General features: G+C 49.3%; 1 protein-coding gene across 2 annotated transcripts; it reads right to left on the bottom strand.

Moving 5' to 3' along the window:
• Positions 1-8,456: 8,456 nt before the first annotated feature.
• Positions 8,457-47,206, bottom strand: SMOX (spermine oxidase). Of its 2 annotated transcripts, XM_047771553.1 has the most exons (8): positions 46,989-47,170; positions 23,121-23,354; positions 19,306-19,532; positions 13,053-13,226; positions 12,131-12,890; positions 11,277-11,437; positions 9,385-9,474; positions 8,457-8,934 (listed from the first exon to the last, which is right to left on the bottom strand). In XM_047771553.1, exons 2-8 carry the CDS (start codon positions 23,326-23,328, stop codon positions 8,797-8,799), a joined length of 1,758 nt encoding a protein of 585 aa, XP_047627509.1. In that variant the 5' UTR covers positions 23,329-23,354; positions 46,989-47,170; the 3' UTR covers positions 8,457-8,796. The 2 variants fall into 2 exon arrangements, with proteins under 2 accessions (XP_047627509.1, XP_047627510.1); XM_047771554.1 differs by lacking the exon at positions 9,385-9,474 and having other exon boundaries at positions 46,989-47,206.
• Positions 47,207-60,948: the final 13,742 nt, after the last annotated feature.

Genomic DNA, 60,948 nt, shown 5'->3' with positions numbered 1-60,948 from the left:
CAGAATTAAAAGGCCAGCCAGGGTTCTACCCCTCTGCATCAAGGCACTGCTGGCTGGGGGTGGGTAAGGAAAAGGCTCTACCCTCTCTGCCACACAGTCCCCCGCTGCCCACTCCTGACCCCGAGAAGAGCCCAGTCATCGAACCCCCAGCCGCTGTGCTACTGCCCAAGAACTGCTTTCCAAGCAGCAGAGGACACAGTAGTGACCCCCTCCCCCATCTTCCTGATTCCCTGCAGGAACTTTCTACGTTCAGCAAGGACTTCAAGACTGGCTTATGGGTCTGGGTCAGAAGGGATCCGAGGGTAGAACAGAATGTTGTAGCTTCTCAGCGTTCCATCTGGTGGATGAGGACTAGTAGCAGCTCCATCTGGTGGAAGAGGACTAGCAGCAGCCCTCACTTTTTAGAACAAAGTTCTTCTTCAGCTGAGAACTGGTCAGTGGTGGATAGATTTTTTTGCTCAGTTTGGTAGAACGGAACTTAAAAAAAAAAAAAAAAAAAAACTGCCTCTGGCTTCTGTCCTTCCAGCTCCTTGAGCCAGAGTTGAGCCATGAAATGAATCCTCCGGGCATCTGAGTCCCTGGGCCTATCCTGCCAGGCCCACTCTTGCAGCCTGGGTGGCTTCCCAGTCTATGGGCCAGTGCTCCCTCTATCACCCACCAGTGCGTAGAAATATCCCTCTTGAGCTGGATGACTTTCCCCATAGAGAGGTGTATCAGTCAGCTATTGCCATAGTAATGCTGCACAACAAGCCACCCCTAGATTCATTTGCTTTTCTTGCTATGTGTCTGTCTGCAGGTCCCAGGTTTGGTTCCAGGTTTCTATAGGCTCAGATCTAGTCTCCTTTTCTCCACATTCTCCCTGAAACATCAGCAATCAGGGGCCTGTTGTCATGACAAATGGCAAGAACATGAGACACCAAACTCAACTGTGCACACACGTTGGAAGCGTCTGCTCCTATTATATCATGTCTGTTCACATTCTGTTGGCCAAAACAAGTCAGATGGCCAAACCTAAAGTCAACGGGGCAGGAAAAGATACTCTGCTCCCAGAGGAAGAGGGAAGTGATGGAATATTTGCTGAATAATCCTTAATCCTGAATATTTGCTGAAAAAACCCAGGGAGCTGGGTTAGGACTTTGACGCATGCATTTGAGAGGACACAGCGCAGTCCATGACAACCTCTTGAGAGGAGATGCAAGGTCACATGGCAAAGCAGAGAGGAGTGAAGAACTGAGGTCGCTTCTGCCATTACCAACCACAAATGGCAACACCAATCTAGCTTTTGCCTTAAGCTAGAACAAGCCCTATAAAAAGGATCCATAGAGTTCCCGTTGTGGCGCAGTGGTTAACGAATCCGACTAGGAACCATGAGGCTGCGGGTTCGGTCCCTGCCCTTGCTCAGAGGGTTAATGATCCGGCGTTGCCGTGAGCTGTGGTGTAGGTTGCAGACGCGGCTCGGATCCCGCGTTGCTGTGCCTCTGGCATAGGCCGGTGGCTACAGCTCCGATTCGACCCCTGGCCTGGGAACCTCCATATGCCGCGGGAACGGCCCAAGAAATAGCAAAAAAGACAAAAAAAAAAAAAAAAAGAACCAGGGCTCCCTGGAGAAATGGTTGTTTTGATGACAGAGGAGGAAGTATACAAGATGAGCCTTGAGCATCTTATAGTTCCAGAAAGTAAGGAAATCTTCAAAAAAGAAAAAAAGAAAAAAACCCATACACATTGATAGGGGTTATATCAAAAGGACATAGGAGCAAACTGAAAGAGCTCCCAGGGACCAAAGTTGGAATAACTGAACAACAAAATAAAATGGTATTAGATTATAATCCAAAGTGTAAAATAAATATCCACAAATCAAGGAGTCCCTGTTGTGACTCAGCAGAAACGAGCATCCATGAGGATACAGGTTCGATCTATGGCTTTGCTCAGTGGGTTAAGGATCTGGCATTGCCATGAGCTGTGGTATAGGCAGCAGATGTGGCTTGGATCTAATGTTGCTATAGCTGTGGTATAGGCTCGCAGCTGCAGCTCCAATTCAACCCCTAGCCTGGGAACTTCCATATGCCACAAATGTGGCCCTCCCCCTAAAAAAATTTGTAACTCCATTCTGATATAATTTATCCTGATTGAACAAATTAATAAATGTAGGAGGGGAAGGGAAGAGAAAGGACAATTTGCCTGTGCAGAAGAATTGCAAATAAGTTATGTAGAAACTCTAAAGGAGCAAAGCGTAATCCCCACTCCTTACGTGTGGGCTGAAAAGTGACTTCCTTCCAAAGAAGACAGCGGGGATGGGGGGGTGGGGGAAGGTGAATAACTTTACAGTGCAGAAACCTGACAAAGGCCATTTCAGCGAAGGTCATATGATGAGATGAAAATGGCACTTTAATTCTGTGGTTTTCTTCCTAAAAACCTCTAATCTCAGTTTAGTCATAAGAAAAACATCAGAAAAACTTCAATAGAGTGACACCTTACTATATACCTGACTACTCTCCTCAAAACTGTTAAGATCGGAGTTCCCGTCGTGGCGCAGTGGTTAACGAATCCGACTAGGAACCATGAGGTTGTGGGTTCGGTCCCTGCCCTTGCTCAGTGGGTTAAGGGTCCGGCATTGCCGTGAGCTGTGGTGTAGGTCGCAGACGCAGCTCGGATCCCTCGTTGCTGTGGGTCTGGCGTGGGCCGGTGGCTACAGCTCCGATTCGACCCCTAGCCTGGGAACCTCCATATGCCGCGGGAGTGGCCCGAGAAATAGCAAAAAGACAAAAAACAAACAAACAAACAAAAAAAACTGTTAAGATCATCAAAGACAAGGAGAGTCTGAGAAAACATCCCAACCAAGAGGAACCTAATGAAATATGATGGCTAAATGTAACATGGCATCGTGGAAGGAATTCTGAAACAGAAAAAGACATTAGGTGAAAACTAAGGAAAGATGAATAAACTATGGATTTTGATTAGTAATTACATACCAATATTGGTTAATTGGTTATAACAAGTGTACCATATTAATGTAAGATGCTAATAACAGGGAAAGGGGGCAGGGACTATATACTTGCTTTTTCTGTAAGTCTAAACTGTTCTTATAAAAGTCTATTGATATAAGAGTTCCCATTGTGGCTCAGTGGAAACGAATCTGACTAGGATCCAGGAGGACGCAGGTTTGATCCCTGGCCTCACTCAGTGGGTTAAGGATACGACATTGCCGTGAGTTGTGGTGTAGGTCAGCAGCTGCAGCTCCAATTTGACCCCTAGCCTAGGAACCTCCATATGCTGTGGGTGCCGCCCAAAAAAGACAAGAAAGAAAGAAAGGAAGGAAGGAAGGAAGGAAGGAAGGAAGGAAGGAAGGAAAGAAGGAAAGAAAGAAAGAAAAGAAGTCTATTGATACAACAAAAAAAAGCTGATAGAGTTATAGCTGGACACTTCAGCTTTTCTCTCAACAATTAATAGAACTAGACAGAAAATCAGCAACGATATAGAGGAAATCAACAACACCATCCAGCAACAGTATCTAATGAACATCTGTAGAACACTCCACCCAACAACAGCCAAATACACATCCTTTGCAAGCACCATAGATCATATACCAAGATAGACCATATCCTGGGCCATAAATAAACATCAAAAAATTTTTAAAAAATGAAATCATACAGTCAAGATTTACTTGGGGGATAAAATAAGTTTGTATTTCTTCTTTATTTATTTAGTAAAATTATTAAAGCATAATTAAAACTTTCTAGCATAGAAGCTGGCATATAAAGATGAACAAAAGAAGGAATGAGGAGTTCCCGTCGTGGCACAGTGGTTAACGAATCTGACTAGGAACCATGAGGTTGCGGGTTCGATCCCTGCCCTTGCTCAGTGGGTTAACGATCTGGCGTTGCCGTGAGCTGTGGTGTAGGTTGCAGACGTGGCTCGGATCCTGCGTTGCTGTGGCTCTTGCGTAGGCCAGCGGCTACAGCTCTGATTGGACCCCTAGCCTGGGAAACTCCATATGCCGTGGGAGCGGCCCAAGAAATAGCAAAAGACCAAAAAAAAAAAAAAAAGAAGGAATGAGTAAATGAATGAATGGAAGAGAAAATGTCTCCTCTTGAAGGCCAATAAGGCCTCTTTCTACAAAAGATTAAGAATGAAAAATAATACTCTAGAATAAGTTGTAATATTACTTTATTAAAATATTAAACATTAATTAAAGGTACTTTTTATGATATATTGAAATTTTTTAATTCAGAAAATTCAGAGAATCCAGAACACAGATGGTCTCTGCACAAGAAGGAAGCATGCCCACATGGCCAGCAGATGGCGCCAGAGGATGTGGTTTAGCCCATGAGGTTGTCTTTCCACAGACCTAGAATCCTCCCCTCTCCCAGCCATGGAAAGGGAACACAAACCTAGTCCTTCCAGTGTCTGCCTCTGCAGCTGGAGGAACCCCACCAACCACTGCCAGGGTGAGGACAGTGAGGATGCAGAGAGAGCAAGTGTAGACAATACTAGTGTGAGAGGCAAGGAAAAGATGGGAATTAGATGAGGGCTGGTGATGGCTAAGACGTAAGGACACTGAAAGGCAGGTGGGAAGAATGGAGTAGAGAGAATGGGGGTAGGAAAGGACGAGCAGGGTCCTGGAGTTTGGGGCATGGGATGCACAAGTGATGTTGAGTCTGGGGAAGGTCTAAAATGATGGGCATGCAGGCTGGTAGTTTGTAGATTTGCCAAGGAAGTTGCCTCCAGGTGGCTTCTATTTTGTCTGTGAAGCAGGAGACCATGTGGCCTGTTGACAGTTGGTGGAGAAGCGGAAGTGTCAGAGTTGAAGGAGAGCTGAGCAGGGAAGCCCAGCTGGATTGCTGGCCAGCATGGGGTGGGGCGGGGTCTGGGGGGTAACCACGCAGCTCAGCTTCTTCACTGACTTGCTCATTCATTCCGCAAAGATTCATTGATAACCTATGACACTAGGCACTATTTTGGACACCATAACCTACATTCTGTGTGCGTGTGTCTCTTATGAGGATTCAGGTTCAATTCCTGGCCTCACTCAGTGGGTCCCGTGTTGCCACAACTGTAGCATAGGTCGCAGATGAGTCTCAGATCCCATGTTGCTGTGGCTGTGGCACAGGCCAGCGGTTGCAGCTTGTTTGACCCCTAGCCTGGGAACTTCCATATGCTGCAAGTGCAGCCATAAAAAGGAAAAAAAACTAACCCAAACTAAGCAAGGGGGAAAGTAATGGCTCACGTAGCTGGACAGGGCCCTGAAATAGCATACAAGTGGGAAGCAGGAGCTATGAGGCATCAGGTCTTGATCATGGCCTTTAACTGAGCATGGACAGATGCTGTGTGAGTCCATGTGCTCCATACATGAGAAGGGGAGCTGACAAGTCCAAGACAAAAGGAGTAAGTAACAGATTCTGCAGTGAAATGAGGAGGAACACCCAATCCAACAGGTCAAAAATGCTTTCAAGAATGGAGCTCCCTGAGATAAGATATGCCTGACATTTGGGGTTTTTTTTATTTGTTTCAGCTGCACCCCTGGCAAATGGAAGTCCCCAGGCCAGGAAGCAAATCTGAGCCACTACAGAGACAACACTGGATCCCCTAACAGAGAGCCAGGGATTGAACACTCCTGCAAAATTGGTGTTCAACAACCACTGCTACAGTCACGGGAGGCAAGAGCTAGCTTTCATATCCATCATTTCCAGGTGAATGAAGCAGGCTGTGACCAACCCTCCGTTTCTTTTATGCAATACCTAACGTGAGCTTAGATGTCCTGGATGCCACCTTAGCAGGGCCACAACTCCTCCTGTTCGTTGAGATTTGATTATCCTACACAAATTAAGAGTAGCCTAGACAAACACCCCAGCCGGTCATTATGAGAACACATGGCTTCATGCAACTCTACCATTATGTTGGGCAGACCAGTAATTAGACAGGCAGTTCTCTAAATGTGAACCAGCAGCCCACCTCACTCTGCACTTTGGGATCACCCTTGGGTTCATCTGGACAGGCCCGGGCAAATCAGGGTGATGTAACCCAGGAGTGCTTCACTCCTCCCTTTGCTGTGGTGAGGCAGGCATCCCAAAGTGACCTTCATGAAGTGGGAGCTAAAACTGTTCACCTGTTCTAGAGCAGCAAACATGGAAAGCGACAGTACCTGCCAAGTACCAGGGCTCCTTGAAGGAACATGCCTGAAGCTTCCATAAAACCACAACCATGCCCGTGGATTCACTGATGCCCACAGCACAAGAAACCATGCAACCAATTCTACCTAGACTCCAGTGCCAGGAAAAGAAGCTTCCTCTGGAGTGACCTCCCATAGGTGGCAGGAATTGTATAGCAGGTGCTGGCATGGGTATTAGCCTTAGCATGCCATATCAGATACCTCTGATAGAGCCCTCTGAGTCTCAGTCGATGCCACAGCTATTTCAGAAACCTAGTTACAGCAAGTACCTCATCCTGTGTCCCTGGTACATCTAGTTTTTGGTACCTATTTCTATAGGCATATGCGTTTGGTTCTTCTGGATGTATACCCATGAGTGGGGGTGCTGGCAGGCACACGGCCAGCTTGGTAGGGTTCTGCCACACAGTCTCCCAGGGTAGCTATACCCAGCTCTACTTTCTCCAGTAATGGCCTCAGGTTGGGGGGGCGTGGTTTGATGTTTTGTTTTTTATGGCACCAGCCTCTTCCTCTGATCACACAATAACTAGAATAAGCCTGCTGTAGCACCCAACAGACCTTGGATCAAGTCTCTGCATCATCACCTACTTAGGCACATTTCTTAACTCTCAACTCTCAGAGGTTTGGTTTCCCCACTGGGATGCATCACCCTCCCCAGCCTGAGCTGCATCCATGTCAAATTAAGAGACTCTGCACCCAGCATTTATGACAACCCTCCTGACTGTCATAAATGCCCACACCTAAAGCTCCCCAACATGCAATTGTCAAATAAACATTTCTGGCCCTTCACCCTCATAGAGTTCTTTAAAATTCCTATACCTGTGATCCAGAGACTCTGCATATCACTTTCATTCTCCTTACTTATGTGACAGGCCACTTCTGTCTGTCCCACCACAGTTAGTGGGGAAAATCCAGCACATGCAGAGGGTCCAAGCTGGATCAGTGCCTCCAAAGGCAAAAGTTACTAAAAGGTGCTTCCTGCAAAGTAACTGGTCAGGAAGGAGACAGACACTCTGACTAAAAGTAAGATCCAAATTTACATTGTCTAAGTATTGTTATGGACAGATCTCCAAGATACACTGTTAACTAAAACAAGCAAAATGCATGACAGGATGAATACTTTGTCACTTTTGTATAAAAAGGAGAGAAGGGTATACATGTATAGTGATTTATCTATAAATGGACACGCAAGGTACTAATAATACAGGGAATGGCAATGGTACTGGGGCGGATGTTGGAGGAGATGGCTCAGTGTATCCTTTTAAGATTTTTGAGCTTGAACTACACTGATAATACTCAATTCAAAAAATTTTAAATGTAATATATATACTTACAATTCTTTCAAGTTACACATCAGGTGAATATGAATCCCGGACATAAACTCCATGAGGATGACGGGGCATGCAGATGGGTGTAGGGAGGGTGTAGGGCTATATGCCTACGTGTGGGCATCTCCAGCGCAGCCTGAGGTGAGCGGGGAAAGGATGGAAAGTCTTACCAAGGGCAGTGCCCTAAATTTCTGAGGAGGGGGCCCAACCTAAGTTAGACCAGGGGGCACACCTGGCTCTTCATCACTTTCTCCACCACCCAACACCTCGATGCTACAGAATTCAAGCCCTATCACTAGAAATCTGGAGTAAGAAAATGACTACATGTTCTTTAAGGTTTTACGTGCACGCATGTGTGTGTGTGTGTGTGTGTGTGTAGGTATAGTTGTGTACAGGTATAAGGGTGTGGAGTGGTATATCTGTGTGGGAGTGATGTGTGTTTGGGGGGGTGTATATAAGGGGTGTGTATCTGTGTGTGTTTTCACTCAGGAAAAAAAAAAAAAAAAAAAGCTGGAGTATCCACCTTCCCAGAAGTCAACAGCAGCCACCCCAAGAGCCAGACCAGGGCCCTGTGGCCAAGTGACACTGTTAATAATTAACACATCAGAGCCTGGCAGGGAGCAACAGCAGGTGTCCCCTCTCATAAAACTCACCTTCACTCCATGTGGCCATATCACCCACTGAGGCTCTGAGAAATCCGGTAAATGGCCAGCAGGCAGACTCAGGCCTGTCCTGAAGGAGCTGGGGCTGGGCAGGGAGGGGCCCTTACCCCTGAGGGGTCTCACCAGCAGGAAGGAAACAACTACAGACAGACTGGGATGAGAAAATGCCCATTCAGTAAAGGCAGGCACCTTCCCCTGTGGGGGTACAGCCAGACCACAGCTCCCCCTACCATCCCCTCCCTCAAAGAGGATGACACACACACACATACACATACCCCACTGAGAAAAATGGAAGAGAGAAGCTGAGGAGCATAGGAAGGGCAAGCCTCTTTTATTATCCCAAAATGCAAAGTATTGAAGGCACTTACAATAACAAGGCCAGAGATGAGGGGAGGCATGGGGGGAGGTCAGAGGTCAGAGCACAGAGGTAAATCAATGGACCCCACCTTGGTCACCACCCAGCACAGAGAAAAGGAAAAGCTACAGGGCCAGGTCTGAAGCCAGTCAGGTGTCTAGCTCTACAAAAGATACAAATCCATTCTACAGAGGATTAGGAAATGAGGCATACACAGCAGCAAGGGGCAGGGCTGGCAGTCACGAGTTAGTGGTTCTTTAAGGAACACGCTCGGCAGCAAGGAGGCCTTCAGGTCCCCTGCTGGAAGAGGTCTTGGTACATCTCAATGAGACGGGCAGCCTCACGCTGGCCAGAAAGCAGAGCACCATGGGTGGTGGAATAGTACTTGCGGTGGGTGGCCTCACCCGAGAACAGCACCTGCATGGGCTGGGCAGGGGGACAGGGAAGTGAAGGTGGAGGAGCAAGAAAGGCTACCTGTCTGCCCCAGAACCCCCCATCCATACTACAAGTCAGAGAGGAATGAGCAACCATCTTGAGATGCAGGTTTTGCTGTTTCCACAGGATGAGGAGTTGCCCATCCCACCTGCCCGTCTTCCCCTGTTTCTTCCCCAAACATCCAGGCCTCCATCCATTCTGCTCTGAGGCTTTTATGAGTCCTGGCTACACAGTTTCAGAGACTCACTGTGCCTCTTACTAGTGAACTCAGGGAATGACATAACCTCCCTAAGCCTTGATTTCTTCATCTGCAAAATGGCCTTATACCATCCATCTACTTCCTAGGGTGGTTGTAAGGATCAAGTGAAATAACATATCTAAAGCACTTAGAACCTGAAAGAATATAAGCACTCGATACAGTTAGGCAGTAATTTAACAAACCTTTATAGAGCCCCTATTAGGTTCCAGGGACTGTTCTGGGCACTTGGAAGATAAAAGGAGACCAGGCAGCTGCTTTGAGGAGCTTCCTTGCTGGTGGGGAAGCCAGACACGAAATCCAATTACTAAATGGCATCATATGTGACATGATGGGTGTTTGGGCGAGAGGCTGAGAGCCCAGAAAAGAAGCCCATTGCCAAGCAGAATCACACAAAGCTTCCCAGAGGATAGGACCTTTGGGTTTCTTCTTGGAATATGCTGGATAAACAGGTAAAGGACGTTTCAGGAAGAAAGGGAAATGGGAGCAAAAATGCACCAAAGCAGGCCTTGCCTAGGAGACAGTGAGAATTTTGGTACAGTCAGGGCCTCAAGAAAGCAGGCTGTCTAGGTGGGGTCCCAGCAAAATACGGATGCCTGCATTCTGAGCTTGAGTTTGGAATTTATTCCAGTACATCTCAAACTGAATGTGCAAAGGTACCCGCTAGGGACCCAGGCAGAATGCAGTTTTTAATTCAGCAAGTCTGGGTGGGCTGAGATCTCCATTTCTAACATGCTTCCACCTGATGCTGGTGCTACTGGTCCATGGACCACCCACCTTGAGTAGTGAGGCTTTAACCTACCAACAAGGAACCTGCAGAGATGGTTAAACTGAAAGTGGGGCACATGTTGTGGCAGAGGACAAGCTGCCTCCTCCCACATCCATTCTCTCTCTCCTCAGTAACAGAAGTCCTGACTTTTCACTGGGCCCACTCCCATCCAGCTGGTGGAGTCATGTGATTATGTTCTAGCCAATCAGCATTGTTGCTGAGAGACACTGACTCAGCCCAGGGGTTCACCTCTTTTACCCAGGAACCTGTCACAGACATGAGAGCAAGAGCAGCAGCCTCCACAGCCCTCTTGGACCACAGGGTGGCCTGGAAGATGGAGCCACGGCTAAGGACACGGGGCCCCGATACCTACCTCTGGATTTTCCTTTTCTGTGACAGAAGGAAACTTCCTTCTTGTTTAAACCACAGTTTGTTTTGTTTTGCTTTGTGTTACATGCACTAGTCCTAAGTGATGCAGGTGACAAGAGATGGTGTGCTTTTAAGGAAGATGGCTGTAGCGGCAGGGAAGGCTTTTTCCTCTCTGCCCCGGAGCACCGCCAGGGCAAGCACAACACACATTGGTTGACTGCAATCTTCACCAATTACATCAAAGAATTATTTTAAATATAATTCTGTTGGGGTTTTAACATTTACTGTATGTGTCTGTTTGGTGGGGGAAACTCAAAATCTACTTTATGGGAGAAGTACATTATAGATAATTTCTTTTTGATTCACTATTTTTTCTATATATTATTACATAGTTGATATAATTTGGGGGTGGGTCCGTATTCTCAGTCTGATTTTCTACAATATACAGGGGAAAATAAATAAAATATACTGGGTCAGTGCTGACCAAAAGAACTTTCCACGATGACAGAAATGCTCTATAGTGACACACTCTAAAGTGGTACCACAAGCAACAAGTGGCTCTCAAACTTGACACGTGACTAGTGCAACTAAAGAACAAAATGTCATATTTATGACTTTAAATTTTAGTTAAATTACATGTGACTAATGGCTACCATATTGGACTGCACAGCATTAAATGGCTCCTTTTTTATAACCTCAGGAAAGTATTTGATACACCTCAATTTGATTCCATTTGTTCTCCCCGATGTAAGGGCACATTTTCCTGTTTCCTCTTCTGTTATGGGAGCTGCTCCATCTATCTTGCCTTGGCCCTCCCAAGGGGACACTCCCCTCCCTCTCCGCCCCCTGGACAAAACACACATACAAAATACCCTTCCTCACCCCCCCACAGATCCCATCAGCCTGCACTCCTTATGCACCCAGCACACCCACACTCACCGCTGTCTTGGAGCTCTCAGTGTATGGCAGGGGCTTGGCCAGCTTCTCCACATCGGCCCCACTTGAGCCCACCTGTGTGTACGAATAGGAGCCCCGGAAGTAGGGGTTGCTGCCCCAGGCCGAGCGCAGGATTCGCCGAGGCTTTGGAATGTTGGGATTCCCTATTGGGGAGAGAGAAAAGCCAAGGGGACGAGGGTCAGAAATGGTTGCACCCAGAAGACACCCCTGAGCAGACAACTCTCACTCTACCTCCAGGGCTCCAAGAAGGCCAGGCTGCTACGAGGAGGCCTGGAGGAGGGAGTGCGGAGGCTGGGGTTTAAGCTGTGTACCCCTCAACACCTCCTGGTGACTCCCAGCAAGACATCTCCTCTCTGCAGGTCTTAACTTTGCTATCTGATAAACATCCCATATAATCACATTCCCCCTTCCAACACCAGGGGTTCCTGGGAGGCTCTTCTGGGATAGGGGAGGAAGGACGTTCAACTAAAAGAGTTGACAAAAAAAAAAAAAAAAAAAACACGCAAATCCATCTCCTAGCCAGACAACATGAGTAGGAAATGGGCAATCTGCGGTTTTGCGGTGATGTCTGAGTTTTTTTTACCATCAGCCCTTAGAAAGAAGAAATCCAGAGCCTGTGGTTTTGAGTGTCTCAAGTTCCAAACGGGGAGGGCCTGCAATTTAGAAGCCAAGGCTAAGACGTGGCGCCCTTCAGGCGTCTCTGCCCCTGGGCAACCCACCTCGGCCTTGCGACCTGGCCACAGGGATGCTAGCTAGCACATGGCGCAGGAGACACAGAGGGTCTCGCGGAGGAAGGCAGATGGTACAAGGCTGGTAGAGCAGGGCCGGGGACGCACCCGTGAACTGCCGCAGCATCTCCGTGCAGATCTCGGCCACCGCCTCGTCGTCGCACTTCTCCATGACCAGCGCCTCCTCCCCACAGATCCAGCCACTCAGCACGTGGCCGTAGCGCTCAGGCGGGTAGAGAACATCGAAGCCGCAGATCTTGCGGTACCAGAGCTCGGGCGGGTAGGTGAGCGTGCGGCTCTCAGCCTCGTCTTCCCACACAAACTGCAGGCTGTTGCACTCGGGGCCCCAGAAGGGCTCCTCAAATTCTAGAAAGATCTTGTCGGTGGTGCCGATGCCCAGGCGGTGGATGGCCACCACCTTCTCGGTGGGCAGGCCTGGCTGGAAGAAGCTAGCGTGCTGCCTCTTGAGCACACCCAGCGACACGGTCACGATCACGTGGTCGGCGGGGATCACCTCGCAGTCTTCGCACTCCACCAGCACCGGCCACTGCTCGTCCTCGTCCTGCCTCTCCCCGGGGGGCTCCTCTCCACCCTGGCTGCCCTCCCCAGCGTCATGGTTATGGTCGCCCTCACCCCGGGGCTCAATCTCAGGGCCCCGGAGGCGAGCTGAGGCCTGGTTCCAGTGAACACAACGGACAGGTTTCCCCAGCTGGATGACGTGGGCCGGGATGCCTTCTGCCAGCAGCTCCACGACCCGCATGAAGCCCGAGGGGATGATGTGGTGGGCACCGGGAATCTCAGTCCACTCCCCAAAGGCGCTCAGGGACACCTCATCCATGCTGTGTGAGCTACTCTCACAGCTCTCCACCTGTGGGAAGAGCCAGAGGGGAGCCAGGTGACCGCCAAGGCTGGACAGGGGCAGAAGCAGGACCTCAGGGCAAGGCCGCCCTCCTCGGACCCAGCTTCCCCAGGATCAGTCTTCCTCACTCTGGTATTTGTACTCAAGAGAGCTCCGAGATGGCAAAGATACCTTCAGGTACTGCTGGATCATGGCGAGCTTCAGGCGCTTGGTGGCCTCCGGCTCATCAGGGTCATCCCTGATGCGGTTGCGCACCTCCTCTCGGGTGAACACCCCCACACTGTTCTGACTCTCAGCATTGACTGGTTTACCATGCCGGAAGAACTCCTGGGTCAAGTTATAGACCTGCAGAGAAACCCCAGGACAGGGAACTGAAAACACACTCACTCATCCTGCCTGCATCTCAGACCTAAGGGCTCCAACTCAAAAGTCATGACCTGCCAGGTGCTCCCAGATGTGCCGAGCCCATGGCACCCCTCCCTTGATAAAGCAGCATGGCACTCAGTGCCGCACTGAGGCTGCACCATGAGAAATCGGGTTTGGGGATGGCAAGCTGAAGCTGGGCAGCCAGCTTCCTTGCGTCCAGACTCAGGAGGTGGGATGGGCCCCAGCGGCTCTCTTACTGGGCCCTTGCTTAGATCAAAGTGAAGCAGCTGGTGTGCCTCTAAAATCTGTGGGAAAGGAACTGCCTCCCCATGCGCTCTGCATGGCCAAGCAGACCGCCCACTGGAGAACCCAGGTCTACACACATTTCCCTTTTCCAAGAACCAAATGCACAAACTCTTTCCCTGACATTCCTCCCCAAGGGTGTCTGCTTCACCCTCTCCCAGGAGGGCAGTGTGGAGCAGTGGCCTGGCCAGTGTTTTGGGGGGAGAAGAAGCAGAAGGGGCCTTGAAATCTGATCTGAAAAGGAGACCCTCCCTGGCGGTGCTCAGACCCACACAAAGTGACCCCTTTATTGCAGGACCTAGATGCATTTAAGGAAGAGGCCATGCTGGGGCAAGGCGTGTAGAGAGGAGGGGGACCCAGTGCACCAAAGAATGGAAGTGTATTTCACGGGCGTATTTTGGCATGAACCCCAACCCACACTTCATCAACAGAAAACAATGAAGAGTCCCTTGGAGCAAGGTCCTATTGCCTGCCTTGCCCGCCTGGTATGTAACACCCACCAGACACTGGGCAGGTCTCCCTGAAGAAAGCAAGCCTGCCCTGGGTCAGGCGTGGGATCCCCCAAGGGCAAAGCCTGAGCCCCAACATTTACTCAATAAACACTGACTGGGCTCTATGCCCGACGCAGGTTGTAAGAGTGAGCAAGACGGACACAGAACTGAGCTGCCACCCTCACTCAAGCTGGGGAGATGTTATAACTGGCTATTATACCAGGGATTGTGAGATCAACTCAGACAGCCTCCCTCAGTCAGGAGACAGCCAGGGAGGCAGAGGAAGGAAGAGGAAAAGTATTTTAGGCAGAAGGAACAGCATATGGAGAGGGAGAGTGTGAGATGCATTCAAAGTGGCTCAGTCTTGCTGAAGTGGGCAGCGAGGAGAAAGACAGTTGCAAGACAGGACTTTGGAAAGGCAGGCAGGTGCCACGAAGGTCATGCCGAGGGCCGTGGACTTTATCCAAGACCCTGGCCTCCCTGAAGCGTGGTGAGCGTGATCACATGCCCACTCTCCCTCTGAGGACACTGGCAATTGTGGGCTCCTTGGCCAAATGTCTGTGGCTGGTGCCGATGCATGGCATGTTTCCCTTCCTAAAGTGAATCTGAATTTGGGCAACATACACTCACAGGAATGTGCCTGCCCTGCACCCCGACCCTGGGGCTGCTCGGTGGAGGAAGGAAGGCACGTGGCCCACCCCCCACTACTCTACCCAAGGGAAAGGCCTCCACAAGAGAGAAACATGAATTAAGTATGTCTCTGAAGTACAAAATATAAAGAACGTGAGTTAAATTATTCACTTTTCTCCCCACAGTCACAAGACACTGGGCATTTGGCCTTAACTGGAGTCCTCAGCAAATTCCTCACCCAGCACCACTGCCAAGGAATCAGGCTTTCAACTTGCCTCCTCTCCCCCCAGGGTTTTGCCTTAGATGATAAGCAACACAGTAGCCAGTCAGCTTATGTTAACTAAAGGCCAAACAATCCAACTGAGGACTAACAAATTTAGTCCATCTATGTGACCCTTAGGTCAACCACTGACTAGGACAGCCTTAACTGAACACACTCCTTGTCATATGGGTACAATCTCCTATCCTGGGTTACGTGACATCTTCCCAATGTGACCAAGGAAAATGAGACAGGTCTGTAACAGCTAATAATATTACTCACCCCAATCCTCATTCTCATTAAGCACTTTTCATTAGGATCTCTCTCTGTCTTTTTTTTTTTTTTTTTTTTTTTGCCTTTTAGGACTGCACCACAGCATATAGAAGTTCCCAGGTTACGGATCCAATCCAAGCTGCAGCTGCCTGCCTACACCACAACCACAGAAACATCAGATCCAAGCTGCGTCCACAACCTACATCACAGCTCATAGTAACGCCAGATCCTTAACCCACTGAGCGAGGCCAGGGATCAAACCCTCGTCTGCATGGATACTAGTCGGATTCATTTCTGCTGCACCACAACGGAAACTCCTCATTTAGTCTTCATGACTATGAAGTAGGTACAACTGTGTCCATTTTACAGATGCAGAAAGTAAGGCTCAGAGAGGCACAATAACTGGCTCACGATTATACAGCTAATAAATGGTAGAACTGATACTTGAATGAAGGCAATCTCCAGCATTGTTTAAGAGCTGCATAAGGCAATTGCTTTCTTGACCTCAGGGATAACACCGCTTCCTTCTGACCAAAGCAGCACCGCCAGAGTGATAACCAAACTTTATCCATCCTACTTTCCATGACTCACACTTTCGGCTTTCAAAAATCAAACCCACAAGCAGAAGTTGATGATGATGAACTGTGAAGGACATTTAGAAGAACAAGTCAATCATGGACCCTGAAAGTCATTCTCAAGAGGCATCCCAGCTCGAAGCACTCACAGCAACATGGGAATCAGGACGTGACTGACTCCCACCAGGAAGGTCTACATTGAAGAATACTAATTCTTATCTGTTTAATAATAGTATTTAGTGAGAATGTACAACACTATAGGACTGTACACCATGTAGTTTGTGGGTACACAAACATGAGACACTAAATGTGCCTGTCCTCCATTGAGCAGGGACTACCCCAAAACAAGGGTCATTTCTCTTTTCCCAGGCCCAAGAGACAAAGGAAATGTACAATAGATGGCTGTTGGCCAATTTACTGACCTGATGTGAAGGGTCATTACACGACAAATGACAAGCTATTGGAAGGCAAGATCTACATGTTCATGGCACCACTGAAAAGTTACTTAAAATATTAACAATTTTTAAAAACCTGAATAAGACAAAGATGTGTGCCACTGCCATTTCTATCCAACACTGTACTGGAGGTTGCCAGTGCAAAAAGGCAAGAAAAAGAAATGAATAGTTTTAGGTTGTGCTGTCCAATACAGTAGTCATTAGATCTCTATGGCAATTTAAAATTAAATTAAACATCTAGTTCCTTAGTATTACTAAGCCTCAAAAGCCACATGTGGCTAGTGACTGCCACACTGGGTAGGGCAGGCAGGTCTAAAACATCTCCATTATCATGGAAAATTCTATTGGACAACACTGGTCTGAGAATTAAAAAGTAAAAGCAAAATTCTCATTTTTTTAGTACAGGATTATATTCATAAAATTCCAAAATATCACTAGAATATAAATTAATATTATATATAATAATAATATTATATATAATATATAAAATATTAGAGTTAAAATAACAATTTAGCAAGGTGGCTAAAATCAATACATAAAAATCAATTTAAACACCCATGACATTTTGCACGTAACTGAAACAAATAATCTTAAAATTTATATGGAGTTCCCATTGTAGCTCAGCAAGTTAAGGACCCAACACAGTGACTGTGAGGATGTGGGTTCAATCCCTGGCCTCGCTCAGTGGGTTAAGTATCCAGCATCATTGCAAACTGTGGTGTAGGTCACAGATGTGGCTTGGATCCAGCATTGCTGTGGCCATGGCATAGACCGCCAGCTGCAACCCTGATTTGACCCCTACCCCAGGAACTTCCATACGCTGCAGGTGTGGCCTTAAAAAGAAAAAAATATTTATATAGAACCATGAAAGATCCCAAATTGCCAATGCAACCTTGAGAAAAAAGAACAAAGCTTGAGGTATCACATGTCTTGACTTCAGACTATACTACAAAGCTATAGTAACCAAAACAGCATGGTACTGGTACAGAAACACATGCAGATCAACCAAACAAAACAGCCCAGAAATAAACCCACACACAATCTATGATAAGGAGGCAGAATATATGTGGAGAAAATACAGTCTCTTCAATAAGTGCTGCTGGTGAAACAGGATAGCCACATGTAAAAAAGTGAAATTAGAACACTTTCTCACACATATACAAAAATAAACTCAAAATGGATTAAAGACCTAAATGTAACACCCAAGAAAATGAAATTCCTAGAAAAGAACATATGCAGAATACTTTGACATAAATTATAGTAGGGTTTGTTTTTTGGTTTTTTTTTGGAATCAGTTTCCTAAGGCAAAAGAAATAAAAGCAAAAAATGGACTGATGTAATTTAATTTAATTTAACCTAAAAGCTTTTGGAAAGCACTGAAAAACAAAAAGATGACTACTACAGTATGGGAGAAAATATTTGCAAATGATACGACCAATCGGAGGTTAATATCCAAAAATATATAAACATCTCATACAACTCAGTATCAAAAAACAAAAACAACAACTCAATTCAAAAAATGGGCAGAAGACCTGAATACACATTTTCCCAAAGAAGACATATAGATGGCACAGGTACATGAAAAGATGCTCAACACAGCTAATCATCAGGGAGATGCAAGTTAAAATAACAATGAGATATCACCTCACCCCTGTCATGCTGGCTATCATCAAAAAAAGACACAAATAACAAATGTTGGCAAGGGTGTGGAAGAAAGGGAACCCTTGTGCACTTGGCAGAATGTAAATTGGAGCAGCCACTATGGGAAACAGTATAGAGCTTCCTCAAAAAATTAAAAATGTAACTACCATATGATCCAGTAATTCCACTCTTGAGTATATATCCAAAGAAAAAGAAAACACTAATTCAAAAAGATACTTGCCAGAGTTCCCACTGTGGCGCAGCAGAAAGGAATCTGATTAGTATCCATGAGGATGCAGGTTCAATCCCTGGCCTCACTCAGTGGATCAAGGAACCGGTGTTGCTGTGAGTTGTGGTATAGGTTGCAGATGCAGCTCAGATCCCATGTTGCTGTGGCTATGGTGTAGGTCAGCAGCTGCAACTCCAATTTGACCCATAGTCTGGGAACCTCCATATGTCTCAGGCTTGGCCCTAAAAAGAAAAAAAAAAAAAAAAAAGATACTTGCACCCCAATGTTCACCACAGCATTATTTACAACAGCCAAGCTAAGGGAGCAACCTTGGTGCCCATCAACAGATGAATGAACAAAGAAGACACACACATACAAAACTGAATTTTATTCGGCCATAAAAAAGAATGAAAATCTGCCATATGCAGCAATGCGGATGGACCTAGAGGGTGTTATGTTTAATGAAATAAGTTAGAGAAAATACTCTGTTATCACTTATATGTAGAATCTAAAAAAATAAAATGAACGAATGAATATAACAAAACAAAAAAACTTGGATAGATATAGGGAACAAACTAGTGGTTACCAGTGAGGAGAAAGAAGGAGGGAAGGGCAAGATAAGGGTGTGAGATTAAGAGATACAAACTACTGTGTATAAAGTAAATAAGAAACAAGGCTATATTACATAGCACAGAGAAATGTTATCATTATTTTGCAATAACTTTAAATGAAGCATAATGTATAAAAATATTGAATCACTGTGTTCACACCTGAAACTAATACAATACTGTAAATCAGCTATACTCAATTAAAAAAAAAATCAGTTACAATTCTATACTCTATTAGAAAATAAGGTTTTTTAAAACTACCATTTACAAGAGTATCTAAGAGCAGTAACAACAATAATCACACCCATATACCTAGTAATAAATCTAATAAAAGATGTTTAAGGCCTTCTGGGAAAATATTTAATTATGAGTATCAATAATCTCTTACCTAGCGCTTCTCTCACTCATCATGTTCATTCTATCCTTAGATTGTCCTCACTTTCCAAATGCAGGGCCCAGAGAGTGTGCAACATGACCAGGATCATAGAAGACCCCGGCAGATCACCCAGCCTCCCACCCCCGACATACACACACACACTGCCAGGGCACTCCCTGCCCCCCACACCCTTATGCCCAGCTGTCCTAATACCTCACCTCGTTGTATAAATCACTGAATTCCTCAACCACGTCCTTGGGGATCCTGCGGCCATGGTTGGTGAGGTAGCAGGCCACGCCATTCTTGGAATAGAGGCTGATGCGGCCCACACTGCGCTCCCCATCAGTTGTCTCTTCCAGGAGGCCATTAGCTTCTGCTAGATGATAGATGGGATTCCCGTGGGAGCCATGGATCCACGTGGCTCCCAGCTCAAAGGTGGCGTGTCCTGATGGTGACAATAGGCTCTTAGAGGGGCAAGGACTTCTTCTGCCTCACCCTCCTTCCTCCAAAAGGATCCTTCCTCTCCACCCGCAACAACAGGGCAGGAACGGGATTAAGACCCTTCTAGCAATGAACCAAAGTCTTCAGCGAAAAATTCCTATAGAAACCACATGTGGCACGAAATAGATTCCATGTTATAGCTGAGATAACTTCGACCCTGAACGACTCTATGATCTGACAGCAGGTCACCTGACTGCAATAATTAGAAAACTCTCCTTCTAAGATAACACCAGACAAGACCCTCCTTCCTCATTGGTGCCCCCACCTCGGGAGACAGTCTATGGGTACCAGAGAGTACAATGGGCCCAGTGAGGGGAGCAAGGGACCTGAGGCACCCATTGAGGAGGCCCAGCCCTCTAGACCCAAAGTCCCCATTTGGTCTTAACTCTAATTCCTCAACATCCAGTGGCCCAGAGTCAAAGCCTCTCCCAGACAGAAAATGGCCACCTCCCAACTCAATCTGGGACAGAGGAAAGAGGGCAAACATCACAGTTTGGAAGACTCCTCTCCAAGGCAGTCTAAGACCGACTTCTGGAGAAAACCAAGCTTTTCATCCTATGGCACAGGTGAGAGCCCTGCAGATCTGATGGAACAGAGGTCAATGCCTTGGCCCAAGCTGGGACAGGGCTGATGGCTCATTCTACCTCCCCATCCATAGCCGAGGTACCAGATGCCCTGAGGCAAGTTGCCACTATGCCTAGGCCTCATGCTGCAGAGGCTATGATACATTTGTCTTCTCCCCTGCCTAGCTCCCGGGGAGCTGAAACAATGAAAGAACAATAGAAAAGAACATTTTTTGGTGTTTTGTTTTGTTTTTGGAGGCTTGATTCAAGACATCATGTGTGGTAACTTTTTTGTCAAGATGGTCACAATAATTCCTCCTATCCTTACACACATGGCCCTTTGCAATGTAGCTTTGCCAGTCCTCCTATCGAGAGATGGAATCTTTCCCCACCCCTCTGGTTGACCTTGCGCCTTTCTCTGATTAACAGAAGGCAGTGAAAGCAACGTTTGTGACATCAGAGCCTAGGCCTCAAGAAACCTTGTGGCTTCCACTTTCACCCTCTTAGACTGTGACTACTATGGACAGAAACCCAAATTTCTGGAGCCACAGAATATCAGCAATAAAATGGTGCTATTTTAAGCCACTACATTTTAGGGTGGTCTGTTAACACAGCAACAGCTCTCTCATACCCCATAACAGACAGCAATCATCCCTCACCCCAGGAACTGGGCATTCCTCTTCTTCGGGCTGATTCTAATTAAACCATCAGTTACTTGAAAAAACAAAATAAAATAAAATAAAACACCCTGTATGCATCTATGTGCCAAACACAGAGCAAGAGAAAACACAATCAACTTCAAGCCAAGGCAAGGCATAATTTCCTGGTGTCTCTGGAATCAGAAGCAAAATGCATAGGTCCCTTTGTCCAGAAAAAGTGGGCAGACTAGATGGCACCCAGTGCCCTTCTTCCGAGGGGTTCCTGGGGAGGGGGTGGGGGGGTCAGCACTGGGGACATTTATTACTAATTCTCCTTTAGAGCCCCAGACCTAGGGCTCCCCATGGTGTCTTGCTCAGTTTGAACTCCCAAAAGGAGCAAAAGGGGCCTGCATGCTGGACCCTTCCCAGGGTCATAGTCATAGTCACTGGGCAGTGACGACCAAGCATGGGTATCTAGGCATAAGCAGGAACAAGGTGAGGAAGTCAAGGTCAGCAGCAAGGTCAGTGCTCCACCCCTACCCCCCTGCCAAGCTTTACAAGGAGATGAAGTAGCCTAGCCCGAAGCAAGCCTCAGTCTGAGGATGTTCCCTGCCCTCTCCCATGTGCGTCTCATCTCTGTCATCCTTGCTACATCTCTGCATCCACAAGGTACCAGGTACCGGCTCCACATCTACCAAGCAGTGTCCTTGGGGGCCCTGCCCTTATCCCCAGGATTCACAGCTAGCATCTCATGCTATAGCAAGTCCAACTGCAGTCTGGGCTGTCAGCCCTGCGTGTCTGCATACACAGCACACACACATACACCTGTGCCTGGACTTGCTCTCCTGTATCCTGGTAGGGTCTGCCTTGATCTGATTCCTCACTTACATCATTCCATGTATGCGATTAATTACCCCCTTCCTTCTTCTAATTACTTACCCAACTCCCCCCATCGCCTGAAGCCCTGCCAAGCTCCCTGCCCCACAAGGAAGGCTCCCCGCCCCTCAAGGAAGGCTCCCCGCCCCTCAAGGAAGGCTCCCTGCCACACGCACCCCCTCGGCCTCCTGCAGCCCCAGCCCTTGCACCTTGTTGCCTTCTACCCAACTTCCCTGCATGGCAGCCGTCAACTACCACTGAGCCTGGGCCATTTGTCCTCTTGTCTTCTGCTTTCAGGTCAGACCTTGAATTCTCATCCAGACTCAAGAGCCACAAATGGAGTCATTCCATCTCTAAGGCTCCTGGCCAGCCAATCAGATGTCGAGCAAAAGTCTCAGGGCTTCCCAGCTGGCTGTTCCCAGGTTGCGAGTTCCTTAGACTGCACTTTCATCCTCACTGCCAACAAGCACTCCTGTGAGTGCCAGGGAAAGACAGATGTAACTGCCCGTACACCTTCCAGGAAATGCTCTAAGGGGAGACTTTTAATGTGACTGAAGTTTCTGAAAGAAGCCAGAAGATCCCCATGTCTCCTCCATCTCTGCTTATTCTAAGCCTGACAACCTATTTCCCAAGCCAGCTGCCCCATTCATCAAAAGTCGCTACACAGTCTGCTTGGCCTTGATGCCTGTGTGGGAAGAGACACAGCACGAAATCTTCTGGAGGGTCAGTCTAGCCCACACACTCCTGGCTACCATGAGTGACCACTGGGCTATTTTCATGGTCTGATTGATCAGCCCCCCTAGATGGGAAACTCTGGCTTCCAGCTGCATTTCAGGTAATTCACCATCCACTAGGACCCCTGGCAAAATCTGCCCTCCCCTGGGGTAGGTCTCTTACACTGGCTGCTTTCTCCAGAGTCCTCATTACTCTGCAACCTGGGCAGACCTTCTTCCCAGACAATCCTAAGACCTGCCCATCACTCACAAGGCGGCCCAAAATCTTCCACTTCCACTGCCCTGAGCCTCCTACTGTCCTGGGGCTAGTTCTCAGTCATAATACACTAATTCATACCCATACACTAATTCATAATACACTAATTCATACTCAAAAGTTCATGACTAATAGGAACTTGCAGAATTTCCCCTCTTGTGAAATAGAAACTGGCTACCCACTGCCACGACAGTTTGGTTCTAGGTATCCTCTCCCTCCTAAAAACTATGAACCCTAGATCATCCTCCAAAAATAAAGGCCAGAGCCCCATTCTGTCACCCATCTCGAGAGGGTGCTGAGAAGGGGGCAGAGGAAGTTTCTGGAAAATGCCCAGGCAGACTGCATGATGGAACACTTATTCCAGGGAAGACACTAAAATAATGAGATTTGAGGCTGGGCCAGTGCATGAGAGGACAAGAGGTGACCTTGGAAGGTGACTGGGCTGAGGTGAACTGAGGTGCTTACCAAGTTTCACGCTCTGTACACGGCCTCCGATGCGGCTGGAAGCCTCAAGCACAGTGACATTCGTAAAGCCCTGCTCCAGAAGTGCTTTGGCCGCAGCCAGGCCAGCCAAGCCGGCACCAATCACCACCACACGAGGCTGTCCCCTTCTCCGCAGGCCACGACTGAGAGGGTCATCCGCGCTGTCGCCACTGGATTCACAACTTTGCATACCGTCCGTGCTCACCTCCTAGGAACCTGCAGGGGACAGAGGGCATCACAGTTCACTGCTCGGCTTTTGCTTCCCATCTGCCCGAAGATGCTCACAGGCTCTGCCCTCAAGGGGGGACCCCGAGCCCCCTCACTCCCTTCCTGAAGACCTGGACAATAAGAGCCACCTCCAAAGGAGTTGGGGATGGAGGGAGAGAGTCAGAGGGAAGGAGACAAGAAGGGAGATACACTGCAGGCCCCTGTCAGCAAACAGGGGAGCTGAGAGCCCGCCCCAAGCCCTTTTAATCCATCAATCCCATCGCCTGTTTCTAACGATGAGACAAGAGTCAGCCAGGAAGGGAACGACCAAGAAGGCCAAATTCAGGGGAAACTGACCCTTGTGCTGCTGACTCTGGACCAGCTCAGCACAGCTCAGCCCAGCACAGCTCAGCACAGCTGTTAGGGACCAGCTCACACCGACCCCAGGATACTCACATGGACCCCAAGATGCCTGGATGAACCTCAGGATATTTTTACAGACCTCAGGGTGCTGGATACTTCCAAACTCTGCACTGGACCCTCTGTTCTTCCTCCCTGGCCTGGCCCTTCCCTGGCACGCTCTCTCCCTTGCCCCTAATCTTCTCCTCTTGTTTTCCGTTAGGCTTTAACAGCCTCAATGAGGTGGCAATTTGGCGGGCAGGACATAGTTCTCCCCTCCCCCAGAAAGTGCCACGAGGCTGGTATCAGATGAACCTCAGCTATTCTGGGTAGATCTCCAGTTTTTTTCCCAGGCCACCCAGCCCCAGTCACCGCAAAGCAGCAAAGAGCCCAGGAAACAGTGGGCCATGAGGACCCGTGGCACCAGAGGCCAGACATCAAATTGACAGTTACGCTAAGCCAGCTTGCTCAGAGACGCCAGCCTGGGGAGCTGATGGGAGGCCAAGGGGGTCCCTGCATCTGCCCCCAAGGCTGGGAGAGGCCATCCTACTATTCCTGGAGTGACTACAAGGGTCTGAAGGTGTCTGTGGGCCACCCCAAGGGGCACCTCAGTTCTGATCCTGTCCTCGTTCCTCTCCAGACCCAAACTGCCTTTGCAAGGCTTCAGTGGCAGAAGTTTCATACTATCCAGTTAGTTATCCATGCTACCCACAGTGTCCAGGACCTGACAACAAGGAAGTGAATGTAAGTGAAAAGTAGCTGCTGGACAGTGGACAGGGGGTAGATAAAAAGCTGTCGCCCATACCTAACAAAGCTAAGTATAACCCTTCCTATGACACAGCAATCCAACTCCTAAGAATACAACCAAGAGAAATGGGGTATATTCCATCTAATAGACATGCTAAAGAATGTTCCTAGCAACTTTACTCATAAAAGCCAAAAACTAACTCCCCAAAGGTCCATCCACAGAAGAATGGATAAATATATTGTTGTATGTGCAGTATATTCATACAAAGGAATATTCTTTTTCTTTTTTAGGGCTATACCCATGGCATATGGAAGTTCCCAAGCTAGGGGTCGAATTGGAGCTACAGCTGCCAGCCTACACTATAGCCACAGCAACTCCGGATCCAAGCTACGTCTGCAATCTACACCACAGCTCACCACAACGCCATATCCCTGACCCACTAAGCAAGGCCTCGGATCGAACCCATATCCTCATGGCTACTAGTCAGATTCCTTTCTGCTGGGAAAATAAGCCAGAGACAAAAGAGCACCATACTGTATGACTCCATAATTTGAATTCATGAAGAGGTAAAATGAATCTGTGCTGACAGAAGCAAGAGTGGAAGGAGGGAAATGAGTGAAAAGGGTCAGAAGGGACATTTCTGGAGTGGAAAGACTATGTATCTTCATATGAACGGTGATTATACAAATTACATAACTGTATACTTGGGATTTGTGCCATATACACACATACACACACACACACTATACATAACTGTATACTTGGGATTTGTGCCACACACACACACACACACATACCTCAATGACTATTCAGATATGCCTTCCTGGTTATTTTGAAAAATAACATAAAAGCTATGCACTGACATTCTTCTCCGCAAATATCAAGATCTGACTATTTAGGTTACCATTCCACCTCTAAACGTCTTTTTAACATAGATTTTAAAGGGGGTCGTTTTCCAAGTATGATCAGGCTGAGAAGCTGTTCCTTGCACCTCCCCAACCCATTCCGCCTGCCGATGCCATGCATGGGCACGGACCGGAACATCACCCCATTCCTGGCTCCAAACTCCCTCCAAACTACAGCCCCTACCCCCAGGCATCCCGACTCTGTGTTGGACCGGTTCCCTAGAGAGCCGGAAGGTGGCGCCCGAGGCCCAGAGCCCCTCGGAAGCAGAGTCTCCGGCTCATAGGCCGTGGCTCCCCAAACAGCCTGGGTCCCTGCCCCCTTCCACCGGAGCCCATGTCCCTGCTCTCCCATTCCTCCTTTCTGTGGCCTTCTGTCCTCCTTCTACCCACCCACCCCCACCTCAGGGATGTTCTGTTCGGCCTCCCAGGAGCCCGGAGTTCAGAGCTGGCTCCAGTCCCATCCTCCCCTCCCCTCTCCCTTACCCCTCCTTGACTCCCTTTGCCTCCTTCCCCTCCCTCCCCCAGGATCTCTTCTGAAGACTAAAATTAGAGGTGAGGGTGTGGCTGCCTGTACCAGCGGCCAGCAGGGAGGAAGAGTCCGCCCAAGTGGCTGGCCAAGGAGCGTGCTCTGCATCAGGTTTGTAAACACACAGGGTGTTCAGAGCAGCAGCTGAGGCTACCACTGCTGGGCACCCCACCCCCATGCCTCCGGTCCCCAGGACTGGGGAGCTCTGCCTGCGTGCTGGTGTCTGGGCCTCTGGCCCCACCTCTAGCCCAAGGCCACCCCCCAAAACACCCTCTTTTATGCAATAAAGGGGTAGGAGCATGACAGTGGTTCTCAGACCTTACTGGTGGACCCCTTCTCCAAAAACCCCTGTGGAGAACAGGGTGTAACTGGGATGAAAATGTGGGCCCCGCTATTCCCTGAGGTCCCTAAGGTCTCATTGCTGAAACTCCCCAGCTCCCTGGAGCACGCCCTCTGGAAACTTGGGGACTGGGATAAGATGCAGCCTTGGGAGGCCTGTAGAGGGAGGAAATGCTGGGGAGCAACAGCACATTCCCAGGGGTACCTGAACTCCGTGGCTTCCCAGCCTGAAACTTCTCCCCAAAGTGGCCAGCTTGTCCCAACTACATTGTAGTGACAGTTAAACAAGGCCCTCTATGGATGTCAAGAGATCATCAGCATTTTCAAGAGTCTCGAGCAGGAAAATCTTTTGTTGAGTTCTGTAGCTGAATTATGAGCAGACTGCCTTTGGAACAGGCTTCAGGAATGGACTGTGGGAAACGCAGGCGGGCAGTGTGCCTTGAAAATGCACACAGAAAGGACCCCAAGTTCCCAACATACCAGAGAACTTCCACTCAGACATCACACATAGGGTGCCACGGTGGGACCAAATAAACAGGAATTGTGTAGATCGCCTGTTTCTCTGCCCTCACTGCTAACCCCCCTGTTCCGTCTCTCCACAGGCCTTGTCCCAGATGTGCCTGTCAACCCCTGGACACCCTGCCCCTCAGAAGCCAGAGAAACCAAAGGCACAGCCCACACATGGCAAAAATGAGGAGTCTTGCGTGGCCTCCCATATCAGCCCATGAAGCCAATGTACCGTGGGGTCCCAGCTGAAGGGGAGAGAGAAAACTATAGGTAGAAACACTAACTGTGTGCTCCGTGCTGGGCCTTCAGCTGAACGTTGAACTGGACCTTTGGGCTGTTATCTCGGGGGTGGGGGAGAGAAGCAAATTTATTTCCTCTTAGTTTGTGTCATCTTTTCCTTTGGAAATTCTTAAAAATTTTATGAGAAAATGCCTTATTGAGGAAGAAGAATCACTTTATGCTCCCCAGTGCCAGCCTGCCCTTCTCTTGCCTTCATGAAATAAATAAATAAATAACATCCCCTCCTTGATCTGTATGCACAGGAGAAACAGAACACCCTGTACTTTTTCTAGCAGATAAAGGAGAGGAGAAAAAAGTGCTGGCTCAGCCAGGCAGGGAGGGAGTCGGGGGAGGAGGAGGGAGAAGGGAGGAGGGAGGCCCGGCAACAAACGCTTGCCTTCTTGCTTCTGCTTCCATGGCAAAATGGGGGTGGGAGGTTGAGGGCCTCCATGGCCCCAGGCAGGCCAAGCCTGGCAGCTTCAAGAAATCAGGTCCACCCCCGTTCAAGATGCCCAGATGCCCCACTGCCTCCCCAGCCCAACCCTCATTTCTTGGGCCTGCAGGCCACCGCCTCCCCCTGCAGGCCAGAGCCAACAATACCCCAACTGAACCTGGCCAAGAGGCCAAACTGGAAAGAAGGCAGCAGGGGAAGGGGAGAAGAAAAGAAGAAAGACCCTCCTGTCCCGGGGCAGGGTTGCCAAAGAAGGATGGATGAAGAGCAGGAGGCTGGGCACTAGCCACCAAGCATCTGTCCCCATCCACCTGCTTTCAGTATCCTCACCAGTTTCTTTGTGTCCCCCTCAGAAATTTACCCTCCAAGAAGAACCTCTGGATTGCCACATACTACAGTCATGACTGGAAGCCAGGACCACAGTCATTTTTTAGTTCTGGCCTCCAACATCTGACCCCTCTTGGAAATGCCCAGAACTGAGTTGGGGGCACCATGCATCACCTTACACTTCCTCAAACACAGTTAAAGCTACTGGAGTGCTGGAGTACGCCCACAGCTCAAAAGCATCCTGAGTGGAAGCCCTGCGCTTACCCATCAGGTCAAGGCTTGTCAACCCGGCAGCCCATGTCACAGTTGCCTCTACCCTCAACTTCCCAGATGCCTGCCCACTTCCTCATCTGAACCCCACTCCTAGAGAACTGCTAGGCCTATCCCAAGCCCCACCCCTTAAAGACAAGGATGGCAAGGGGTAAAAATCTAACAATTCATGAGCATTTACTATCTACTGAGGACTCAGCATGGCAGCCCATGACCCTCTGAACCCTTTCTGACTTTTCTGACTTCGGTTTTCACTCACACACCACGCCCCACCCCAAACATACACATATACTCCAACTTCACCAAAGTCTCAGGCCTCCCCAGCCTGGCCTCTCTGAAGGCCTGTGGGAAACATCCCTCACCAGTGCATCAGAGAAACTGGCTCTGGGTTCCCTTAGCACATGGACACCCTTGTGCAGGGCACAGTGCTTGCGCAGCTGTGACCGTGTGGCTCTAGGTTAATTGAACTACCAGCAAGACCTGCTCCGCTGATGTTTCCCCTGAAGCTACAGACACCTTGGAAAAGTGAGTTCTCTGCGGCCACCACCACCCAACCCCTGCCTGTCCCCAAAGCATGGGCATCTCACCCCAGGAAATCCTGCTGCCTATTATTCGATGAGGCTGCAGCCCCACAAGCACGACTGGGGCTGAGGTCCTTGGCTCCCTTCTGAACACAGGCTACTACCAAGTATGTCTGTCTCCCTGTCCTTTTCTCAAGGCCACCGCAGGATGAATGAAGCATTTTCGAGAGAAGAGTATGGCCAAGGCACGTAGCCCACCTGGCTCACCTCCCCCTGCCCCTTAGGGTCCAGACTCCAGCAGCAGAGGAACTCCACAATGGGCCCACCCCTTTCAGTAAGCAGGCTTCTCTCCTCCTCTAAGCCACACATTTGTCATGAGCACCCTGTCCAGGGCTCTGGGGGCCACATTTACCTTCCCCACCCAAACTCAGGACCTTACGAGTCACTCCTCCCAGTAGATACCCCTAGTGCCCCAGGCAGCAGCTCCACCTTGGTTTCCCTGGGGGGACCCCTCTCTGGCTCAGGCTTCTAACAGGAGGGAGGGAGAAGGAGGGAAGCTGGGTGCTAGTCCTGGGGAATCTCTCTGGATGGCCTGGCAGGTCTGGGAGGGATTTGGATTCTCAAGGGCCCCCTAGACAATGCAATTATTCTTCAGATGTAAAAAATGCCCAGAAATCCCAGACCAGCTGCTTTGCACAGCGGTCCAGACAAAGGGGCTCTGTGTCTGCTTATGAGGCCCCTCCCACCCCTCACCCCCAGGGAAGGACTGAGCCCGAACCCCTCCCGGCCAGACCCTCCCAGCCCTCCTCACCCTGCTCAGCCAGCCAGGAAGTGAAAGAAGTAGGATTGCTGAGCTGGGCCTGGCCAGTCACAGAAGGCAGGTTGGGGGAGGTTGGGGGGTGCTGGTAAACGTGGACAGAGCAGGGGCAGCCTGTGAGTCCAGAAGACACAAGGGAAGGGAAGAGAACACTGGCCTGGGAGCCCAGGGACCTGGGTTCAGGCCCCAGCTCAGTCTCTCTCTTGGCATGTAACCCCAGACCAGTGTCTTCTCTTCCCTGGGCCCCACTTGGCTAATAACTCTGAATTCACCCCAAGGACACAGCATCTGTACCCCACCTCCTAGATATACTTGTCTAAGCCCCTTCTGATGCTTAACTGCCAGCCTCCTTTAGCCTTTAAGCTTTCCCATCTGTAAAATGGGAATGGGTACCTGGTGGGACTGCTGGGAAAATTAAATGGTAGCAAAGGTAAAAGGTGTGGCCACCTGTCAGGGCCCTCAGAGAGGGAGGGAGCGGGAGGATGAGCCCCAAAGAGACTAGTGCGAAGGAGGGAGCCAGCTCTCCCAGCCCAGGGTTCCTTTTCACTTGTAAAAGAGCCTGTCTTCATCTGAGCCCAGACTCCAGCCTCAGCCTTGGCCCCAATCCTAATATCAGAGTGAACCTTGATATCCATCAGACTATACCCACAGCCTGTGTTTTGACTGGCACCCAACCCTGACTTAGCCTGACCAGTAAGGTACCAGTCTTGGCTGCGGGGTGGTGGGGGGTGGGGGGCTGGGGGGAACAGCCATCAGAAACAGTGGCCATTAGAGATGTCAATAAGAGACAGAGCGTGAGGGCCTCATTCTGCAGAGCCCTCCTGCCAGCAGTGTTCTCTTTCCCTGACATGGGAAAGGGGTTCTGGGCCCCATCCTCCTTCCTGGCACTTAGATTGTTCTCCAAATCCAATGTCTTTATTGCCCACATATCTTCCCTGCAACCAGATGTGTAAAGCCCCTAAAAGCACGATTTGGGGCAGGGGCGGGGGAGGGGGGGAGGTGCACATTCGCAATATATGGAAGTTCCCAGGCTAGGGGTCAAATCAGAGCTATAGCTGCTGGCCTCCGCCACACCACAGCAACACAAGATCTGAGCCACAGCTACGACCTATACCACAGCTCATAGCAATGCCGGATCCTTAACCCACTGAGCGAGGCCAGAGAATGAACCTGCAATCTCATTGTTCCTAGTCGGATTCGTTTCCTCTGCACCACAACAGGAACTCCTAAAAGCATGATTTTAAAAGAGTTTGTAAGCCTTTTCAGAAGAGAAGTGGGGAGCCTGCACTGCATGGAGAAAGGCAGCCCTAGGCTTGGCATCTGAGGGGTCACAGCCAAAGGCACAGCCCACAAGGGCACTGGTGGGCAGGAGAGTGAGTGCTCTGGCTGGCCTGTTTCCCATGATATTCTGCAAGGTGGGACAGGCTCAGGTGACTTGCTCTAGGACGCTGCCTTATAGCTGCCTGCAGAGACAGAGACTACCTGAGTGGGGGTGCCCAGGAAGACCACCAGGAAGAAAGCCAGGAGAGAGGTCAGAGAAAGGGTAGGGCCTCTCTGATGGGCACAGAGCTCAGCTGGCAGCCTTGATGACTGTGCAGCTGGAAAAAGAGGTGGAGATGGACCAAGGCAGAGCCTAGAAGCACATCCTGACCCCATTCTCACACCCAAAGAGCTTTACCCCCAACTCCATCCTAGAGACCCAGCCACCTTCAGTGAAAATGAGTGGATCATGCTCTGACAATAGATCAGATCAGGTGCTTGTCACCTAAACATCTATAATCTGGCTAGCTCAGCTTCCATCTCCGATCCATGCACCCCATGGCTCCCACACAGACATCCTAACTGGCCAAGTCACCCCTCTGCAAACAAGACCCACATTCTTGCCCTCGGATCCCAGATCTTCCAGAGGCAGACACAGCCCACAGGATGGCTGCTGCTCCTGGAGAAGATGAAAGTGCCCAGACAGCAGCCTGTCCCTAACTACCATTCCCTTGGGTGAGTCCATGAGTACGTGAACTTCAGTTTCCCCTTCTGTAGAAGGGGAACAATCACCTCTACCTCGAACAAGACCTGCCCTGACCCCAGACCCTATTAACCAGCTTCCTGTGTCCCCAGCAAAGTCCTAAACACACAGGTTTCCTGGTGGCTCTCTTTAGCAACCCTTAGGATGAGACCTCATGGCCTGGATTCCCTCAGAGCAGGAACGTCCCCTCGAGGAAGTCGTCACCACAGAAGTGTGAGAGACTACAGAGCTGGTTACTATGCCAGTTGACTACACTGATGAGAGACTGCCCTTGGTGACATCAAATCAGGCCATGGGCAGGGGAGGGCTGATGGGAGGTGGTCCTCAGTCACTCATCGCCCTGGAAAGGGTTGAATCTGGAGAGGGAAATCCACCCTCAAGACCATACCAGCCCTGTTCTAAGCACCTAAGTCACCATGGCCCTTGGGAAACCCCAGAAAGACATCTTTCTTCTCCCTCTCTCTCCTTCACACACACACACACACACACACACACACACACACAAGCATGCACGCATGCGCGCGCGTACGTTTCACTTGATGACTCGACTTGATAAATAGTCTCCTTTTGGAATACCTTATTATGTCATGGTTTTCATACAAACCCCCCCCCCCTTTTTAAATACCAGTGGTTTGAGACTCCACAACTTTTTAGATGAGTGACCTGAGCCTCAGTTCCTTCACCATTAGAATCAGGATAAAAAGTCCCCGGCTCATAGGGTTGAGTGTGACAGAGCTGGGCATGTAGTAGCAATGATTCTTAAATTAGTTTTCCTACAGACCCAAGTCTGCACACCAGTGGGGCCTCCACAGGGAGGGCTGGGCTGGGACATTAGACATGGATGGTGATGAGAAATCCAGCCAAGAGAGAGAACACAGACCCTGTTGCATGATGACTCCAGAGCAAGACCTCCAGGCCTCAGAGAGAACCACCCCACCCCGAGGTGACACTGCTGTGGTCTGATGATGGGAGGAACGAGCGAATGAGGGAGTAGGGCCATCCCACTTACTGGGGGCACTGGATCCTCCCAGGCAAGGTCTGTGAGGCTGCGAGTGCAACAACAGGACAAGCTGGATGATCACCAGCCCCCAGGGTGGCCCTGGATGATCCTCCCCTCCTAGAACGCCTGCCCTAGCACAGCCCCCTCCCAGGCTGACCTGTGAAACCAAGAGGATCCTGGAGAATCATGGAGGATGACTTCCATAACACGGTCACAAGACACACTGGGGCTTTCCTCTTGCTCTCCGAGACTGCTTACTTAAGGGAAAGCCAGTCGCCACGCTGTGAGGACACTCACAGAAGAAGCCCACAGAGAGGGGAGGAACTGAGTTAGTTCTACCATCAGCCAAACCGTCTTGCCTAGCACATGACTGAACCACCCTGGAAGCCAATCCATCAGCCCCAGTGAATCCTCCTGATGACTGCAGCCCCAGTCATCACCTTGACTGCGACCTCCTGAGAGACCTCCAGCTGGAGACAACTAAACTGCTTCCACATTCCTGACCCACAGCACAGTGGGGTAAGGATCCAGGGTCGCTGCAGCTGTAGTATGGGTGGCAGCTCTGGCTCAGATTCAATCCCTGGCCCAGGAACTCCCATATGCTGTGGGGGCAACTGAAAACGAGAAGAAGAAAAAAAAATCTGACCCACACAAACTACGAGGATAACTATTTATTGCCATTTTAAGCTACTAAATTTGGGGATAGTTTGTTACACAGCCATGGGGTAACTAATACTGTCAGCAGTTCTCTCCCCCTATCCTACTCAGGGTCCCAGCTCCCTCTTTTCTGAACTTCAGGGCTGGGGTTGAGTGAGCAGAGAGCCTGGCCCAGACCCTGTAGCTTACAAGGCCCCGTACAGGAACTCCTTCCCAGCCTGGGCATCTGACTCACCTGGAGATTTTTACAAAAGATTGATACTGTGCTTCAACATTGGGTCATCTAAACCAGACTCTTTGAGGTGGGGTTCAAGTGGAAACTTTTAAAGGACCCTACATGATGCGAACATAGAGCCAAAGCTGAGGATCACTGCTCTACAGCAGACTCAAATGCAGATTCTGGGTCAGAACATCTGGGGTCTGCCTATGCAGGAGTGGAGGAGGCAGAGAGAGCAGCCAGGCCAGGCAGCACCCAAGGTCCACTGCCCATCCTCCAACTTAGGCCAAGGGTCTCCTTCTGTCCTCCCTCCCCCACTGCTGCCCAACTCCCAAAGTGCCCTGCACTGAACATGTGTGACATGCCTCAAGCCAGAAAGGTCCACGCTCTGCTCACATGGACTGCTTCCTCAGAGAGGCCCCAGGGTGCGGGGATGGGGTCTAACACTGAGTGATCTGGAGAAGACTCCTTTTCCTCGGCCACAAAATGGGCACTGTTATCACATCTGCTTTGCTCTGTCTTGGGCCCTAGGCTCCCACCTGGATGTTTTCAGAGATTTACATTTTGTCTCCCTCAAGACACAGCTTCCCCCGCCTTCACAGCAGCATTAGTCACAACAGCCGAAAGGTGGAATTCATTCAAGTGTCCATCGATGGATGAATCAACAAACATGCATGTGAGAGAATATTATTCAGCCTTGAAAAAGAAGGAAATTCAGACACATGCCTCAACATGGATCAACCTTGAACACATGATGCCAAGTGAGATAAGCCAGTCACAAAAGGACAAACACTATACAATTCCACTCACATGAGGCACCTAGAGTGGTCACATTCACAGAGACAGGAAATAGAATGGTGGATGCCAAGGGGCAGAAGTGAGGGGGAAATGGGGAGTTAGTGTTTATAGGGTACAGAGCTGTTTTGGAAGCTGAAAAAGAGAGTTCTGAAGATGAATGGTGGTGATGGTAGCACAATAATGTGAATACCTTTAATACCATTAAGCTGTATACCTAAAAATGGTTAAAATGGGAGTTCCCCTCATGGCTCAGTGGTAACAAACCCAACTAGTATTCATGAGGACGTGGGTTCAATCCCTGGTCTCACTCACTGGGTTAAAGATCTGCGTTGCTGTGAGCTGTGGTGTAGGTCGCAGATGTGGCTTGGATATGGCGTTGCTGTGGCTATGGTGTAGGCTGTCAGCTACAGCTCTGATTCAACCCCTAGCCTGGGAACCTCCATATGCTGTGGATGCAGACCTAAAAAGACAAAAAATAAATAAAAATAAAAATGGTTAAAATGATACATTTTATGTATGTTTTATCACAATAAAAACAACAACAAAAGAGAAGCTGAGTGAGTGCTACTCTACCAGGCACTTGATTTACAGAAACAGCCAGAAGCCTCCCCATCAGAGAGGGTCTATGAAGCGAAGCAGATAAGGGAGAGGCAGGGGCTCTGCATGGGGAGGGCAGGAAACCTCTCTGACAAGGTGACACACCAGAGCAGAGGAAGTGACAGGCAGGAGGGGACCAGAGGATGATCATGCTGTAGGGACCTTCTAAGGACTTCCTGAATGATGGAATGTGAGGGTAAGAGCAAAGATGGGTCAGGGTGGCTTGGGTGACCAGTCATGACACCAGGAACAAGCTTTACAAGTTCTGTGTCAAACGGTCACCTCCCTTCCCCTTCCCAACAAGGCTGTGCGGTAGGAAAGGCAAGACACTTGGTGTGGGGAGTTCCCTGTGGTGCAGTGGGTTAAGGATCTGGCATTGTCACTGCAGCAGCTTGGGTCACTGTTGTGGCACAGGTTCGATTCCTGAACCAGGACCTTCCACATGCCTCAGGTGCAGCCAAAACACAAAGAAAGAAAAAGAAACTTGGCATGTGTACAAGTATAACTGAATTTCTTTGCTGTACCTCAGAAATTATCACAACATTATAAGTCAACTATACTTCAATAAAACTTTAAAAAAAATGAAGAAAGAAAAGAAAAAGAGAAGAAACTTAGTACAGGACCTATAGGCAGGAGGAGGGCCCAGTGGCCTGGTTCCAGAGCCCAGTTCTCTCCTTGGGGATATCACCAGAGTTGGAAATGCTTCTCCAGGCAGCTTCCCATCGCAGTGCAGAGCCCGCCTCCAAACACACAGCCCAGGGCCCCTCTCCTGGCCCCACTGCATCAGGCGTCACCTGCAGGCATAGCCCTGACCAGCCCCTGACCTGGGTCAAGTCTCCACACGGAGAGCCACCCATTCTGCAGATGGGGCGCTTGAAGCTGAGGAGGTGTGAGCTGGCAGATGAGGAGGTGGCCTCCCTGCGGGGCTTCTCCCCTCTCCCTGCCAGGAGCCACAGCCTCGCAGCTCTGGGGGTAAGGAGGACAGCCCAGTCAGCACTTTCCACTGACTCTTTCAAACCACTGACAAGAACTGAGGCTTGTGAGACAGCTGGGCCCGGGCGCAGTTCCCCCTTGCCGGCCCCTCGTGACTCTACACAAAGCTGGTCTGTGCTTCGGCTCCAGCCTCTGGGAGGAGGGGGGTCTCTTGTAGGCCAAACCTCTCTCCAGAGCTATGGGTGGGGTCCCCACTCTGCCTAGCCCAGGATCTGTGCTCCCTCCAGGCCCACAAAGACAGACCGCAGCCCTGATGGGCTGTCCAGGGCTTGCTGGGTGCAGGCAGCATTGGTGGGAAGAGGGTCCCCTCCACTGCAAACTCTTTTCCTGCAAAGCCCCATCTTCTACGCTCACCTCCTCCTCCAGCCAGAACCCCTGCTCAGTATGGTGTATCACAGAGCAAAGGTAGCATGCGCAATCCCAACATGGGAACAAAACATCCCCCTACACCCAGCCACCAGATAAACCCCAGAGAAAATCTCCATTTATTGAGCCCTTTGTGTGCCAGGCCATGGCATCATTCAATCCTTCCAAACACCCTAGTGCCCATTTTACAGATGAGGAAAGGCTCAGAAAGGATCACAGTTGTGATGGAGGCCACCTCAAGAGAGCAAGAGACAGAGCAGGGTTTGACAATGCTCAGCTCATTTCTACTCAGCATCTGCCTGCTTCTCGGGCCCTCACTCAGCCTCCGTGGGTAGCAGGTCTGAGGACAGCCCTTGGCCTGGCACTCCTGTCTTACCCCTCCCCACACACTGACACTGCATACATTGTGCCAGGCACTCAGGGCTAGCAGGAGGTGTCCCCGAGCCTGGCAGCTCACCTCAGCTACTCTGCCAAAACTTGGGGCTGCTGCCAGGAGGCCACCTGCCCCTTGGCCAGGGTGTTAGTGTGGTGGCTGTGAGCCACCCTAGACTCCCTGCCCAATGGGGGCTGGCTTAAGGGTGCCCAGACCCTAGCCCTATGCCCACAAACAGGGACAGGGACAGTATCTAATGGCTTTTGGCATCACAAAAGAAAATTCTAAGAGCAACTAAATGATAATTCCCTTTAAACAGCCACCTCCTCTCTCTGGCCCAAGATTTTCCCCTCCTGGTAACTCCAAGGTGGTTTAACTGCTCTCCTAACAAATTGTAGCACAGGACCTCCTAACAAAGGGCCACCCAATAAAAGGCTTGTCATGAAGTTCAACCCTGATGTAAAACATCATCACCCCCCCACCACCACCAGCAGCCAGCCTCAGAAAGAACTGGAACCAGGTCTGAAAAGCCAATGGTGTTCACTTCAAAATGCACACATGGGCCCCGTGATTTAATCCATAAAACACCTTTGGCGTTAAGATACTGAGCTTGGACAATAAACCTATTCTCAAAGTTCTCTTGTTGAGTTCAAAGAGTCTTGATAACTCACCAGCTTTTGGAATCAAGAAATGTCTGCTCTTCCAATTCTATCAGCAATGTTGGGTTTTTTTTGTTTTTGTTTTGTTTGGTTTGGTTTTTGGGTTTTTTTTTTAGGGCCACACTCGCGGCATATGGAGGTTCCCAGGCCAGGGGTCGAATCAGAGCTGTAGCCTCCAGCCTACACCACAGCTCACGGCAATGCTGGATCCTTAACCCAATGAGGAAGGCCAAGAGTCAAACCCGCAACCTCATGGTTCCTATTCGGATTTATTTCTGCTGCGCCACGACAGGAACTCCTCTATCAGCAATGTTATTGCTACTTTTCACTGAATACGTCTGAGGTACAGAGGGTGATGCTAAGCATTTCAAATGGAATATTTGGTTAATCTTCATGTTAACATTCCCCTTCTACAGAGGAAGAAACTGAGGTCCAGGGAAGTTTATCTGACACAAGACACCCCACAATATATTCAGTAAGACACTAGGGCTCAGGCTTTATTTTTCTATTATTTTATGTATTTATTTAGTTTTTAGTTTTTAAGGTTTTTGTTTTGTTTTGTTTTGTTTGTTTGTTTTGTCTCTTTGCCATTTATAGGGCCACTCTTGCGGCATATGGAGGTTCCCGGACTAGGGGTCCAATCAGAGCTGCAGCCACCGGCCTACACCACAGCCACAGCAATGCCAGATCCGAGCTGTGTCTGCGACCTACACCACAGCTCACAGCAACGCCAGATCCTTAACCCACTGAGCAAGGCCAGGGATCAAACCCGCAACCTCATGGTTCCTAGCTGGATTCATTAACCACTGAGCCACAACGGGAACTCCTATTTTTTTGCTTTTTAAGGCGGAACCCACAGCATATGGAATTTCTCAGGCTAGGGGTCGAATCAGAGCTATAGCTGCCAGCCTACACCACAGCCACAGCAACACAGCAGCCAAGCCGCATCTGCGACCTATACCACAGCTCAAGCATGGCAACACTGGTTCCTTAACCCACTGAATGAGGCCAGGATCAAACCCGCATCCTCACTGATCCTAGTTGGGTTCGTTAACCACAGAGCCACAAAGAGACCTCCTTTTTCTTTTTTTTTTTAAACCAAGGAATGAATCAAGTTCATCATATTTTCTTGGTTACTTTCTCAGATTAACTCGAAAGTTTTGCATTAACTGTATATAATTGTTTAAGCTTCCAAAATAAAAGAGGCTAAAAAGGGATCTGTGTGTTTAACATTTAAAGGCCTCATTTAAAAATCTTTCCTAAGAATGTTTGCCCACTGGTGGTCCTGCGTGTCTCCTACTTGAGTCATCCTAAAATGTAGCTGACTCAAGGTCTAGTTATTTGCCAGTCCACAAGGAGGACCCATCAGCCCCTTCTCGCTGAGGTCAGGAGTTCGGGGGTGCCAGAACTGACTGGGCTGGCCTGGGGAGGTGGTCTGGTTGCGGGTAAGGCATGGTTGAAAGATTGGAGACAGGCTCTGAGGAGTCTGTGACTTGAGGAAAGGGCATCGAACCAGATGACCTAGAACCTGGCTTTGGGACCCATTCATGCCATTTGCTGGCACTGCCAGTGTTCCCATCTGTGAAACAGTTCGTAGGCCACATGGGAGGACAGGAAGTGTGGGTCTATCAGGGCCTGGCACAAGGTTGGCAGAGGGTGGCCAGGTTCTTTGTCCTATTACCTAATAAATTCCAACTCCTTTCCAAGTGCTGATTCTTCTGGTCTTAAATCCCACTTTCCTTAACACCCTCCCAAAAGAAGCAGCGAGATGGTAAAGGAACCTGAACTGAGGGGCAAGGGGACCGAAGCTACCTGCCTCCCCACACACACAGCCCGGCCACCCTGGCCTGATTCAACGCTAATGCTCTTCCTCATCCTCCATCCTCCTAGCCCCTGACTTAGAGAGAGCAGGAAAAGCCCTGGGCTCCTGCCTATTTGAGGAAGAAAAAGATAGGGGCAGAGGATGACGAGAAGGCAGCTGAGTGGGGTGGAAAGCTCCCTGAGCGTCCCCTGCCCAGACCTCCTTGAGGGCTTCTGTCACTGTGTCAGCCAGTCCACACCACATGATGCCATTCCAGCAACTTCTTATGGGTCACTGCTTGAAATGCCACACCCCACCACCTCCGCTGAGCTGCTGCACAAAGAGTCCTCACACCTCAGAGGAAATGAGGTGAGGCAAGGGGCAAGCCAGGGTGGCCTCACTGACCTTCTCTCCCAGCACAGGGCAGGCGGGGGGAGCAAGGGCCCTGGGACTCTTCCCATCCCGAACTTTGGACACCCCTTCCCAGAAGGCCACAGCCTTTGGGGAAAATGATTCAGAGCTCTGATAATTTGAGGGCCCACAAGAGCATCTCAACCCCTCCCCAGGCTTTGAGACGTGATAGGGCACAGCAATTCTCTGAGGAAGCCTGATGAGGGGGTCCTGAACCCCCAACCAGGCATCACACCCTGCCACTCTTCTCACTGAAGCCTGCTCCGATCAAACCACTGTCCTGCTCAGAAACCTTCAGTGGCTCCTTCTCCCTGCCTTCAGCCCCCCTCTCTCCAACACCCACCCTCTGATGCCCATACCCGGAGTGGCCTGTGAAAGCTCATTCTGCCCAAATCTCCCCCCTCTGCTAGCCACTCCCCCAGGAAGCCAGTCCTCACTCTTTCTTGTCCTTCCCAAAGATCACACCCTGTTCTAATCAAGACCCTACCCCAAGGACTTCCTGTCATGGCTCAGCAGAAACAAATCTGACTAGCATCCATGAGGACACAGGTTCCACCCTGGGGCTTGCTCAGTGGTTAACGATCCTGCATTGCTGTGAGATGTGGTGTAGGCTGGCAGCTATAGCTCTGATTGGACCCTTACCCTGGGAACCTCCATGTGCTGCAGGTTCAGCTCTAAAAAGACCAAACAAACAAACAAAAAAAAACTTTTATGGTCAAATCAGTTTAGGAAACACCAATTTCTTTTCTACAGCACTTGTCAGAGCCCTGAACCTCCCACAGAGTAATGGAATGGATTTTCCAGTTTCTACTCTTGTTTGTTCCCTGAACCTTTGAGGTTTCTCAAAACAGTCTTTGAGAAATGCCATCCCTCCCACCCTCTCAGGACAGCCTGGCACAGCAGGGGGCACATGGGCAGGAATCAAGGAAGGGAGGGCAGAGGGGTATCCTTTTGGAAATTACGTGTGACATTTTGGGAGCTCAGCCTGAAAGCCCCTCTTGGCACTGCTGGGGGCAACCAAACCTCGCCTTTGGTGTCTACCCTTCCCACCTTTCTTTCGGAGCAGGGACTACCTACCCTCCTGCTAGGGTCTAGAGGGACCTCATCTGACCAGTGCCCTCAGATGTCAGGCTACGCCTTCAGACTTGAGCGAGCAAGGGGCCTTAGGAGATCCTCAAATCCAAGCTGGACAGCTCTTCCAGGCAAACTGCTCACTCTACTCCACCATTAGCCCATGAGTTCTAATAGTTAACCAAAATAAAAATGTATTAAGCTGCCTTTCTGGGAAAACGCAGTGCTTCACCCACAAAAACCCTGCAACTCTCCCCCTTGTGCCCCCCACCCCGCCCCAGGAGAGGACAGAGTCCCTTAATCTATAGGAAACCAAGGCTGCAGAGCAGAGCAGACACTTGCCTGTAGTGGCCCAGCCAGAGGTAGAGCAGAGAGAAGCATCCAGGCCTTCCCACTTCCAGGGTCACTGAGGAGGTGGCCCAGGAGGAACAAAACCCCAAGAACAGCTCATGCAGCCATCAGGGCAGCTACAAGGAAGCAGGCAGGCCAGGCTGGGGTTAAGGGACGCTTGCTGGGGGTGATGGCTCAGCAGCTGGGGAAACCTTGGGGGCTTTCAGGAGAAGCCGGCATGTCCAGGGCTGGAGTCAGCTGTCTCCCCAATCTCCTTGGGCCCACCCTGACTGGAGGAAGAGTGCTCACCCCAGATTGGCTACCCACAGGGCCGGGCTTGGCTGTGGGGAAAGATAAGATGCCCTGCATGCCTCCTGCATGTCACCCTGCCCTGGGGCAGTCGCCTGAGACACTTCTCATGGTTTGGAGAGCTCCTCACAGTCACACCCTAGAAATCAGGCCCCTGTGTTCCCAAGTCCCCAGAAATCCCTCACCCAGACCCACCCCCGCCCCCACAGAGTAGCCCCTTCCCCCCCACCCCAGGTCCTCTGCACACTCCCCTCTGCCCAGCCCCCATGCAGGTAACCTCTACACCTGCCCCAAAACAGTCCACGAGAACCAGGACAGTCCCTCTTACCTGCCCCAGGGCACACCTGATCTAGGCCCATCCCTGCGCCGCCTGGCCCAAAGTCCCCAGTCTCAGCCCTCACTACACAAAGATAACCCCTGAACCAGCAGCATCACACCACCCAGGAGCTTGTTAGAAATGCAGAGTCTTGGGCCACACCTCAGACCTGGTGAATTGGAACTTGAATTTGAACAAGCTACCCAGGTGATCCACGTGTATCTAGAGTCTGGAGAGTAGTTTTATAGACCACTGCTCTAATCAAGTCCTTGTGTCCTAGGTCTATAACTTCCAGTGGCTCCCCAGGGCCTAGTGAATGTAGTCTAGACTCAGTGGCTTGGCAGTGAAGGCTTCAACTGACTTGTTGCCCACGGCTTGGGCTTTGCTTCCACCTCAGGAATGCCATCCCCTCCTGTGTCAGCCAAAGCCACCCCGAACTTCAAGACCCTCTAAAAGCACCACCTCCTCCAAGAAGCTGGTCTGAACTGCACCTCATTACATCACACCTGGCCTGGATCACTCGTATTTCCTGGTAAGTGGGGACCCTGTCCTGTGTTCCTAGTGGCTCTAAGCACCAGGATGGGGCAAAGAAGATGCCAGATGCCAACCACAGCTAACAAGGCCCAGTGTCCAGGTGTCGGGAATTTCCCCCTCAGCTCTAGCCTGCTGGGCTCGGGCTCCGCCACGGCCTTCATCTCAACTCAGAGGACTAAGGACTCAGGCAGTGTGGACCAGCTCCCTGCATACTCCCTGCGGGGGAAGGAGCACTCCTCAGAACACAGGCCTGGTGAGCCTCCATCAGCCATGTGCTCGCTCTGTGCCTCAGTCTCCCCAAATACAGAAGAGAATGCCACCCAGCCTGCCTCCGTCTTTTCCTGGGGGGTTGGCAAGATCTCTGAGATAGATGAGTAGGCCCCCTAAATCCTGGGGTCAGAATCTGGAGCAAAGAGGCTCCATCCTTGAGTGGTCAGCAAACCCTTTCTTGCCAGGCAGCTAAGCCCCTGGGAGGCCAAGTCACTTGCCCAGAGGCCTCTTCATGGGCAAACAGTAAAGCCGCAAAGGATGGGACTGTCATAACCTCCTCCCCACCCCCTCCCTGGCCCAGTTCCAAGAGGCTGGCATCCCCCAGGAAGTCCTCACTCCTTTACAGCAAGTCCTCAAGAAGGTACTCAAGCTTGTAACCTCAGGCAGTTCCTGGCTCCCACAATGTCTGGGGAGCAAAAGAAAAGGTCCCTCCAATCTCATCTTACAGACAGAAAAAGAGAGGTAAGGACAGGGCAATACTGAAGTGGATTAAGCTCTTTCAGTTCCCATTTCTCTCTTCCCCTAGTTCTGTTCCCACGTCCAACCCAGCCCAATTCGGACCCCCAACCAGGTTTCCCAAGGCCAAGTCTGAAGCTCCACCTCACAACATCCTACATGGAATCCAAAACAGACTAGTTTATCTGCAGAGCTCCTACCTGAACCCCCGGGCTCTCCAGAAGCAGATGAAGAGGACAGTGGAGTGATGCTGAGCCCAGAGAGATGACATTCTAATGCTGGCATCTCAAGCAGGCAGCTGCTTTTATAATAAGCAGGTGAACTCCCTAGCTCCCCAAAATCACAGTATGCATGACACCCAAATACTTGGCCTGAGCCCAGAGCCCCTCCTGGAAGAAAAGGTGGGGCATGAAGCAGAGAGACTCAGCTGCCCACTCGGGGTGAGGACTCCTTCTGCCTTAGAGGGTGGGATTCCTTTCCTCCTTCTCCAGCCAAGGCCAGGCACATCTGGCAGTCAGGGAAAACCATTTGTTAAGAAGACTTCAGGGGGCGCATATCTGAGAGGCATGAGAGAAGTGACAGAATAGAATAGTTCAGGGCACGGATTCTGGAGACAGGGTGCTGAGGTCCCAGTTCTTTTCTGTCACGACTGAAGTACGTGACTGTGGCTCAGTCTTCCCATCCGTAAAATGGGAATAAGACCTACCTTAAGAGGATTACAAGGAACTAATATCTGCAAAGTACTTAGAACACTGCCTGGGCCAGCCTCTTGGCCTCTGCCTAATTTCTCCCACTCAGGATGTACCCTCCTTTGCTCCCACTATCCCAGCTCAAAGCCTCTCCTAGGCCTGCCAGCCCAGCCCTGATCTGAGCCCTCAGCCCCTAGTTCCAGTGCTCACCTCACAGTGTTACCTTGGCCCATCAGCAGTGCCCCGTCCAGGACCCAGCTTCCTCCTCCCAGATCTAAGGCCCCTCGGCTCTTAGCCCTTCATTCTGAGAGCACTAGCCACACAGCTCAGTCCTCAGCTGGCTCCTCTGTGCAAAGAGGAGAACTGGGGTTGGAAAGATAAGGGTCTGCAGGGAGACCCCCAGCCCCAGCTTCTTCCTCCCCTCCAACTCCCTGCCCCCCAGGGCTGGGCACTCAGCAGTCCCTCGAGAGAGTGGCCTGAAATACAGCTCTGGCCTCTTCGGCCACCCCTGTCTCCTGAGTTAGAAAACACACACAAGCATGCATGTACTCACCCCTCTGTTGCCCCAGTCTGGATTTCCACCAAAGAGAGCAAAGGAAATCATTCATCCCCAACCTGCAGCAACTCCACACCCCCCAGAGCCACCCCATCTCCCGCTAGGCTACAGGCCTGCCTTTGAACCACTTGTCCCATCTCCACATCTCTTCTCCCACTGGCCCCCTCAGATTCTTGCAGTGATTCACACAACTGCTTTTGTGGAAAGAAAATTAAAATCCTCAGGATCACTTGGGATTTGAAGAGGGCCCCTGTGCTGCCCTGACCTTCCCACCTGGCTCAGTTTTCTGAACATCAACGTCATGCCAGGGCTTGAAACATTCTCAAGTTTCCAGCCCTTAAGAAACCAGACAGGGAGTTCCCGTCGTGGTTCAGTGGTAACAAACCTGACTAGTATCCATGAGGATGCAGGTTTGATCCCTAGCCTTGCTCAGTGGGTTAAGAATCCGGCATTGCCATGAGCTGTGGTGTAGGTCGCAGGCATGGCTTGGATCCCACGTGGCTGTGGCTATGGCATAGGCTGGCAGTTAGAGCTCCAATTGGACCCCTAGCCTGGGAACTTCCATATGCCACAAGTCGGCCCTAAAAAAAAAAAAAAAAAAAGAAAGAAAGAAAGAAACCAGACAGTACACAGACAACTGCAACAAATGGTTATGAACTCTGATAAATATAATGAAGAAAGTAAGCCAGGTGCTACAGTGAATTATAGGGAAGGACAAGCCGCTACCAAGACTGGGAAGGCATACTTAAGTCGAGACCTGAAAAATAAGAAGCAAAGCCAGCCCAGGAGAAAACCCTGGAATAACATTCCAGGCAAAGGAAAGAGCACAGGCAAAGGCCACAGGGCAGGAAAAAGCTTGGGTGTTCAAGGAGCAGAATGATTCAGGTGTGACTGTTAGGAAGATGCAAAAGGGACAGTGGGGGATAAGGCCTGGAGAGGTCAGAGCGGCCAGATCATGGCGGGTCTGAAAGGCCAAGGGAAAGCTTTGCAATTTTATTCCAAGTGCAGTAGGGAGCTATTGGGGGTCTTAGAGGATTAAGATGATCTACGCAATAGTTTTCAAAATTGTTCTCGCTGCTTGGTTAAAATGGATTTGAGGAGGAAATTGCAGACTTGGGGAAAACAGGTAGAAATTACTACAGCATTCAGGCAAGACAGACAAGGTGGCTTGCCCTGGGGCAGTAGCAGTGGAGTCAGAGCATGAAGAAGAGGCCTAAGAGAGATGTGGCAGAAAGAACCAAAAGGACTTGCTGTAGCACTAGCTGTGGAGAGGGAGGAAAAGGGAGGAGATGATGCCATCTGGTTTCCTGTCTTTAATGGAGGGTGGGTTATGGGCTCTTTACTGAGATGGGAAGGCACAGGAGGGTCATGCTTGGGGAGTGTGGTCAGGGTTCTGTTTCTTCCATATTAAGTTTTTCATACCTATGAGACATCCAGGACACCATAAATCATCAGGAGGGTGGTTGGGTAGAGAGGCTGGGGCTGGAGATAAAACTGGCTACTTAAAATCATGAGAATGAAAATGATGTACATTTAAGATCTGTGTGTTTGTAAATTAATGCTTGATTTTTAAAATTACTAAGAAATTATACGAAAAATGACAGCTTGAAGAGTATGTAAATAGAAGGGAATCAGGGCAGACGAGGGGGCTGAGGACAAGGCCTGGGGACCCTCAGCATTTAAAGCTGAGTGAAGGAGTTGTCCTTAAAGGCCGGTAAGGAAGGGCTGAGGGAGGCTGGTGTTGAGGAAGAAAACCAGAAGCCAGAAGAGAATACTGGAGGAAATGATCAAGACCAAGGGAAGTCAAAGAGATCTGCTGGTGGGGGAGTGTAAATTACAGGGGACCTTTACTAGGGCAGTTTCAGTGCAATGGTGGGACCAAAGCCAGGTCAAATGAGCTGAAGAACCACAGGGGCTGCAGATACAGACAGCTCTCCGGAGAACTTCTGCTATGAAGAGAAGTGGAAAAGTGCATCATAGCTGAGGGCCAATGAGAGATGAAGGCAAAAGGTGTGGGGGTGTAAAATGGGGAAGGGGGGCACAAAGCATGTTCTTACACCGTTGTGAATGATCCAGGGGTAAAGCAGCCACTTTTAACACTGGAGAGAGGGAAAGTAACTGAAGAACCAGGGACAGGGAGATGACCACCTTGGAACCCTAGTGGAGGCATGAGCCTGTGGCAGGAACTGGGAAGCTTAGACCACCACCACCACTCCCCCGCCCCCACAACACGATGAAAGGGGAGGGGAGCAAAGATGCAAAAATGGGGGGCCTTCACTACACACACTTTCAGATACAGGGCCTAGCCATCCCTCCACTCCTGACCATTTCAATGACACCTCCAGACACCTGCCGGGTGCTGCTTGCTCCAAACTAGAAGTTACCCAGCCCCTCTGTGGACTGGCACGGGATGTTCCCTCACCAGCAGGCTCTGCAACCAACCTGTAAGCACATCTCACCACAGGTGTCAGCCAGGTGCTTATCTCATCAGGCCATGCCCCTCCCTGGTGCAAGCTCCGAGGGGGTCGCCAGGCCCCTCACCGGCTCAACCAGAGCCCCAGCCCCCTCCCGGGGCAGTGGCTACTCTGAGCCCTTCCCCCAAATTGAGCACTCAACACACCCTACCCTTTCCGAGCTCAGGTCTTGCCAAGCCCAGCGCAGCCCGTGAGCCCCTAGTTGGCCCTTCGGGGACAGCTGCTCCCCACCCTGCCCGGGGGACCCCATGTCCCCCAGCGCCTTCTCTTCCCTCCCCAGGGACCTCCTGAGCCGTCGCGGGGCGTCCGCGCCCGGCTTTGTCTGCGCCCCGGGTGCTCCCCCAGCACTCAGCCCCCGGGTCCCGCCTGCCCACCCCCGCGCAACCCCCGCCCTGGTACCACAGCCACCCGGCTCCACCACCGCTGCCCCCGACGCGAGGAGGAGGCGCGGCGCCCACCGCCCTCTCCGCCTCCGGGGACGTTGGGCACCCTCGCCCTCCCACCCGAGAGCCGCGCTGGCTGCCGGAGCACCGGGCCGGCCAAGCCTCGGGACCGCTTCGGGCCCCTCACCCTCCCGCGGCGGCCGCAGCCGCAGCCCCAGCCGCAGCCCCAGCGGGGCCGGCAGCCGGGGGTCGGGGAGCGGGCGCGCGGTACCTTTCCCTGCTGAGCCGGGGAAGTGAATCTGCGGCGAACCGCACTCCAGCCTCGGCCTCCTCCGCCTCCCCTTCTCCTCAGCCGCCTGGCTTCCTCCTCCAGCCACCGCGGGGACCTTAGGGGCCCGAGCCAGCAGCCGCGGCCTGTGTGGGGCCCCGCTCCGCCTCGCGTCCCCAGCCCACCCCGCCCAGTCCGCTCAGGCCCGGCCTCCGCTCCGCCTCGGGGCGGGGCCGCGCCGAACTCCTCCCCCCGGCCCGGCCCGCCCGGGGCGGGGAGGCTGGAGGCCGTCTTTGCGGAGAACGCCGCTGTCCCTGCCTCCGGACTCGGACCCAGCGCTCCCCGCCTCCGGACTCGGACCCAGCGCTCCCCGCCTGGGCCCACGGCCCCCGCCTCAAGCTGGCCGCCGAACGTCTCCACCTGTCCACCCCCAATAAGCAGCCAGCCCAGTCCTGCCCGCCCTGAGCTTGGGCTTAACGTGGAGCCGAAGCTGCCTGCCAGGCTCTGGGGTGGAGCTAGGACACAGGCATCACTTTACCCGCGGAGCTCCGAACCCTCCTCTAAAGCTGGCTTCACTCTCGCAGACCCTACATTGGATCTCAGTTGGGGTCAGAGGGCTCTTTCCCCTGGGGGTCACCTCCAATCTCATTTTCTCCCAACACTGCTGCCACAGTCACCCCGCCACAGTCACCCCCTCCCATAACTCCTCAATCTCAAAACTTCAACTGCAGCGGGGGCAGCGGCTTCAACTCACTTGAACCTGTCCCTTCTCAGCCCATAGCTTTGAGCAGGGGTGGCTTCTGGAAGAAAACTTCTTTCCCGGGTACTACCCACCGCCTCCTCCTCAATTTTAATAAAAACCAAAGCAACTGTAAGTGTGAGGGTCATTTGTTTTCAAAAAAAGAAGAAGAAGAAGAAGAAGAAGAAGAAGAAGGAGTTCCTGTCTTAGCTCAGTGGAAATGAATCTGACTAGCATCCATGAGGACCCAGGTTCAATCCTTGGCCTTGCTTAGTAGGTTAAAGAACCTCCACAAATGATGGGAAACTACTTAAATTGACTTGGTGTGAGCAAATAGGAAATGTACATATTCATGTAACAGAAGACTCCAACGGTATGACTGGAACCAAGAGGCTCAAAAAATATCATCAAGACTTGGTCTTCTCCGGAGTTTTAGTTTTGGCTCAGCAGAAACAAATCTGACTAGTGGAGTTCCCGTCGTGGCGCAGTGGTTAACGAATCCGACTAGGAACCATGAGGTTGCGGGTTCGGTCCCTGCCCTTGCTCAGTGGGTTAACGATCCGGCGTTGCCGTGAGCTGTGGTGTAGGTCACAGACGTGGCTCGGATCCCACGTTGCTGTGGTTCTGGCGTAGGCCAGTGGCTACAGCTCCGATTAGACCCCTAGCCTGGGAACCTCCATATGCCGTGGGAGCGGCCCAAGAAATAGCTAAAAAGACAAAAAAAAAAAAAAAACAAGAAACAAATCTGATTAGTAACCATGAGGATGCAGGTTCAATCCCTGGCCTCACTCAGTGGGTTAAGGATCTGGTGTTGCGGTGAGCTGTGGTGTAGGTCGCAGATACGGCTCGGAACCTGCATTGCTGTGACCGTGATGCAGGCCTGCGGCTACAGCTCTAATTAGACCCCTAGCCTGGGAACCTCCATATCCTGTGGGTGCAGCCCTAAGGAAAAAAAAAAAAAGACTTGTTCTTCTCATCTCTCATCTCTGTTCTTTGCAGCAGCAAGATGCCTGCCAACAGCTCTAGGCATAACCCAAGTCCTCACTTCTTTCATCTGTCCCAGAAAAAGCCAGCATTACACCACGTTGGCTCTGACTGGGTCACATATCATTGTGGCAGCCTGAATCACAAGCTTACACTGGGGTTCATTCCACCCAAACCACAGGAATGGAGAGTGAGGAAGTGTGATGGCAAGACACTATTTACCATTAGAAGGTAAATGGACCCTGAACTGTGTGCCAAGCACACAGTAGGTTTGCAGAAAAAAAATATTGGTCATTACTGAAGACCTTCATTATGTCCCAGGGGTGCCCATTACCTTTTGAACATCACTTTCTGTATCATGAATCCTGAATCTCCTATTTCAGAGCCAGAAGCACTCTTTCCCATTCTCCTGGCATCATCCAACTCCTGCCAACCAGATGCACCATTGTAAATTTTTATGGGGGAGTGAGCAATGTCAGGAGACAGGCACCACCAGAATCCATTCAGAAGGAGAATGGTACACGAGGCATCTGACTTTAGGAGCAGCAATGATAGAGGTGCTGGAGTATCTGCCAAAAAAATGAAAGGTACACATTTCACTTGTCTACTGTGTAATAAACCACCCCCCAAACAGTGACTTAAAACAACAATGATTTCTTTCTCACAGTTCTTTGGGTTCTTTGGCCTCAGCTAGATAGTTCTTCTGCTGTCCCTATCTAGCGACATCAACTGGGAGCTTGGCTGGAACCAGAATAATCCAAGTGACTTCTCTCTTTTTCTGACCTCTCCAGCAGAACATACGACAACATGGCAGCCTGGCTTCCCAGAGAATGGCAATGGAAGCTGCCAGGTTCTTAAGACCTGTGCCCAGAGTTGCTAATTCATTATTTCTGCCACAATCTATGGGCTAAAGAAAGTCACAAAGCCACCTCAGATTCAAGGGGAGGATAAACTGACTCTATCTACCTCTTGATAGGAAGAGTAGGGTGTTGTATTAATTTGCTAGAGCTGCTGCAACAAAGTCCTTCGAACTGGGCAACTTAATTAACAGAAATATATTGTTCTGGAGGTTGGAAATCTGAGATCAAGGTGCCAGCGGAGTTGATTCCTTTTAAGGGAGAGCGAATCTGTTCCAATCCTCTCTCCTGGCTTTTGATAGTGTGCTGGCAATCTTTAGAGTTCCTTGGCTTATAGATGCATCACCCCAATCTTAGCTTCTATCCCTTTATCTTCACACGAGTTCTCCCTTGTGTGCATGTGCCTATCTCTGTGCCCAAACCCCCCTTATAAAAACGCCAGTGGGAGTTCCCATTTGTGGCACAGTGGAAACAATCAGACTAGTACCCATAGGGTGTGGGTTCCAACCCTGGCCTCACTCAAGTGGGTTAGGGATCCGGCATTGCCATGAGCTGTGGTGTAGGTTGCAAGATGCAACTTGGCTCCCACGTTGCTGTGGCTGTTATGTAGGCTGGCAGCTGCAGCTCTGATTCGACCCCTAGCCTGGGGACTTCAATATGCCAGGTATGCGGCCCTAAAAAACAAAAAATAAATAAATAAACAAACGAACGCCAGTGGACTAGGGCCCACCCTGATGACCTCATTTTAACTTGAGTACCTCTGTAAAGACCCCATCTCCAAATAAGGTCACATTCTGAGGTGCTGGGGGTTAGGACTCCCACAGATCTCCAACATATCCAAGATACCTACTTGGAGGGATATACCTCAACCCATGACAAATGTGCATGTAGGAATAGAAGGAATCTTGGTAACCATCTTTGCAGAAGCCCCAGGAAATACCTCTCTCTTATCTTCAAGAATAGATTCCCGGGGCACGTCGTTTTAACAAGGCTGGAACTTTAAATACCCCTCACAAGTCAAGCTACCAGCATCAGCCTTGGGTATGACCTGTTTTTCTATCCCCCGCAAGGGAGCCTTTAGAGCCTGATAGGTGCAAAGTAGACTGGAACTAAGATGCTTCCTCATTGTTTTCTCTTAGAAGGACAGGAGGAAGAAGGTCAGGCTCAGGCACCTGATCAGCTATGAGGCGCTGAGCAAGTTTGCCGGACTTGCTTTTGTCATCCTCGGGGGTAATGACAAAAGCCTGCCTCTCAGGGTTGTGGTGAAAATTTAAAAGACTAAAGGATATGAAAACTGATGTCTAAACCATCAGCAACCACCCCCCCAGATGTCAGAAATTATTAGCTTCAGTCTTTGCCACATCAGTGCAGGTGACTTACACTCCGTTTTGACTTGAAACATTAGTAAAGCATTAATCACAATCAGACTTCAAGTGTGTGGAGAACTTCACAGTTTCCAAAGCACTTCCACACCCACCATCGCAGGGAGCTCTGTCTCTCTGTGTTGTGAGAACAGAGCCGTTGAAGAAAGGCTTTAAGAAGTGTGTTAGTAACAGTTATGCTGGCTGCTGTAACAAAGAGACCCAAGAACACAGTAGTTTAAATGTAATAGAAATATGTATCTTACCCACATGAGAAAGAAGTTTCCCATTTCATAAGGGCCCTCCCTCATATAGTGATTCAGGGATCTAGGCACATTCCAACTTGTGCCTCCAGCAACAATTGGAGTTGGCCAACTACAGAGGAGGCTAGGAAGTGTGTTTTAGCTGGGAACTCAAGTAGGATAGGAGAGTGACTTTTCATGAACAGCCAGGAGCCTTTACCATGGGAGAGTTTATAAAGTTCTAGAGGGATGGGTCCCCAAGGACCCATAGTTTCTCTGTAGGATGCAATGAGTTGACATATGGACCATGATATTTCACTTCCCTGTGTAGTACTGTGCACCCATATTGTTGTCATGGATTCCCACCACTGTTAATGGGCTTGACCATATGACTTTCTCTGGCCAATGAAATAGGGTAAAAGTGGTAGTATGTCAGTTTTGAGCCTTAAAGTGTTCCTGCATGTTTCTACTTCCTTCTCATGCTTTTTCTATCTCTTTAGAAATGCTTCCCTGGATAATTTCTGCCCTTCAGCCTGAGGCCAAAGAATGAAGACACAAGGAGCAGACCAGAGCACCACCCAGCACCTAGAGCCAAACACAGGAAGGCCATTATCTGGAAGCACCTATCTACCAACTTGTAGATGCATGAGATTAGCAGAATTATCCCAGTCAACCTACATACACATAAGAAATAAATACTAACTGTTGTATGCCACTGAGTTTCCATGGTTGTTACGCAGCACTGCTGTGGCAATACCTGACTGCTAAAGGACAAATAAAGAGCATCCTTGGAGTTCCCGTCGTGGCTCAGTGGTTAACAAATCCAACTAGGAACCATGAGGTTGCGGGTTCCATCCCTGGCCTTGCTCAGTGGGCTAAGGATCTGGCCTTGTTGTGAGCTGTGGTGTAGGTCACAGATACAGCTTGGATCCTGCGTTGCTGTGGCTCTGGTGTAGGCCGGTAGCTATAGCTCTGATTAGACCCCTAGCCTGGGAACCTCCTTATGCCACGGGAGCAGCCCTAGAAAAGGCAAACAGACAAAAAACAAAACAAAACAAAACAAAAGAGTATCCTCATCCCCCCCAGCCATTTATAAATGATGTCAGTTCCATCTGATTAAAGACAAAGTTAGAAAATAAAAGAGTACTTGACTCAAAACCAGGCATGTAGTACATGAATATTGCATCTGAAGTTGAGGCTAAAATGTGTATTTCATCTTGTCCTCACTGCACACCCTGACTGGTGTCCTTAGGTTTCTCCTCTGGACGAGACTCCCTGATCTTCAACCAACATCCTTGGTATGGTTGTTCTGATGGGATAATGACATATTAATGAAAAGACTAACAGGCAAAGGATATAAGTTCCATTACTGTAAGTAAGTCTCCGACTTTGTACACCCAGGAGTGGGAGACACTGAGCATGTCTGATGGAGAGACTGGTAATCATGGCCTTTAGTTCCTCGCTGAAGGAGGCCAGCTGCTGCTGGGACCACCCCATCAAGATGAGGCTCCTGGAGTCCCTGGCACGATGGGTTAAGGATCTGGCCTTGTCATTGCAGTGACAAGTCACAGATTTGCTCCCTGGCCAGGGAACTTCCACATGCCACAGGTGCAGAGTGCTGCCTGGACATCCTGACTAGCACTGTGTAGCCACTGTTCTGAAAGCAACCTCTACTGCTTTCAGGGGGTCCTGTTCTCTTGACTCCCCTCCTCTTTCTTTCCTTTTCTTTTTTTTTTTTTTTTTTTTTTTTTTTTCTTTTTAGGACCACACCTGTGGCATTTGGAAGTTCCCAGGCTAGGCTAGGGGTCGAATCAGAGCTGTAGCCACCAGCCTATACCACAGCCACAGCAACGTAGGATCTGAGCTGAGTCTGCAAACTACACCACAGCTCACAGCAACGCCAGATCCTTAACCCACCGAATGAGGCCAAGGATTGAACCCATGTCCTTATGGATACTACTGGGGTTCATTACTACTGAGTCACAACAGGAACTCCTCTCCGCTTTTATGGAGGCTCTGGCTCTCTGCCCTTATTTTGCATAAGGGGGTTTAATTTTTTTTTAACTGAAATGATTCTCATTTTGTGAAAGAAAAGACAGTTAAACACCTATCAAAAAGATGAAATAGGAAGACAAAAATGAAGTCTTTAAACCGAACAGACATGACCTTGTAAATGTCTCACCCTCCTGCTCTTCCTTTCCTAGTTCACTGGTTCTGGGTGCAAACACTTCTAGGGCCCGAGGTGCAGTCCAGGGCCTCCTCCTGGCCACCTAGAAAGTAGGCCCTCAAGGTGAGCAGGCTTTAATTTGTCCACAGCCAGGTGTAAATAAGTGGGAAATGTTTGCCTTCTAACCAAGATAGTTTAAAACCTGTTTACGGAGTTCCCGTTGTGGCAGAGCAGAAATGAATCCAACTAGGAACCATGAGGTTACAGGTTTGATCCCTGGCCCCACTCAGTGGGTTAAGGATCCAGTGTTGCTGTGAGCTGTGGTGTAGGTTGCAGCCGCGGCTCAGGCCCTGCGTTGCTGCGGCTGTGGTGTAGGCTGGCGGCTGTAGCTGCGATTCAACCCCTAGCCTGGGAACTTCAATATGCCACAGGTATGGCCCTATAAAGCAAAAATAAATAAAATAAAACCCGTTTTATATCAAAACAAAACAAGGACTAAAAACAAGGAAATAAATTTTGTACGAGTTTTTTAGATAAAATCCCAGACTTCAAAGTAATTCAGGGTCTTCTACTGATGGCCTTGGGTTGTAGGTGGGGCTGACTTTTGGAGGGCTTGGAAGGATTGCCAGATTAACAAATAAAATAGAGTACACTGGAGTCCCCACTGTGGATCAGTGATAATGAACCTGACTAGTATCCATGAGGACACGGGTTCAATCCCTGGGTTAAGGATCGGTGGGTTAAGGATCTGGTGTTGCCATGAGCTGTGGTGTAGGTCACAGATCCCATGTTGCTGTGGCTGTGGTGTAGGCCATCAGCTACAGCTCCAATTTGACCTCTAGCCTGGGAACTTCCATATGTCATGGCAAAAAATAGCAGACACCCAGTTCAATCGGAATTTCAGACAGGTGATTTCTTAGTGGAAGCATGGGCCTCAGTCGCATAGTAGCAAGTGACAGAGTTGGGCCCCAGAGCCCAGGTCTGTGGGGTTCTTTACTGTCAGAGCTGGCGTGCAATCAGGCCGGGAGGTAGACCCCGGAGAGCTTCAGATGGCCTCAGGAATTCCGAAAGACCACTCAAAGCATCATAGGGCCTTGGCCCAGACTCTCAGCTTATGTGGGTTTTAGTTGTTCTTTGGTTTTTTGTTTGACAGTCTTTGTCTACTTGGGCCATTGTGTTCAATGCTTGAGTCAGGTCCTAGGCAAGCACCTTGAAAACAGAGCACCATCTTCTCGGCCTGGATTCCTCCAGCCTCCACCACCATCTGCCTCCATCAGCCTTACTCCCACCCTTTCCCCACTCGCATCACCAACCCCTGGAAAACTTGTCAGCCTCCAGCCTAACCCTGTAGAGTGGTCCTGCAGAGAATTTGGAGAAACCAAGAAAAATAATGTGTCTCAAATCACATGAAGTAGTCAAAAGAGGCAGAGCAGAGAGGGAACAGGTTTAAGGGTGGCCCATTCTCCAAGCTCTTTGCCGTCTCTGGTCCAGATGCCCTCGTGTAAAAATGGGAGCTCTGATCAGGATGCCTCCTAATGTTATCCCCTCTGGGCTCTGCCCTTCTCACCTCTGAGGACCGCCCCTGCTGCAAGGAGCCGTGCGCTGTCCAAGGAACTTCAGTCAGGAGATCTTTTCTGAGCCCTGAATCCATGCCAGGCATGCAGCCGAGGAGATGACCTCAGCCCAGCTGACTGTCCCACAACATTGCAGACATCAGAGTGGGACAGCCCAGGACCTTGCAGCTCTGGTGAGGCAGACTGACCTGGTCATAGCTGAGTGTGTGGGCGCCTGTATGTGTCAGCATCCTGGCCCCCACCCCACCCTGGGGGGGCGTGGAAGACAGCCTTGCTGACCACAACTCACTGTGTCAGCCTCAAGTAAACAGGATGGATTGATTACTGCCTCCATACACAGATGCCAGTCACCGTCTAAACAGGAAAGAAAACACTCAGCACCACCCCCCCACCCCCAGGGCTGGGGAGGGGAGCCTTCGCTACTCTTTGTGTTGTAGGGGAGAGGAGATGAGATGGAGAGAGAAAAACAAAGATTGACAGAGAGAGACAGCAAAGCAGACAGAAGAAAACCAGAGCCAGCAATTCAGGCAGTGAAACCAAGGTCTTGGGCTGCTATGTTTCCACCAGCTGCTCTGTGCCCCCAAAGGTGTCCTGATCTGTCAAGCTCCCCTGTCTTGGGCTAGCCCCCTCACATCTGACCTGCTGCCCCTCATCCCTACCCTCCTGAAGGCCCCCAAATCTGCAAGGACAGACCATCTCCAGGGCTCCCTTCCTTTTGCACAGGAAAGTTCCAGAGTGCGTCTATCTCCAGCCAGATATATTCCTGGTGGTCTCATCTTCTCTCCTTCTGGGCCACTACTGGGTCTACTAATATTATAGGATACTCAGCTTCTCCCATTTTCAAGTAGGGACACTGAGGACTTCCTCTTGTGGCTCAGTGGTAAGGAACCCAACTAGTATCCATGAGGACGAGGGTTTGATCCCTGGCCTCCCTCATCGGGTTAAGGATCCCACATTGCTGTGGCTATGGCATTGGCTGCTAGCTGAGGCTCCAATTCAACCCCTAGCCTGGAACTTCCATATGCCACGAGTGCAGCCCTAAAAAAAAAAAAAGAAAAGAAAAAGAAAAAGTAGGAACACTGAGCCCTTTGTTGGTCCACCCAAGGCCACCAGCAAATGAGGAACAAACGTAGCCTCCTGCATCTTATTCTTTCACTTCCCATCCTCTTTCCTGGCCCACTTATCCTTGATCTTTCTTGGCCTGCCTCCCCTGCTCTCTGCTAACTGTATCTTGATAGGATCACCCAGAGCTGGTGACTCAGGTAGGGGGAGGCTGGGGCTGCCAACTTGCTGGGAGGAGCACTGACCCATTAAACAGACCATCTTCTGAGTCACTGGGACTATTGGGAGATCCTGGTTGGCAAAAACTGACTCATCCTTGTCTTTATTTTAGCCGAGGAGGAAAGACTTTGCACGTAAGAGAATGGCCAGTTCACCATTGTTTCCTCACAGACTTGGAACTAGAATTGAGTCACGTGGAAAGATGAAGCAGGCCTCAACAAGGTCCCCATGATAAACCTGGAAGAAGACATGACCTGGGCAGAGAAAGGAGAGCCCAGGGTCCTTTCAAAACACTGCAGCAGGAAGGAGTGAAGAGGAAGATACACATAACTGATTCAAAATCAGACTCAGAAAAACAAAAAGTACATTTGAAAGATGTGTTTGCCTTGTGAAATAATCTTTCATTAGAAAGATCAGAGCTCCTTCAAACAGCATTCTGTTTTTGGCAGTTCCCAGGGTTTGCTGGTTAAGAGATCAAACACATGAGTTCCTAACACTAGAACTTCTGCTCTGGAGAATGGTAGCCATTCTCACCTACGAAGTCAACCCCAGTGCCCTGAAGTTCCTTCACTCTAGTTTAAAGCATCTCAAACTTTCAGAATCACCTGGAAAGCTTGCGAAAAACGCAGATGGCTGGGCCCCACCTCACAGTTTCCGATTCAATAAGTTTGGGGTGGTGCCTGATTATTTGCATGTTTACAAGTTCCCAGGTAGTCTCATCCTGCTGGTCCATAAAACACCTCTGAGAATAACTTGTTGAGTCTGCCTCACCTGCCTGCATTCTGCACACACCTGGAGAACGTGGAGAGCAGTGCTGCGGCAGAGTCAGTCTAGGCACTGGTCTCCTTCCACATCCAGGGCCACAGGGCACTCTGCACTTCCTGTGGGTGTTACCCCTCCACTCTCTGCTATGACTTGTTCACGCCTTACCCTCTGTCCTCAAACCTCCAACACCCCTGCGCATGCCCAGCCCAGCTCCAAGCCGTAGTGTAGGTCGCAGACTTGGCTCGGATCCTGCATTGCTGTGGCTGTGGCATAGGCCAGCAGCTATAGCTCCAATTCAACCCCCTAGCCTGGGAAATTCCATATGCCTCAGATGTGACTCTAAAAAGAAAAAATTATATATAACATAAAATTTACCATTTTAACCTTATTTTTCTTTTTTGGACACCCCACGGCATATGGAGGTTTGGCCCGGGTCAGTTCCCAGCCATAGTTGTAAACTATGCCACAGCTGCAGCAGTGCAGGATCCTTAACCCATTGTGCCGGGTGGGAATCAACCTTCTCACCGCTCCAGAGATGCCACCAAGCCCATTTCACCATAGCAGGAACTCCCGTTTTAATTATTTTTAAGTGTATAATTCAGTGGCACTAAGTACATTTACTATGTTGTGCAACCAAACTACTATGCATTTCCAGAATTTTTTTTTTTTTTTTTTGGCTTTTTAGGGCCGCACACACAGCATATGGAAGTTCCCAGGCTGGGGGTTGAATCGGAGCTACAGCTGCCTACACCGTAGCCACAGCAACGTGGGATCTGAGCTGCATCTGATACCTACAACCGCAGCTCATGGCAACGCCAGATCCTTAACCCAAAGAGTGAGGCCAGGGATCGAAACTGTGTCCTCATGGATGCTAGTCAGATTCGTTTCCACTGAGCCATAGCGGGAGAACTTCCCCTCTTTCATTCTTAAGTATTCTATTTTGGAAATTAAACTATCTGAACATCTTACTCATATTAAATATATTGGCATCTTTTGGTTAGCAGCAGCTACATAGAACATCACAGTGATGGCTTGTTTTAGTAACCTGTGCTTATGATATTAATTTTTTAGTGCTTTTAAAAGTGACAGTACAATTTTGAAGTATTTAAAGGATGTGTGATTTTGTCATCATTCTCTATTTGACTAAATTCATAGTTTTTTTCCCCCAATTGAATCATACCATGAGAAATTAAACAGCTTCTGTTCAAAGCAGAAAGCCTCTGGAATAATTATTTGCAAAGCTTCAGCAAAAATTCCCACTGACACATCAATCATACCAGTTCCTCGTTGTTTTGAAATGTCTTTCATCCAATTTGAGGGGCTTAGGAATTTCTCTTGCCTTTCATTGCATTGCTTGGTGAGTGACAGGCAAGTTTTTAACCATAATACAACTTCATCTGCTTATGGATATCTTCATTTTATTTCATAAAAATCTCTTGTTGTTTTGCCCCCAAAAAACAGAATTACAATAATTCTTTCAATATCAGGTGCTTTTGCCCTGCTGCTTTCTTTCTATACATAGAATGTACACAACTTTTCATTTCAATGCTGAATTAATGTAATATTGTTAGGTAATGTCAAATGGTCATTAACTTCTATACATGATGTACCAACATATCCCTCAAATGAAATGATGACAAAAGAAACAACTATGCCCAAGTTCATCCATACATACTCAGGCAGTGACAACTTCATCTTGACTCCACCTGGCCAAAAGCAATCGCAAAGTAACTAACATCAATTGTGAAATGTATCCCAGTAACACAAAGGTTAAGAGTTCCCTTGTGGCTCAGAAAGTTAAGGATCTGGCATTGTCACTGCTGTGGTTCAGTTCAATCCCTGGCCTGGGAACTTCCACATGACACAGGTGCAGCCCCCCCCAAAAGGGGGGGCATCTTAGAATTGATGAAATAGGGAGTTCCGTTGTGGGTCAGTGGGTTACCATCCTGACTAGTATCCATGGGGATGTGAGTTTGATCCCTGGGCTTGCTCAGTGGCTTAAGGATCTGGTATTGCCATGAGCTGTTGTGTAGTTCACAGACATGGCTCAGATCCTGAGCTGAATTGATGAAATATGATGAAACAAAATTTGCTAACATTAAAAGAAAAAATTGACAAATCAATCATCTTAGAGTAAATTTTTAACAAATTTCTTTCAATACTTGAGAAAAAGGTAGATTAAACATTTTTAATGAATATGGATGATTTGAATAATAGTATTAGTAAGCTTGATCTAAGAGGCAAATATAGAACTTTGCATCAACAAGAGGTAAAAAAAGCACCATTCCTCTCAAGCACATATATAATATTTACAAAATTGACCACAGAATAGACCATAGAGCATTTTATAGCCAATGGGAAAGAATGAGTATCATAAATCTCTTAACATAAAGCAATTAATTTATAAATCTAACAAAGAGATAACTGTAAAAAACAGATTTACAAATTATTTTCAACTCATTCAAAATCAGATAAAAATCAGATATAGATAAAAAATAAATTTATATAGAGTTATATAGTGGTACAAAAATGGAATAATAGAAATGCTATCTGCTGTATATCTAATCACTCATAATGGAACATGATGGAGGATAATGTGAGAAAAAAATGTATGTGTATATATATATATGTATGACTGGGTCACTTTTCTGATTGACAGAACATTGTAAATCAATCATAATAAAAAAACTTTTTAAAAGAAATGCTATCTGTATATTATTGGTGTATATATACATATATATTATTATCATATAATATTATTTTCATATAATATTGGCATATTATTATCATATAATATTGTAGCTTCTGATGGTGCCCTTTAAATAGGTCAGCAGGCCCATCTCCAGCATCAATGGGTGCTTCTGCTAGCAGCTCATGTGAATTGCCCTTATCTAGGGAATTGCCCTCACTCAGTTCATGGGCGCCAACTCACCTGGGAGATTATGCCCCTATCTACCACCCCCTTCAGCATTCTGCAACCAAGCATTGACTCAAGTAGGAGTACAAATGTCCAGCCCACATGCCTCAAGGTGGGACCACTGCTGTGGCCAGGGACGTTCCAGAGCTCCCCACGGATCAGGACCAGGTAGACTCCAGCCGAGACCATATCTTTGCTTAGCTCATTCCTCTACTTTATCTCCCTCAGCTTCCTTTTTCTGAGAGTTCTCTCTCAATAAATCATGTCCACGAGAATCCCCATCTTAGACTCTATTTCTAGGAAACATGGCATAAGATTGATATGTAACCATAATGATGATATTAGAAAAGAAGAAAGGTTGAAAATTGGTTTTTTATTTTAAAAGTTGAGGTATTGTTGTATATTATAAGTTACAGGTATACACTATAGTGATTCACAGTTTTTAAGGATTATGCTCCACTTACAGACATTATAAAATATTGGCTACACTCCCTGTGCTGTACAATATATCTTTGTAGTTTGTTTTATACATAATACTTTGTACCTCTTAATCCCCTACCCCTGTATTTCCCTTCTTCCCTTTTTTCTCTCCACTGGTAACCACTAATTTGTTCTCTATATTTGTGAATCTGTTTCTTTTTTGTTCTATTCACTAGCTTGTTGTATTTTTCTGGATTCCACACATAGAGAGGCTGAAAATTGTTGAGCTAAACAGCCAACATTGGACAGGAGCAAGGAATAATAGAATACATCTGAAGAAAGCAGAGGAATGAAATGATAAAATTTAGGAATTTAATACTTAAATAAGAAAGGAGGCACAACTTAATATTAAAAATGAAAAAAGATGCATAATGATAGAAAAATAGACACAAACTATAAACAACTATAAAATATGAACAACTTTTTTCTATTAAACATAAAAACTTAGACGAAATGGGCAACTTTCTTGGTTTATGTCTATCCAAAACTGATTCAAGAAGTAGAAAAGTTAAATAATTTTATAACCACTCGAGAAATGTAATCAAAAGTTTAAAAATCTCTGGTCTGCCCCATAACCAGTGAAAATAGTCTCTGAT

This window comes from Phacochoerus africanus, chromosome 3, assembly GCF_016906955.1.
Source record: "Phacochoerus africanus isolate WHEZ1 chromosome 3, ROS_Pafr_v1, whole genome shotgun sequence".
In the NCBI taxonomy this organism is placed as follows: Eukaryota; Metazoa; Chordata; class Mammalia; order Artiodactyla; family Suidae; genus Phacochoerus; species Phacochoerus africanus.
This window is presented reverse-complemented; position numbering and strand designations above follow the sequence as displayed.

What these genes read in the sequence shown, in the direction of transcription:
- SMOX (XM_047771553.1), bottom strand. Translation starts at nt 23,328, where the DNA reads ATGCAAAGTTGTGAATCCAGTGGCGACAGCGCGGATGACCCTCTCAGT. An exon ending in TGTACAGAGCGTGAAACTTG is followed by an intron (nt 19,533 to 23,120) that starts GTAAGCACCTCA and finishes TGTCACCATCAG; the next exon opens with GACACGCCACCTTTGAGCTG. An exon ending in TGATCCAGCAGTACCTGAAG is followed by an intron (nt 12,891 to 13,052) that starts GTATCTTTGCCA and finishes CTCTTCCCACAG; the next exon opens with GTGGAGAGCTGTGAGAGTAG.